The following is a 72,089-nucleotide window of genomic DNA, read 5'->3' as shown; positions in this document are numbered from 1 at the left end:
TATTACACTATATACAGTGCACTCACTTGGAACAGTCTTCAGGATGGAATGAAAACCCGTGCTCAAAAGCCACATGGTTTATACGAGTCACATGGAAAATTTACACCAGGTTTTTACACATTGCACGTATTACCATGTTATGTTTCACACATTTTCACATGCACTTTTATTGTCACATATGATACATTTACTTTTGATTAATTTGTTTTCACATTATTCTTTTCACATATAAATTTTGAATTTTGTTTATTTTTTCGCACCTGATTAATTTAATAATAATAATAATAATAATAATAATAATAAATTTATTATTATTATTATTATTATTATTACACTTGATTCATTTATTTCCATGTGATTTTTTTCCACATGATTTTTTTCATGATAGTTAATTTTAACATGATATTTTACATATAATTCACTTTTCCACATGTGAATTTTTAACAAATGATTTAGTTTTATTTTTAACAGATGATTCAGAACACATGATTCTTGTTTCTTTTTTTTTTTACACGATTCATTAATTTTTGCATTAATTTTTTCTTTCAATTCTTCATTTATTTTCATGTGATTTTTTTCACGTTTTCTCGTGATATTTTGGCATATGATTCATTTATTTATGCATAACTTTTTACATGTTCGTTTTTTTGTTTTCAAAACAATTTTGTCAGAACCATACTCATGTGTGATTATTTCATCCATAGTTAATTTATTTATGCATGTGAGAGTTTTTTTTGTGAGTTTGATGATTTTTTTTTTTTACACATAATTCAATTAGTGTATTTTTCATTGATTTTCACTTGTAAATTTTCATTAGAGGGCGGCACGGTGGTGTAGTGGTTAGCGCTGTCGCCTCACAGCAAGAAGGTCCTGGGTTCGAGCCCCGTGGCCGGCGAGGGCCTTTCTGTGTGGAGTTTGCATGTTCTCCCCGTGTCCGCGTGGGTTTCCTCCGGGTGCTCTGGTTTCCCCCACAGTCCAAAGACATGCAGGTTAGGTTAACTGGTGACTCTAAATTGACCGTAGGTGTGAATGTGAGTGTGAATGGGTGTCTATGTGTCAGCCCTGTGATGACCTGGCGACTTGTCCAGGGTGTACCCCGCCTCTCGCCCGTAGTCAGCTGGGATAGGCTCCAGCTTGCCTGCGACCCTGTAGAAGGATAAAGCGGCTAGAGATAATGAGATGAGATGAGATGAAATTTTCATTAGACATTCACATTATTCACATCACATGTTTACTCTGGGTTCATGTGAAATTTCAGTGTATAACACTTTCTGAAATGCACTTTCACATATTTTTCCATGTGGAATAACATATTACTAAACTAATCATATGTGAAAAAAACAAACAAACAATGTATGATCATACGTGAAACGTATGTGATTTTTCCATCATGGTAATTATCTGTTATCTAATTAGCCATTAAAATAAAGAATATACTGTACTGGTATTTATAATTTGGGTTAAAAAAATGGCCTAAAAATCTGTCATTTGTGTTTGAAATCTGCTATTATTGCCATCCGTAATTATTACTTCTCTACTCAAGACACCACCTATTACTGCTAATAGAGGCTGAACACATGTTTATCATGCTGTTAACATATTAATGACATTTAAATATGTTATGCCTGAAACATAAATCGTTAATAAGCCATTCTTAGCCCAGATTCAGAATGGCATGTTTATAGATGAGCACTTAATTAATTAAAGAATGCATTAGGATTTATGTAATGGAAATTGTTAACTTTCCTAGCACCCTCATTAATATGAGCCCTATGGGCATCGCAGTGCTATTATTTCAACTGCATTATGCAGACTATTCTCTCTCTCTCTCTCTCTCTCTCTCTCTCTCTCTCTCTCTCTCTCTATTTCATGCTGTTTTAGATTGATGGATGACAAAGTAATTCATCACTCGGAGAAATGAAGTAACTCACTGGCCTGTCTGTGAGTAGCAGATGAACCTGCACTCATTCTCTCAGGTTTGATTCCATATCCATGTTGAATGTGTGGCGATCTGAGAAAACCCATCGGGTGTCACTGTGGCTAAATTCTGGAAAACAAACAAGCAAACAAAAAAAGACCAAAAAAATTGTTTTGATCAGATATTGGTTGCTTTTCTGAAAACAATAGACTTTGACACCTGAACCCCTCCATCCATCCATCCATCCATCCATCCATCCATCCTTTCATTCATCCATCCTTCCATCCATGCACCCATCCTTTCATCCATCCATCCATCCATCCATCCTTTCATTCATTCATCCATCCTTCCATCCATCCACCCACCCATCCTTTCATTCATCCACCCATCCATCCATGCACCCATCCTTTCATCCATCCATCCATCCATCCATCCATCCATCCTTTCATTCATTCATCCATCCTTCCATCCATCCACCCACCCATCCTTTCATTCATCCACCCATCCATCCATGCACCCATCCTTTCATTCATCCATCCATCCATCCATCCATCCATCCATCCATCCATCCTTTCATTCATTCATCCATCCTTCCATCCATCCACCCACCCATCCTTTCATTCATCCACCCATCCATCCATGCACCCATCCTTTCATTCATCCTTCCATCCATCCACCCATCCTTTCATCCATCCATCCATCCATCCATCCATCCATCCATCCATCCATCCTTTCATTCATTCATCCATCCTTCCATCCATCCACCCACCCATCCTTTCATTCATCCACCCATCCATCCATGCACCCATCCTTTCATTCATCCTTCCATCCATCCACCCATCCTTTCATCCATCCATCCATCCATCCATCCATCCATCCATCCATCCATCCATCCATCCTTTCATCCATCCACCCATCTTTTCATTCATTCCTCCATCCTTCCAGTCATCCATCCATCCAGGGGTAAACCTTGAGCAGGTCACCAATCTATCAGAGGGCTAACACAGAGATGAACAACCATTCACACACATTAAAACTGGAACCATAAACATATTTTACAAAAACAAAGTAGAAATTTTTATTTTTTGTTATTACCGCTGCCATCTTTGTTGGAGGAGGTTATGTTTTCATTGCCATTTGTTTGTTTGTCTGTTCCCAACATAACTCAAAAACAGTGAACAGATTTTGATGAAATTTGGAGGAAAGGTGGTTCATGGGCCAAGGAACAATTGATTAGATTGTGATGCAAATCCAAATATCTATTCAGATCCAGGACATTTTTGTCTGTTCCCAACGTAACTCAAAAAGTACTGAACAGATTTTGATGAAATTTGGTGTACAGCTTTAGTATTATCCTAGGTTCGAGTGATTTGATTTTGATGTTGATAATATGTGGCTTGGTGGAGGTATGCACTCTACTGAGTTCCATTCTAGTTTTAAGTAAGTGTATTTTTTTTTTAATTTAGATTACTTTCTAACCTTTCCTTGGCTTTCTGCCTGCAAAGATCATGGTGTTTAAAGAGCCATTTTAATCAACACAGCAGTAAATACAATCATTTTACTTAAAGATGTCTAAAACTGCACTTGCTAAGGTGAATGTCAGGTTTTGCTCAAGTTGTTGGATAATTACATGCCATAATGGAACAGACATCAGCATGAGCACATCACCAAAATAGAACAGACATCAGCATGGGCACATCGTGTAACTCAGAAAATGTCCTCTATGCTCCTGCATCATCATCATCATCAAAACAAAGAAGAGTGCTGCACAGACAATAGTGGATTTTTTTTTTAAACTGATATGACCTAATAAAAATAAATTAATACAAATAAATTCAGTCAATAGAACAGAATGAATCAATGATAAATATTTTCCCCTTATAAACATGTAACACATTCAAATTTGGCAGTAATATTGTTTTTCCATAAGTAGATTAAGTTATCAATCTTCAGTAACCACTTTATCATGGTCAAGGTCACAATAATTCCGGCTCTTATCCCTGGAAACACTGGGCACAAATACGGAATACCAGATCGCAATGGAATGGCAGTCCACACACACACATACATACACACACACACACATATATATATATATATATATATATATATATATATATATATATATATATATATATATATATATACATACACACACACACATATATATAACTCATTCATAAAACACTCATTCATACCTAGTGGCAAATCCACCTACTAACCATGTTTTATATTGCCCATCATTTGGTCTTTTTATTGGCAACGCACACTTGCAGGACAGCAGGCAAGCAGGTTAACTACAGCGAAAACACAATGCAACAAATAAAGACATAACCCATGTATAGACTAACATAAATTGTTAAATCTAACAGAAAAATCCGCAGAATCAGCATCCCACATCAAAGCAACGAGGATACGGCAAATTAGTCATCACTGTACATCAGTGAGTGAGATGACACTATCACTGAAACAAGTCCTAATTGTAGAAAGTATAAAGGATGTATTGTCATATCAATGGGCATTTTGGTCCATTATTGACCACAGGAGCTTTCAACATAATTCAAATGCTGATCAAAAGCCCTAGAACAAAAATTGTAAAATTCTTGCTAATCTGTAATAATTCAAATGACTCAGATTAATATTAGGGGTGGGGTCAGCTTTCAAATCCATCCGCATCAATAACAGTTCTTCAAATTCCTCCAAACTGGTCATGAAATGAATGGACCCCTAACTAGACCCAGTCTAGACTCTGTCAAATCTGAGCTCAACCCATATGCCCTGCAACTTATGGAAGAAAATGATTCGCAACTAAAAATGATTTTTAAAAATAGACTGGTCTTTGTAAAGATAAAAACAAAATGGTGATTTAAACCCTGACTTCCTGTCTGAAGTATGCGAAAACGTTTTCTGTGGCAACTTAAATCATTAAACTAACAGCCACAAATATTGAATACAGAAGTCAAGCTGGGTAAGGCAAGCGATCCGTGAAAATGTCATATCATAATGACACACTTCTGTGAATTAAAAAAAGAGAGCTGTGCCTGGGCCGGACATGGCACATGCTTTCCAGGAAGAACAATGCCTGAGGGCAAAGAGACCCCCCCTCCCCCAACCCCCCACCGCCAAACGGTTATGACGGGAAAACAGCTCTGACCAAAGCTGCTCCACTGCTGGTCCCTAATTACCAGCGCCTGTCCAGAACATTCTGTGCCCTCTCCATCTGTCCCATCAGTGACAAGCAAGGAGGCTTCAGTCACCTCGTTGAGTGGGTAACAAATGGGGGGCCAGAACCTGGCTGCAGCAGAGGTGGAACCACAGCAGGGAGCCTCCATTACCCAGCATGCACCAGCAGTTTTGGCACTGGATGAGCTCAAATATGGGCACAGCTCATGCGCCAGTAAAAGTCACTGGGAAAGTGAGAATGGACAAATATTCAGAGCTCAGTTGTAGCTACGGAATTAAACAGTTATGCAAGACTTACGAATATGGATGAAAGTTTGCGTAAAAACAGAGGCATGTCTCAGTCATGTGTGATTATGTTCTTGGACTTAAGCCGATTGGTTTGATCGAGGAGCCACATTAAGTCCAGAGCCACTGTCTGTTACTTTGATGAGGCCACCATATGGCATAGTGAAATTTATATTTTGGCCTGAAAATACACTCCAAAAATTATGAAATGCCATTTGGGCCCAATATTAAAACTCATACATAAATACGGCACTTAATTAATTATCCTTTTCTTCCCAGGAGACAGCAACTAAATTGCAGACATTGTTTATCCCGAGGGTTGAATTTTTAAATGGATAAAATTAGGAATCAACTTAAAGCGAGCTGTAAGCATAGCAGAAGAGTGCTTGGTCAGCTTATCTTTCAAATTGTGGGCATGTTTCCTTTATAGGGAGCACACTGAATTAACAAAAGCATTGGAGTTACTTTAGCAATTCAACAACTCAAAATACCTCATAAAAATATGATGACAGACATTAATATTTCATGATTTTGATTTCATATCTCGTGGCTTCATTAAACTGCATGCACAATTACATGTCCATGCCCTACATAATGCACAATAATAGGATGTTCTGGATCAAGTGCTATTTTATAAGCTGAGGATGGAAACCTTATTGTTAAATGCAGATGGGAACCATTAGGGCCTTCTAGGCCAGCGTTTCTCAACCTTTATTCAGTCACGGCACCCTTCAGAAGTATGCAAATTCTCAAGGCACCCCCATATAAAATATACGCAGTCACGCTGACCATACGCTGACCCCGGCAGTGACGTTGTGACATGGGAAAGGGGGCCGTGAGACAAATTTTGATGATGCATGAGGTGGCGATGATCTGCATCAGTGTAACTATCGTTTTTTTTTTATTTTAATTCATTTTATTTATTTCAATGCTAGAATATATAATTTTTTGACGGCACCCCTAACGAAGCCAGACGGCACCCCAGGGTGCTGCGGCACCCCGGTTGAGAAAGGCTGTTCTAGGTATTCAGAGAGGCCCAAACATATCAAGATTTCAAATGCTTTATTTAATTGCTTTCATTCTTTCATAATTTTATGATAATTATTCTCTTCCAATTCTAATTTGGCCTCATTTTCTATCAAATTTGCTTCAGAAATGAAAGAGTTACTGTCCTGAAAACATTTAAATAGAATTATCCAGTGAGATTTTTTTGTTTGTTGTCTCTAGGCTGAGAAGAGTTTAGATCTGGCTCACTCTTTGCCGGGACAGAAGGCCATGGCAGTGTATGTTTATGTAGGAAGTGACAGATGAATTAACCAATCAGATTTTGATTTATAGTGGGAGGGACCAAAAATGCATCGCCCTCGGCCTTCTTGAAGGCCAACGCAAGCTTAACCGCGAGTCAGCACCATCAGCGCAACAGTGAAATCACCTTCCAGCTGGTGTAGTGTTCATCAGTAGTGTTAGCGAATGCTAATAAAGCAGTCAATCCAGTGCTATCAAGAGCAAGTAGCACAGGCTAACGACCAAGAAACTAAGATTTCTGTCTCCAGACTCTCCTTCCACACACGCTCGCTACAGTATTTCTCACTCAGACTTAAGTATTCATGTCCCTGTGTAATTTACTTAGTTACTTTCAAAATCAACATTGAAAGCTACACACAACGGAGTGGCCTAACAGCCTGCTGCTAATCCCTTGCAAAATCCTTTGCCCTGTTGCTTTTTTGGTATCTGGCGAAGGTTTGGCTGAGCTCAAGTCCCAGCTCTAATAGTAACGATTTGCCACTGGTTAAATGACACTGAAGTGCATGCATATGCGGTGTCTGAATATCAGAGGCTTTCCCTATATAAATACTTACTTTATTTTGCAAATTAAATTTGAAATTCTAAATATGACCCTGAGAGAAATGGGTTCCTCAAAGGTTCTCCAAAGTCCTTTCTGTATTCATGTTGGTGATTTCAGAGTACAGAATCAATAAAAGGCCCAAACTAGATGTGGAGATAATCTGAGACAAAGACACATTTATTCCATGATAAATTCCCAACTTCATTCCTACTCGTGGCGGCACGGTGGTGTAGTGGTTAGTGCTGTCGCCTCACAGCAAGAAGGTCCGGGTTCGAGCCCCGTGGCTGACGAGGGCCTTTCTGTGTGGAGTTTGCATGTTCTCCCCATGTCCGCATGGGTTTCCTCCGGGTGCTCCGGTTTCCTCCACAGTCCAAAGACATGCAGGTTAGGTTAACTGGTGACTCTAAATTGACCGTAGGTGTGAATGTGAGTGTGAATGGTTGTCTGTGTCTATGTGTCAGCCCTGTGATGACCTGACGAATTGTCCAGGGTGTACCCCGCCTTTCGCCCGTAGTCAGCTAGGATAGGCTCCAGCTTGCCTGCGACCCTGTAGAACAGGATAAAGCGGCTAGAGATAATGAGATGAGATGAGATGAGATTCCTACTCGTTTCTGAAATCCCTCCAAAAACCATGCATTGCTGAACATCTTACATCTTACAATATTTCAAATGTTAGGCACTGAAAATCCACACAAGCCCAAGCTTCTGAATGGACACCATCAAATGCTACAGCTTTTACTCAATACTTCATACTAAAGATATTATCTACAACTTTTTCAGATTTTTAAGATTTTTCAGAGTTTAAATTTCCATCAGATGGTCTATCCAGATGCTTTTTGAACCATAAGCTCCTGCATTTTAATGTTCCTTATATGACTTTCTTCGATACCTCTCTTTTTGATGGAAGTTTCCCTAAAAAAAAGACATGTCATTCAGCATTTTACACACCATGCATCATTTTCTTTGCCATTCCTTTTGGTCCTGAAGGTCAAAGACTGACCAGTAAAGATCACGTTTCATGGAGGACATGGCTGAATGTCTTCAGGAAGGTTTGCCAAGTTTTGACAAGCTGGTGTTAATGCACACAAAACTTTTCTGCAGAATGTGTGATCGAGAGAGAGAGAGAGAGAGAGAGAGAGAGAGAGAAAGAGAGAGAGAGAGAGAGGAAAAGGGCAGACCATTCTCCAGTGACTGTGTTCATCTCTCTCTGATCCAGCCTCGATTCTAAGCCCTCATCTCCCAGTCTACTATCTTTCTCCCTCTTCCTTTCTGTGTCTCTCCAAACACTTGATCTTCTGGATGTCAAAATCGCCTTACACAAGATGAAGGAAAGTAGCTGTTTTGGGGAAACTTTCAGACTTTTGAGAGAGTTTTTTTTAAAGAAGTCACTGAACGCCTGAAGCTTTTTTCCACTTTATAAATTAGGAAAGTCTGAAAAGAAGCACCGAACAATTTCACAAAGAAATTTCTCATTAATGATGCTAATGATTAGGGATTTGGAACTCGTGTCAATAAGGACATTTTTAGTATATTAGACTTGACACATACTGTAGTAATAGGCAAGTAATAAATATATGTTATTTACCAGCTGGGAGGTCCATATCGTGAAATACCGTGACCGAGGTCTTGAAAGTACTGAGCGAGGCCCTCTGGGCCGAGGTCAGTATTCAAGGCCAAGGTCACGGTATTCCACCATATGGACCGACCTTAAAGTGCCATTCCACCATTGGATGTATTCTTTGGCATAAAATACAATATATTTTATGACAACATGACTAGACAGAGAAATCTTTTAGCTTCAAAATGATATATCAAACATAATTTTTTGACAACGACAAGTATATTAATTTTGCGACCAAAGTCACCTACCCTTTTAATTTCCGCGCGGTAGTGAAACGTGATGTCATCGGCAGGTTCCCCTTCTTGTGTACCACGTCACGTGTGACGTGGCACAGATTATCAGCAATGGCGGATAGAACGCGATTTCCACTTGTCGATTGCTGTGCCAATATTCACCATCGACCGTCTCCTTTGGGCATCACTTGCTATTTTCCGTCGCTTCTTTTCCGAAGCTGACAATCGCGTTCTATCCGCCATTGCTGATAATCTGTGCCACGTCACACGTGACGTGGTACACAAGAAGGGGAACCTGCCGATGACATCACGTTTCACTACCACGCGGAAATTAAAAGGGTAGGTGACTTTGGTCGCAAAATTAATATACTTGTCGTTGTCAAAAAATTATGTTTGATATATCATTTTGAAGCTAAAAGATTTCTCTATCTAGACATGTTGTCATAAAATATATTGTATTTTATGCCAAAGAATACATCCAATGGTGGAATGGCACTTTAAGCTGATAAATGATATTTTTTTCTTTACCAAATTCTAACAGAAAACGAGAGCGCCCTAAAGGGAAAACCGAGCCGAGGCGAGCTGCCATTTTGAATCCTCATTTGCGGATGTCATGCAAATTGTTTCCTCCTCGGTGTACAAGTGCACTTCCATGGCAGGAAAGAAACTACATTTTGCTGCCTATGTAGTCCCCTATTTATACAAAATTGAGTCAATCAGGATTCAGCCATGTTTTTGCTCGGCGTTAGCGACAGTTACAGGTTTTTAGCTTTCTCCTGAAATGTTTTCTTTTATTTCTTCTTCCTCGGGGTAGTAAAACTCGCTTTCGCTGTGAACACTGTCATTATCGCTATCCATGCTGTAAAATTAATGCTATTCTCCTGAGAAATGCGAAAATAAATGTTGACAAAAATTGCTACTATGTTTGTTGTTGTGAACAAGCGAGTCGCCAGAGGTCCGTATCTGGGGTCTGTATCGTAGGATACGGACCCACTCGTCAGCCAATCAGAGCACAGGATTTGATGGAAACCGGACTGCGAAAAAAATAATTAACATTTATTCGCTGAAGGCGAGGTGAATATCTGTGAATAATAACTGAGACGATAACTGAAGTTATGATTCACTGATATTCACTGAGCCTGAGGTGGATAACTGTTTTAATATAAATACACAGGTGATTATTTTTAAAAATGTATGGGGAAAAAAATTTATTTCAATCTTCAAAATCTGCATGCAAGTGTAACGTGTGCAGACTTGTGTCACTTATCTATGCCGACTCACATAAAATACTTTGTTTTGAAATTGATAAAATAAATCACAATTCCACGTCATCTTTGAATAGTTTTAGACCAAACTTTGTAGCATCTTTAGTGCTTTAAGGAACATTTTCTTTCATAATTTGTCATTTTTCCTCACTTAACATGACAAAGCAATTCGCCGCCATTTTGCTGAGTCGCTCGAGGTGATTATTGAGAAATAGTCTGAATTTCTTGACCAATCAATGCATGATTTTCTACAATCACCTCCACATTTAGGGGCGGCACGGTGGTTTTGTGGTTAGCGCTGTCGCCTCACAGCAAGAAGGTCCGGGTTCGAGCCCCGTGGCCAGCGAGGGCCTTTCTGTGCGGAGTTTGCATGTTCTCCCCGTGTCCGTGTGGGTTTCCTCCGGGTACTCCGGTTTCCCCCACAGTCCAAAGACATGCAGGTTAGGTTAACTGGTGACTCTAAATTGACCGTAGGTATGAATGTGAGTGTGAATGGTTGTCAGTGTCTATGTGTCAGCCCTGTGATGACCTGGCGACTTGTCCAGGGTGTACCCTGCCTTTTGCCCGTAGTTGGCTGGGACAGTAAAGTCTTATTTAAAAAAAAAAGCCTGGAGCTTATTCATATCTGGCTGCAGATTATGATATTCAATAATTATGCACACTTGATCAGTCTGATGTCACATAAGTTTTAGATAAGAATCATGCATTCTAAAAGTAGATTGGTCAGGCATTTGTTGATTAATTTTTTTCCTATGCTTAAGGACAGAGAACTTTGTGGTTTCTCAGTAACTTGACCAATGTTAAGAATAATTGCTTAAAGCTGCTATAGCATAAGTGATAACATGAATAAACTGACTTTGTGGCCATTTCACAACATTAAATGTAAATTTAAATACAGTAGCTAAAAAAAATGCATGACGTTTCTTCAGAAAGAAAATTTTAATTGTTGGCAGATTGTTGTGGTCTAAAAGGAAAAAAAAACTACTATGGGACATGCTGTTATTGGAAAATTATGAACTTTGGGGCTGTAACTAACAGTAAATTGATGGCACTGATTCATTTCATAGAAAAGCACACCCTGTCATGTTCTATGTTTTATATTTCGATGATTTTTAGAAGCATTTATTATATTTCTTGAAATTTGTCTTTACATACCGACAGCAATGTCTGCATCAATCAAATGCTCTGACAATTCAAAGAAAACATCCATTATGTGTGGAAGTCGCAGGGCTGTAAAAAGCCTGTCCATTCGTTTAATTCAGACTGATGGCCTACCTGCCTGTCTAAGTGTGCGCACTCTGTCTGTGAACTCATTGCATGTGACCGGAGTCTTCCACAAGACGAAGACTAGTAGACATATTTCTAAAGCTAGCGAGCTAGTTGACAGCTGAGCGTACTAACAATAGCCATGTTCATTGTTTACATTCATTATGATAATGTTAGGTGTTTTCTTGCGTGTGAATGAAACATGAGGTAATAGGATAGGACAATGACGTGCTATGCTGCCTGCCTCACCACCACCCCGCCCCCCACGCTGTCTCTAGTGGACTCATATTCCAGCATTTATCAGGCAGTGCACGTTCATGTGTTTGGGAGGAGTGGCTTTGGAGAGAGCACTGAAGGAAAAGGATGGGATTTTTTTTTTCTGGATCCTTTCAAAATCTTGCTGGTTTCTCCAAAAGTATCTACTCTGTCTTATTACAATTCTTGGGTTTCACGTGACGTCACATCCGCCTCATTAGTTATTCAAAACTTTAGCTGGTGGTCTACCAAAGCTCAGTTGACAGAGTGTTTGTACGGAGAAGGTGCATTGCTCGCATTAAAAATGCCTTACGCTTGCGTTGTTTTAGGTTGTTCGAATCGATCAAACCGTGAAACTGATAAAAGTTTCTTCAGGGTTCCCCGTGAACTAATAAAAAAGGGTGAACGAACACAGGATTTCACAAAAAGACGTCGAGAAAGGTGACTTTTGAACCTCTCACTGGAATCGAAGGGAGCCGAGTCGAAGCATGCTTGAGATTGCAGTGATCACTTGGTGAAAGGTTTGTATCCCTCTCAGCTCTGTCCTTAGTGTTTTCCAAGTACTTTTCTTGTTATGTGTTGTTATTTTACGGCACTTTTGTTAGTCACGAAATGCTAAAAAACCCCAGATGTTTCTTTGTTTACTCCTCAAAGTCCATATGCATGAAGGTCACGACAAAATTCTTCCCCAGCCATACAGTTACAATGTGCCGTGATCACTTCTCCGTCTTGTTTAACTAAGGCCCTGTCCACACGGCAACGGATTCAGGTGAATCCGATAAAATTGTTTATCGTTTCGGCCTGGCGTCCACACGGCACCGGCGTTTTGGGTGCCCCAAAACGAAATCTTTTGAGAACGGGTTCCAGAGTGGAAAGATCTGGCAACGGTGCCGTTGCGAAGTCGTCTGGATGAGTAGAACAGATTTGTTTACGATGACGTCACAACCACATGTGCTTCACGCCGGGTAGAAGTGTAACGAACTCGATGCGAGTTGTCAACAAATCCTATAACTTGGTTCATGAAACGCGCTTACAAAATATTTTCACTGTGAATATTTATTGTGTAATGGTGCAAAGTGAGAGAGAGAGAGAGAGAGAGAGAGAGAGAGAGAGAGAATAGCCCTTAGGGCAGAGTCAATCCCGTCAGCAAAAATAGGGAAAAAAAGGAGCGATCTCACCTCTTCAGATGTTGGTTTAAGTCCTACAATACATTCCTCAAAAAGGGCGTAGAACAACAAATTAATCCATCAACGTGTAGCATTCAATTTATTCCGGACCATTAAAGACACCGCCTTCCGCGTAGAATCATACGTCATCCTCGCCGCCATATTGGATGGGTCAAAGCGGAGAATAAAGATGCCTCATTCATGTGCTGCGTTTAACTGTACCAACAGGTTTGCCGTCCAAACAAGATCACATGGGATTACCTTTCACAGGTGAGACTGGAAAAATACTTTTCATTGTATTTGGTCATTATAATGTAATTTTACGAACAGATTTTTCTGACTTTGTGGCTAATATGAAGTCTCACACATAATAGTTTATGTGCATGCGTCCTTACTTCTTCTATTGTTCTGGTGTCTCCGAAGGGACCGTCTTACAGCGCCCCTAGAGGTGTGACATGTGTATTGCATCGTTTTCAGCAAGCGTTGCGTTGCCATATGTACCTGATATTTTACTGATCCATTGCCCATGTGGACGTGATATTTTTTTTTAATAACATCTCGTTGCCGTTGTCGTGTGGACAGGGCCTAAGATCCAGGTCTTTAAAGGGGTTTCTGATGATCTTTATGAATGATTTACCTGAGAGATAAGAGCCAACACAAGTGAGAATCAAGCCAACTGTTGTTTGTTTACACTTCAACTTGCAGCACTTCGTTGTAAAGATGCGAACGAAAAGCTTTTAAAGAAAAACTTACACGGGCAAAAACAATACAGGATTCATTCAGCAGCAACTTGATAGCGAGGTCCTTTACACAGCCACATACAAAAAAGTTGTAAGCCTCCATACTCTTTCACACTTTCATCAGTTTTGCGGTGTAGAAGGACGTCTGCAACACCAGATAGTTCAAGATGTCGGGGAACTTGACTGAAGGGTAGTTTTCGAGATCGTATGACAAATCCTTCTTTCCCAGACTGTAGCGGTCGATTCCATTGCACATAGCAATCTTCTGAATATATCTAAAGTGAGCAGTGGCTTCTAGATTACAAGCATACTCTGATAAGTTATCGCTAATTGTTTGCACTATGGCAGCTGTTTTGGTTTGCTAGACCACCAGCTGTTTTACCAGAAGTGAAATCACTAAGAAAAGTCACGTGACTGAAACCCAAGAATAAACTCTTGCACCTGATTTATTCATCTGTCTGCCATCCTCATAGTTGAGGGTCAGCAATTCAGGAATCCGTCAACTAGCTTCCATGAATTCTCTTGGGTGATTATAGCACACCAGAGGGATCCAAACCCTCATCCGGTGGCAGGGTACACATTCACACCTATGGGAAATTTAGAGAAGCCTATTGAACAAAGCTGCATGACTTTGGAAGGAAAGCCATGCAGACACAGAGAGAATATGCAAACTCCACACACAAAGGTCCCCATTGGCTATGAGGTTTGAACCCGGAACCTTCTTGCTGTGAGGCAACAGTGCTAACCACTGCACCACCATGCCATCCCAACCATTTGCAAATTGCACCAATTCTGGCAACCTTGCATTTTACGGTACATACAGTACTGTGCAAAAGTCTTAGGCACATGTAAAGAAATGCTGCTGACTAAAAATGGCTTAAAAATAATGAAATGAAATGTTTCAACATTAAAAAAATACGATAAACAGTAATCAGTAAGCCATAATACATGAAACAAAGTCAATATTTGGTGCGAGACGAACCTTTACTTAAGGAAATGAGCTGTAGGTTTTACTGAGCATCTTGCAGAATCAGCCACAGTTCTTCTGGACACTTTGACTGTCACACTCGCCTTTTCATTTTGCCCCAAAACCCAGTAGCCTTCATTATGTTTTCTTTTTTAATCTGAAAAGTGCTCTCTTATGTAAATGCTGCTCAAAATGTATTTATTTTTCCCCTGTAACATTTAATTTTGTGCTGGAAAATGAACGTTTGGAACTCTAAAATGTTTTTGTACCGACTTGATAATGTAGAAGTCATAAAATAGAAATCTATAACAAAGTTTGTATGAAAAAAAATAGAGTGCCTAAGACTTTTGCACAGTACTGTATATGTGAATTTTGAGATGGAGGCTACGATAAGAAGAAGAAAGAAGAAACCTTTATTATTCACCACATGCACACTTCAAGCACAGTGAAATTCATCCTCTGCATTTAATCCATCTGAAGCAGTGAACACATGCACACACTCAGAGCAGTGGGCAGCCACACCAAAGCGCCCGGGGAGCAGTCAGGGGTCAGGTACCTTGCTCAAGGGCACCTCAGCCCAAGGCCGCCCCACATCAACCTAACTGCATGTCTTTGGATTGTGTGGGAAACCGGAGCACCTGGAGGAAACCCACGCAGACACGGGGAGAACATGCAAATTCCACACAGAAAGGCCCTCGCTGGCCGCTGGGTTCGAACCCGGAATCTTCTTGCTGTGAGGTGACCGTGCTAACCACTACACCACCGTGCCGCCTTATCTATAAATCCCATCTCATCTCATCTCATTATCTCTAGCCGCTTTATCCTGTTCTACAGGGTCGCAGGCAAGCTGGAGCCTATCCCAGCTGACTACGGGCGAAAGGCGGGGTACACCCTGGACAAGTCGCCAGGTCATCACAGGGCTGACACATAGACACAGACAACCATTCACACTCACATTCACACCTACGGTCAATTTAGAGTCACCAGTTAACCTAACCTGCATGTCTTTGGACTGTGGGGGAAACCGGAGCACCCGGAGGAAACCCACGCGGACACGGGGAGAACATGCAAACTCCGCACAGAAAGGCCCTTGCCAGCCACGGGACTCGAACCCGGACCTTCTTGCTGTGAGGTGACCGTGCTAACCACTACACCACCGTGCCGCCTTATCTATAAATCCAATAAATAAAATTATTCTATGAAAATATTCCATAGTAGTTGTATAACAAAGCGCAACTAGAGTTTCAACACTATTTCGAACAACATCTGGCCAACAGTAAACCTTTTTATTTGGTCAAAGGCCATGTGGTGTCTTAAAATGATAAGACAATACAGAACCTGATAAAGCACAATTCGATTAGGAATTGCAAGGAAAAACAGCAATTTTAAATGGAAATCATACCAAGGAAGATATTCCAACCAATTGAATTAAATGAAGTTCCAATCATCGGACTATGAACTTGAAGACATGGAGAGGCCATGGATCCAACCAACTCTGATTATTAGATTGGGTTTGACTACACTGCTCCCTCTCTACTTAGGCTGACATTTCCAGTGTTATTGTCTCAAATGAGGGACCCAAGCTCCGGAGTCACTTCCACCGAGGAGAGCTTTTGCCTGTGTTAAATGAGATCCCAAAGGGAGTGCAGGGCGACAGCAGGGGAGGGGAGGGAAAGGCATTATCTCCCTCGCTAATGAACGATTGTCTAATTTCCATCAAAAGCAGTCCGAAGGCCTAGGCTGCCTCGGCACTATCTCTCTATAAACACTGTCACGATAAAGGAATGTTAAAAGAAAGAGGGGGAGGGACGAGCGCTAGACGGAGCTGAGAGCTGTCAAGAGGGGCACCGTGGTCAGAGGCAGAGAGCTGGAGGAGGTGGAGGGGAGAAAAGTTCTCTTTCTGTCTCTCGTTATCTTCCATTTCCTCAGCTCGTCCTGGCTACATGAATAATCCGAAAGTACAGACAATCACACACCAGTACAGGAGATAAAATACGGGTGACATAATATCAACTTCCTTCCAAGCCCCTTCCAAAGCGGTTATTAGAATATCAGCACAGGCAGTAATTAATTTCAGCTTTAATTACTCATGCTGCTCCTGCCGATTAGATCGCAGGTCTTAGATGGGTTATTAAAACAGCTGTGAACTGTGCTGCGTGTAAATTTCAGGGGAAAAAAAATGTGTGTATTCATTTTCTCAGCTCCCTCTTAACCTGCTTGACGAATGTTGCGATTACATTTAGCGCTCTGAAGACACTCGGTAATACGGCTGCGGGCGGAGAAGGCGGCGGCGATATCATCGGGCTCAGAGGTTGATATTCCGGGTTTTGTTTCTTGAAGGTCAGTAAGAGTTTAGAATTAATATGGCTTTGTGATATCGAGGGAGCACAGCATTAGCAGCACTTGATCAGGGGATTTCTGCGGCTCTAAATCAGTTCGAGAGGAAACTGATAAACCGGGTGCACTTTGTGACCTCCCCAGTGCAAAGTCAAACTTCTAATTCCACAATTTGGAATTAGTCTTCAAAATGTAACCATCATGTGGAGTCAGGAGATAAAATAATCCAGTATAATTACTTTTTTACTGTCACTGTTGAATTCTGCGCAAGTCATCTGTCGTTAGAAACAATAAAGATCTCCGAGTGAAAGTCGTTCTGCAACATGGGTCAGTATTTACACTGGGAAAGTTATGCATACTCAAAGTCAGGCTATGCGTGTGTGCAGTGTTCTGGATGTCCCATTTAGATCCAGAGGTGGACACTAATGAAGTACATTTACTTCAGTACTATACTTAAGTACACTTTTTGAGTATCTGTACTTTACTCGAGTATTATTTTTTTGGAAACTTATGACTAACTTCGGGCGGCAAGGTGGTGTAGTGGTTAGCGCTGTCGCCTCACAGCAAGAAGGTCCTGGGTTCGAGCCCCGTGGCCGGCGAGGGCCTTTCTGTGCGGAGTTTGCATGTTCTCCCCATGTCTGCGTGGGTTTCCTCCGGGTGCTCCGGTTTCCCCCACAGTCCAAAGACATGCAGGTTAGGTTAACTGGTGACTCTAAATTGACCGTAGGTGTGAATGGTTGTCTGTGTCTATGTGTCAGCCCTGTGATGACCTGGCGACTTGTCCAGGGTGTACCCCGCCTTTCACCCGTAGTCAGCTGGGATAGGCTCCAGCTTGCCTGCGACCCTGTAGAACAGGATAAAGCGGCTAGAGATAATGAGATGAGATGACTAACTTCACTATATTTGAAAGACAAATATTGTACTTTTCACCCCACTACATTTTTAATCAAGGTCCTCGTTACTTGTTACTATGAAGCAGCTTTGAAAGTGGATTTTTTTTCTGTCCTTAGGGTGGACCAATTTCTGCCTCAGAGTGTTACTGGGTCTGAAATGTACAGGAATGTTGTGTTTGTAGAAGATCCTACTGAGTTTCTCAAATAGTCCACAAATGTAGGGAATGACTGTTAACAACGCAATTAACAAACACAAGAACATTGTCATTCCCTACATTTGTGGACTATTTGAGAAACTCAGTAGGATCTTCTGCAAACACAACATTCCTGTACATTTCAGACCCAGTAACACTCTGAGGCAGAAACTGGTCCACCCTAAGGACAGAATACCCAGACACAAACAGGACAACGTAGTGTACGCAATTCGAGGTATGTAAACAGGGAGGAATGCACAGACTTGTAGATTGGGGAAACAAAACAACCACTTCACAGGCGCATGACTCAACCTCAGGCCAGGACTCTGCAGTCTATCTTCATCTCGATAACAAAGGACACTCATTTCAGGACTGCAATGTGCGCATTCTAGCCAGAGAAGACCGGTCGTTTGAAAGAGGAGTAAAAGTGGCCATCTTCGTTAGCCTTTAATGACCATCACTGAACAAAGGAAGTGCTCTGAAACACCATTTATCAGCCACCTACAATGCAGTCCTTGGCACACTTCCCAGAAAACTGAATACACATCCACACCAAAACTCAGTTGAATTCAATGACTCGCATGATGGCAGAGACAGCCAATGACCCACAGATCACCCTAACGACTCTCTAGGCTGCTAACACCATTCACACCCAGACCCCAGTGACCTACACCTACAGGATGACTCAATGACCCAGGTGACCTCAGTGACTCCTTTGGGTTGCTTTTGGTCCACTAGAGGATAAATACCTGTAACTCCCCACTAGTCAGACAGAACTGAAGAAGCCTTTCAGATGAGAGGTGAAACGTCTTCAAGAATTTCAAGCAAGCCCAGTTGCCTTCTTTAGCACCAATGATTGAGGTGGTTCTTCTGGGGAATGTATGCACCCATGGCCATACCTAGAACCCATGTTTCAGTTTTCTGAAAGGATTAAAGATTCGTTTCATTTTAAATATTTGCTTTGTTTGCCTAAAAACAAACCACATCACAACCTACAAAAACTCGCTGTCCAACCTGCGGAAGCGTGTTGAGGTATGTAAACATTTTATTCCAAGAGAAAGCTTGCAATGAAGTCTGTGCTTTTAGAGCTAGCAATAATGTTGCAATAGCTATGCAGTCTGGTTAGTCAAATTACTTTCTATGGATTTGCCTGCCAAGTTGCCATAGCCTGGTCCATGGCTAACGTTAACACATAGCTAGTTTTGTTTTGATGTCAGATGATGGTCTTGCAACTTTTTGTCTTGCTTAAAGCAGTGTTGCTATTGGGCAGTTATTAAGCTAGAGGTGTGGACCTGGGTTTTAAGCAGGTTGGATTGTCATTTTTATTTTCTGAGCAAGCTGCATTTACAGTTATTTCACAGTCTTCCTGATTAACATACACATACATGTGTGCACACACTGCCAGAGCTGGGTCAGAACACTACCATGCTGCTTTGTGGGGGTGGATAGGGGTGTTACAATTAAAAAAAAAGAAAATGACAATGGCTCTTTGTCAATTTAGTTGTGTTTCATTTTGTAATGTTCTACCAGGCGTTTATTCTAGTTTCTACAAGCTAGTCAGTAAATCCAGTAGGTTGCTTTGGAGGTATTAGATATTGTAAGTGTTGTGGCAATAATACAACAATGCGTTGACAGAAATTGTACTTTTAATACTTACCGGTAAGTATTTTTAAACCCAAGTACTTTAGTACTTTAACTTAAGTAAAAAAAATTGACTGTACAGCTTTCACTCGTATCGGAGTAACATTTGACCAGTGGTATTTATACTTTGAAGTAATGAAGTTGGGTACTTTGTCCACCTCTGTTTAGATCATGCAAATTACCTGCATGTAGTTTATCAATTTGTTTTTGAATAGAAGTGTTGGACACAGGAGGTTCTGAATGGCATCCAGACTACCACCTTTAAACACAAGCGCACTCTAAACAATCATGGGATAGAAAATACGGACTAAAAAAGTAGATAGCGACATTCTGTAAACAAGATACAATTTAAAAAAAAAAAGCAAGCAAAGTCTCAGATTAATCTGCTATAGTTTCCATCATAAACAATTCCTGAAGGGAACTTTGAAGGACAAAGCCCAACAGTTATGGAACAGACTTCCAAGTAGTGTTCAGGACTCAGACTAATAGTCTCGGTGTTTAAGTCTAGGCTGAAAACATATCTGTTTAGTCAAGCCTTTTGTTCATAGTTTTTATTAGGTAAAGGAATAGATCTGGAAGGTCCTCAGGCATAGAATGTTTTGGTAAACTAGGATGTACACTACTGTTCAAAAGTTTGGGGTCACCCAGACAATTTTGTGTTTTCCATGAAAAGTCACACTTTTATTTACCACCATAAGTTGCAAAATGAATAGAAAATATAGTCAAGACATTTTTCTGGCCATTTTGAGCATTTAATCGAGCCCACAAATGTGATGCTCCAGAAACTCAATCTGCTCAAAGGAAGGTCAGTTTTATAGCTTCTCTAAAGAGCTCAACTGTTTTCAGCTGTGCTAACATGATTGTACAAGGGTTTTCTAATCATCCATTAGCCTTCTGAGGCAATGAGCAAACACATTGTACCATTAGAACACTGGAGTGAGAGTTGCTGGAAATGGGCCTCTATACACCTATGGAGATATTGCACCAAAAAACAGACATTTGCAGCTAGAATAGTCATTTACCACATTAGCAATGTATAGAGTGTATTTCTGATTAGTTTAAAGTGATCTTCATTGAAAAGAACAGTGCTTTTTTTTCAAAAATAAGGAAATTTCAAAGTGACCCCAAACTTTTGAACGGTAGTGTATGGATGCTGTTGGCCCCCCCACTCACACACTCACTCGGGTTTGTTGACGGTGTAGTGGCTGCTGCTTTATGTTCCAGGACACCCTCATGCCTGTGTTACCTTCTGGCTCTCCCTTTTAGTTACGCTGTCATAGTTAGTTTTGCCGGAGTCCCTGCTTGCACTCAGCACAAAATGTATACTGTTCTTACTCATTAGGTGACATTGGGCATACCGAACAACCTGTGTTTTCTCTCCCCCCTTCACTCTGTCCCTCTGAGTTACATGTCAATCCTGAGGCCGAGATCCTGACCTCTTCTGCTGCTCAGACCTACCTGATCCATCCTGATGCCCTACTTCTGGCTGGAGTCTCATCACATTGCCCCTGTGGAGGATGGCCCCATATGGACAGTCAAAAGTCGCACTTGGAAGATGGCTCTGGACATGTACAGTAATACATTTATGTTTGAGGACTACAGTTGACTTGCTAACTTGAGGACTGCAGTTGTCATGAACAGTTTTGCACTCAAGTTTCCATCAATGAACAGTTTATAACTTCAACAAAGTAGACTTCATGTTAAAACTATAATAAATGTCCTGGTTTCACAGTTATACTTTGTGACATTAACATTAGTTTGCTCCTGAACATGGCGTATGAACAGGTGAACGTGCATTCTCTTGCATGAAATTAGTATAAAAATTAATGCAGATATACATTTTCATCAATGAAGAGTTTATAACATCAACGAAACAGACTTCATGTTAAAACTGTTAAAAATGTTATAATCACGTTGTCTGTTATCACCCAAATGAGGATGGATTCCCTTTAGAGTCTGGTTCCTCTCGAGGTTTCTTCCTCATGTCGTCTGAGGGAGTTTTTCCTTGCCACCGTTGCCACAGGCTTGCTCATTAGGGATAAATTAAGGATAAAATTTGCTCATGTTTAAAGTCTTTAATTTTCTGTAAAGCTGCTTTGCGACAATGTCTATTGTTAAAAACACTATAAGAATAAGTTTGACTTGATTTGACTTGGACAAGTTGCCTCTCGCCCATAGTCAGCTGGAATAGGCTCCAGCTTGCCTACAACCCTGTAGAACAGGATAAGTGGCTACAGATAATGGATGGATGGATGGATTGATTTGACTTTGAAGGACAATAGCATTAATGTATTAATAGTGTCATATTTATGGTAGGGGCGGCACGGTGGTGTAGTGGTTAGCGCTGTCGCCTCACAGCAAGAAGCTCTTGGTTCGAGCCCCGTGGCCGGCGAGGGCCTTTCTGTACGGAATTTGTATGTTCTCCCCGTGTCCGCATGGGTTTCCTCCGGGTGCTCCGGTTTCCCCCACAGTCCAAAGACATGCAGGTTAGGTTAACTGGTGACTCTAAATTGACCGTAGGTGTGAATGGTTGTCTGTGTCTATGTGTCAGCCCTGTGATGACCTGGCGACTTGTCCAGGGTGTACCCCGCCTTTCGCCCGTAGTCAGCTGGGATAGGCTCCAGCTTGCCTGCGACCCTGTAGAACAGGATAAAGCGGCTAGAGATGATGAGATGAGATATTTATGGTATGCACAGTATAGAATATTGGCTATTCTTGAACATTTGTGACTTTTTTTTTAAATACAAGATTACCTTGAAGACTTCAAGATCACTTTCTCTTTCTTTGTTTCAGTAGATCTAATGACAAGGCAGTGAGGGTTCATCGTTTCTCACTGCGGATTAACACAAAGCTCTGTTTGCTTTAAATTCCACAAAGCCCATGTCAGCCAGGTCTAATAAAATTGCTATGCATCTCTTTCCTCATCAATCAAAAGCCCATCTGAGGCACCCCCCCCCCCACACACACACACACACACACACTTTTCCCCGACTTCAGACACTGTATGCAAATAATTCCCCAGAGTGCTCTTCTCTGTATGAATGAATGGTTGGGATATTTGCTGTTGGGTTGCAGTTTGATGGGGGGGGGGGGGGGGGGGGGGGGTGTCTGGTGTGAGGTTTATATGATGTCCATTGTGATCTTGATATACGATTAATTTTTTCTTTTTTTTACTTGTCTACCAACTATTCCAAAAACTATCCAACTAGTTTTCTTGTCCATAGTTAAAACAAAACACTGATTCAGGACAGCATTATTAGTTTATTAGTGGTTTTTAAAATTATTGTAGTTAAATTATTATAAAACAACAGAAAAGAATGCTTTTTGAAATTGCATTTGATTATCAGCCCTATACAGGTTACAAAGTACGTTTTCAACTTCATTGTCCTTTTGTCCTGATGAAAGTAAATAAATCAGGGTAATCAATGTACAACTTAACACATTTATTTAAGGAAGTACCAAATCAATGAGCTGGTGGCTCAGCTGAAAATCGCTGATTCTGAGCCCAAGTTTACATTAGACCGTATCTGTCTCGTTTTCTTCGCGGATGCACTGTCCATTTACATTAAAACGCCTGGAAACGCCGGGAAACGGGAATCCGCCAGGGTCCATGTATTCAATCCAGATCGTGTCTGGTCCGGTGCTGTGTAAACATTGAGAATACGCGGATACGCTGTGCTGAGCTCTAGCTGACGTTGTCATTGGACAACGTCACTGTGACATCCACCTTCCTGATTCGCTGGCGTTGGTCATGTGACGCGACTGCTGAAAAACGGCGTGGACTTCCGCCTTGTATCACCTTTCATTAAAGAGTATAAAAGTATGAAAATACTGCAAATACTGATGCAAATACTGCCCATTGTGTAGTTATGATTGTCTTTAGGCTTGCCATCCTTCCACTTGCAAGTGGTAAGTGACGCGCATGCCCAATATGCACTGGGATCACACACACAGCGGCTCAGTCCCGAATCACTGCTCGTGCACTTCACTCGCGCGCTCTGTGAGCTGCGCAGGGCCGGAGTGCGCACCCTCCAGAGGGCACTCGCTGTTCAAGGCGGAGTGATTTGGAGCGCAGGATGCCTGCGGAGCCGAGTGTATCCGTTTATTGGCGTGGCTGTGTGCACGCTAATCGTGTATTGGCGTTGCTGTGTGCACGCTAATCGTTTTAAAAACGTTAATCTGATGATCTGCTGATACAGTCTAATGTAAACCCCACCTGAAACTGAGAGCGTGCAGCATGGAAGCTCATGTCCATCAGCGGAATCCTCCTTATACTTCTAATGAATACGAATGGATAATACTGTATTCTATCCACATTCACTGGATTTGAGCAATCGTGCACTCCAATTGGCTACTCTACTACTAGGATATCAGCTCATATACTGTGAGTAAAGAAAAACAAAATGGCAGAGCGCATCAAGTCAGATATACACTACCGTTCAAAAGTTTGGGGTCACCCAGACAATTTTGTGTTTTCCATGAAAAGTCACACTTTTATTTACCACCATAAGTTGTAAAATGAATAGAAAATATAGTCTAGACATTTTTCTGGCCATTTTGAGTATTTAATCGACCCCACAAATGTGATGCTCCAGAAACTCAATCTGCTCAAAGGAAGGTCAGTTTTATAGCTTCTCTAAAGAGCTCAACTATTTTCAGCTGTGCTAACATGATTGTACAAGGGTTTTCTAATCATCCATTAGCCTTCTGAGGCAATGAGCAAACACATTGTATCATTAGAACACTGGAGTGATAGTTGCTGGAAATGGGCCTCTATACACCTATGGAGATATTGCACCAAAAACCAGACATTTGCAGCTAGAATAGTCATTTACCACATTAGCAATGTATAGAGTGGATTTCTGATTAGTTTAAAGTGATCTTCATTGAAAAGAACAGTGCTTTTCTTTCAAAAATAAGGACATTTCAAAGTGACCCCAAACTTTTGAACGGTAGTGTATTACTTTATCAAGTATTTAAAAGAAACAGAAATAGCTAAAAGAATATAGTTGCCCCCCCAGTATCTGCTGTTCCACATTCCAGCCCAGTCCGTGGTGGTAATGCATCTTTAAGTTGGTTTGCCAACCGCCAAAAAAACCCTGAACAAGAAGAAGAAAACAGCAGAGCATGTTACTGAACCAACTGAGGATGAAATAAAAACTCTACTCAAAAACAAAACCCCCCAAAATACAAAAAAGCAACAAAATATGAAATAAAAGTATTTCATGGTAAGAACATATCTTTTTTTTTCAATAATTATTATTGTAGTGTTTTCCCCAAATTGCTCCTGTCATTTTGCCAGTTTGTTTACATTCTAAGCAGAAATTATTTTGTCGGACGTTTTGTATAAAAGTTTTTATTTATCAAATTTGCAAAAAATAAAACTGCTCTGTTTCTCAAAATCCAGTGAATATGGATAAAATAAGACAGTTATTCCACTCAATCTCGTCATACATGCCTTATAGCTACTCAGCGCTATGCGCCTCATCGGCTATTAGCTCATATACAACTCGATTTCGTGGAATAACTTACAGTAAATGTCTACAACAGCATCTGGGAGTTTTTTTCAACTCTGACCTCGATAGCAACCGACCCTGTAGGCTGGCATGCGCCACTCTGAACTCATTGAGTGGGATCGGATAATGAAATGTAACCTGCAGCACAAGAAGTGCTCATTCACACAATAATGGTCATGATGGAATTCACTTTGGCACAATGCAAGGATTTTATTTCATCTTTAAAGGACAACAAAACACAACCGCAAAAGGTATTCCTTCAGGGTAGGCAAAAGGCGGAAAATTTGGAACACTGAGTTTGTTTTTTCCATCGGTCCTGACTACTCCCCACATCACTCACTAGACTACTTCATTCAACCCCTTCTACATACTGCATACCTCTGCTATGTAGTCAAATGTATTCATTTCAACTATAAATTAAGATTTTGGTATTTCCTATGCTGTTTTTGGCCTATGGAAGGTGAGGACAGATCTAACAGTCCAATCTAAACCACTCCTGCCACACATTCAGAACAGTGACAGAGGAAGATGTTGAAGATAAGCCTCAGTAATGAAAGTGGATGCCAAAGGAGGAAGATGGTTTATAACAAAGAGGATGTCAGCAGGGGAAGATGTTTAAAAGAAGTTCAAGAAGGGAGATAAAGTCTCAGAATGATGCTATCTGCCGGATTGAAGAAAGCACTCAGGCGACTCAAGATCACTTCCAATCAGTTAATCGGTGTGGCTCCACCCAAACCCATCCCTGCTTCATGTCATATGCTATTTCCCCACTTGAAACACTCCATCAGTTCATTTTATGTGTGGGAATGAGAGCAGGGGTGCTGGAGCATAATGGTTTATAGTTCTGATACTAATAATGCTTAAATCAGAAGACCAGTTGCTAGCTTTTATGAAAATGTCAACTCAAGTAAGCTTATCAGGATTCAATTAAAACATTAATTGACCTTTTATTTCTTAAATAGTTTGGTTGTATTCACTCAGACGTCACCACCTGCCACTGGGGAATTATTTACCACATGCATTAGAGAGATATGGGATGTTTATGTAGTCTTGGTTGAGGTTATCAAGAGGTCTTGCTCACATAATCCCATCTTAAAAGGTACTTTTCTAAATATTAGATTTGTTTACTTGCATTATGAGTAATCAGCAGTGGGGGTAGAAGAACGGAGATGGGTACCCAATTACATGGTAACTATAAAGTACAAATAATCAATGGTGAAGCTCAGGGGTTAAGGCTTTGGGCTACTGATGGTTGTAAAGGTTGTGAATTCAAAATTGCCAGGTTGTCATTGCTGATGGTACAACTTGGTACATCTTACCAATTCAGCCAGTGTAGATTTTTCTCCCCCCATCCAATCCAGGCAACAAGACACAAGCATGCATTAACTTAGAGAACTAAAAGATAAGTTTGTGTACAACCCCGATTCCAAAAAAGTTGGGACAAGGACAAATTGTAAATAAAAACGGAATGCAATGATGTGGAAGTTTCAACATTCCATATTTTATTCAGAATAGAACACAGATGACATATCAATTGTTTAAACTGAGAAAATTTATCATTTAAAGAGAAAAATTAGGTGATTTTAAATTTCATGACAACAACACATCTCAAAAAAGTTGGGACAAGGCCATGTTTACCACTGTGAGACATCCCCTTTTCTCTTTACAACAGTCTGTAAACGTCTGGGGACTGAGGAGACAAGTTGCTCAAGTTTAGGGATAGGAATGTTAACCCATTCTTGTCTAATGTAGGATTCGAGTTGCTCAACTGTCTTACTGTCTTGCATGATTGCCTAGCCTTGTCATGATTGATAAGTTCTCTATGGTACAAATCATCAATGGTGAGGCTCAGGGGTTAAGACTTTGAGCTACTGATGGTTATAAAGGTTGTGAATTAAAAATGGCCATGCTGTTATTGTTGGATGGTATAACTAACTTGGAGAACTGAAAGAAGTTGATGTATAAAGTACACTCTGATTCCACACATGGACTAAAAAAAAATCATCAGTGGTGAACCTCAGTGCTTAAAGCTTTGGGCTACTGATGGTTGTAAAGGTTGTGAATTCAAAATTGCCAGGCTGTCACTGTTGGTTGATACAACTTGGTACATGGTACCAATCCAGACAACAAGAGCATACATTAACTTGGAGAACTGAAAGATAAGTTTGTGTATAAATTACACTCTGATTCTAGACATGGACTAATAAAATGAACATTGGAATGATTTGTTGTTCCTCTGAGAAACTTCTGCTTATGCTGCATCATAGGGCAACATGACACACTCTGAAGAAAGTGCTATCCACCCTTTTCTGCATACATAAGCTCACATGATTGCCTAGCCTTACTATGATTGATAGGGACGAGATGGCATGTCATCCTTCCCATACAGACAGTTTCACATGGACAGTTTTGGTATCTTGGACTCTTGGGCAAGGATGGCTGTGGCATCACCATGATTCAAAATCTGGATTTGAACTTTTGCTCTCCAGATGATAGGATGAGTGCTAATCTGTTGTGCCACTTGCAAGCCCTGATTTGTTGAATTTCTGATCCTGCCTCCCTTTCCAAGTACATAAAGCACTGCCTTCTGGAATCTAACGATTTCATCCACATTAGCTTCATGCGTAGCGAGATAACTTTCCATTACTAGATTCACTTTGGCTAGTTATGACATTATATATAAAAGCAAACACATACTGCATCCTGACCTCATGCATCACCAAATGCACACACACACACACACACACACACACACACACACAAATATATATTACACACACAGTGGTGCTTGAAAGTTTGTGAACCCTTTAGAATTTTCTATATTTCTGCATAAATATAACCTAAAATATCATCAGATTTCACTCAAGTCCTAAAAGTAGATAAAGAGAACCCAGTTAAACAAATGATACAAAAATATTATACTTATTTATTTATTGAGGAAAATGATCCAATATTACATATCTGTGAGTGACAAAACCTTGTGAACCTTTGCTTTCAGTATCTGCTGTGACCCCCTTGTGCAGCAATAACTGCAACTAAATGTTTGCGGTAACTGTTGATCAGTCCTGCACACCGGCTTGGAGGAATTTTAGCCCATTCCTCCGTACAGAACAGCTTCAACTCTGGGATGTTGGTGGGTTTCCTCACATGAACTGCTCACTTCAGGTCCTTCCACAACATTTCTATTGGATTAAGGTCAGGACTTTGACTTGGCCATTCCAAAACATTAACTTTATTCTTCTTTAACCATTCTTTGGTAGAACGACTTGTGTGCTTATGGTCGTTGTCTTGCTGCGTGACCCACCTTCTCTTGAGATTCAGTTCATGGACAGATGTCCTGATATTTTCCTTTAGAATTCGCTGTTCCATCAATGATGACAAGCCGTCCTGGCCCAGATGCAGCAAAACAGGCCCAAACCATGACACTACCACCACCATGTTTCATAGGTGGAATAAGGTTCTTATGCTGGAATGCAGTGTTTTCCTTTCTCCAAACATAACGCTTCTCATTTAAACCAAAAAGTTCTGTTTTGGTTTCATTTGTCCACAAACCATTTTTCTAATAGCCTTCTGGCTTGTCCACATGATCTTTAGCAAACTGCAGACGAGCAGCAATGTTCTTTCTGGAGAGCAGTGGCTTTCTCCTTGCAACCTTGCCATGCACACCATTGCTGTTCAGTGTTCTCCTGATGGTGGACTCATGAACATTAACATTAGCTAATGTGAGAGAGACCTTCATTTGCTTAGAAGTTACCCTGGGGTCCTTTGTGACCTCGCCGACTATTACACGCCTTGCTCTTGGAGTGATCTTTGTTGGTTGACCACTCCTGGGGAGGGTAACAATGGTCTTGAATTTCTTCCATTTGTACACAATCTGTCTGACTGTGGATTGGTGGAGTCCAAACTCTTTAGAGATGGTTTTGTAACCTTTTCCAGCCTGATGAGCATCAACAACGCTTTTTCTGAGGTCCTCAGAAATCTCCTTTGTTCGTGCCATGATACACTTCCACAAACGTGTTGTGAAGATCAGACTTTGATAGATCCCTGTTCTTTAAATAAAACAGGGTGCCCACTCACACCTGATTGTCATCCCACTGATTGAAAACACCTGACTCAAATTTCACCTTCAAATGAACTGCTAATCCTAGAGGTTCACATACTTTTGCCACTCACAGATATGTAATATTGGCTCATTTTCCTCAATAAATAAATGACCAAGTATAATATTTTTGTCTCATTTGTTTAACTGGGTTCTCTTTATCTACTTTTAGGACTTGTGTGAAAATCTGATGTTTTAGGTCATATTTATGCAGAAATGTAGAAAATTCTAAAGGGTTCACAAACTTTCAAGCTACACACACACACACACACACACACACACACACACACACACACACACACACACACGTTATCACTAAATGTCTGAATTGTTGATGTAAGAATGGCTTAACATAAAGTCATATTTTGGCTAATTAGCATTGGATTCATATATATTTATATTACTACAACAGTAAATCTGGTGGAGGAATGAAGGTTCTTTGGGGTTGTGCTTATAACATGACTTATGATATAATATGACTTACAGGAGAGATGTAAACACAACAAAAAGCAAAAACCAGTGTTGCTTTTCTCCCAATCATGTGTACTATGCATTCATTTTGGTCATATTGATTCAAAAATGTCTTTCTAAGATACTTTCACATTATTTGTAAGAATAAAGAGGAGGTTCAACATCCTTTCAGCATTTCACATTTGTTGGTTAGCAGAAAAGCTGATCAGTCATTGCGGAGCATAAGAATGTTCCATTAATTCTGCATTCCAGAGACACAAACGATTAAGGAGATGTGTATCAAGCCAAGTGCCTAGATCTTGGCTCCAATCACTCTTTCTATACTCCTAAAGGGTGTTATATTGAGATTCTGGAGGCAAATACCATCAAAATCAAATGCACTTTTGCTCAGGCAGTTTCTATAAAATTCATGTTTGAAAAATGGCATCTCAAATTCTTGTTTCTGGAGCTCCTATCCAAATGGACAGCCACCATCTCAGCATGTGAGCTCAGCAGGCCGATGGCCACTGATGAATGAAGTGACCAGTTCTTGAGCAGTTGTACGAGTTGCAGAGGCCAGAGGAACCCCTCTGAGAGAAAGGGCAATGATGCACCTTCTCCACATGGTTAGGGAGAGATGCTCTCTTATGGATGCAAAGTAAGGGGTAATTAATTACAAAAAGCCTACTTATAATTAAATATTAATGATAGGGGGTGCACCAATACTCTCATAGTCAGGGTCCCTCAGTAAAAACATACCTACTTGGAAGTAGGAATGAAACAATTTAGAAATACATTATTTTGTTTTAAACAAATACAAATACAGCAGAGGGGAACTGTCAGAGCCTTCTAGGCCTTCAGAGAAGGCCCAAATATATCAGCATTTTCATCTCATCTCATCTCATTATCTCTAGCCGCTTTATCCTGTTCTACAGGTTCGCAGGCAAGCTGGAGCCTATCCCAGCTGCCTACGGGCGAAAGGCGGGGTACACCCTGGACAAGTCGCCAGGTCATCACAGGGCTGACACATAGACACAGACAACCACATTCACACTCACATTCACACCTACGGTCAATTTAGAGTCACCAGTTAACCTAACCTGCATGTCTTTGGACTGTGGGGGAAACCGGAGTACCCGGAGGAAACCCACGCGGACACGGGGAGAACATGCAAACTCCGCACAGAAAGGCCCTCGCTGGCCATGGGGCTCGAACCCGTACCTTCTTGCTGTGAGGCGACAGCGCTAACCACTACACCACCGTGCCGTCCAGCATTTTGAATGTTTTAATTTCTTTCATTCTTTAATTGCATTCATTCTTTCATTGTAATTATTCTCTTCTAATTTGGCCTCATTTTCTATCAAATTTGCTTCAGAAATGAAAGGGCTACTGTCCTGAAAACATTAAAATCAAGTTATCCAATGAGATTTTTTGTTTGTTTTCTCTAGGCAGAGAAGAGTTGAGAGCCGGCTCACTCATTGGTTAGGACTTCATTGCCGGGACAGAAGGCCATGGCAGTGTATGTTTGTGTAGGGAGTGACAGATGAATTAACCAATCAGATTAAGATTTATAGTGGGAGGGACCAAAAATTTATCGCCCTCAGCCTTCTTGAAGGCCAACGCTAGCTTACCCATTAGTCAGCGCAGCGGTGAAGTCACCTTCCAGCCCGTGTAGCATTCATCAGTAGTGTTAGCGAATGCTAATAATGCGGTCAATCCAGCACTATCGAGAGCAAGTAGTACAGGCCAACGGCCAAGGAACTAAGATTTCTGTCTCCAGATTCTTGGTGCAAGCTCACCACAGGATTTTTCACTCAGACTTAAGTATTCATTTCCCTGTGTAATTTACTTAGTTACTTTTAAAACCAACATCGACAACTATACACAATGGAGCTACCTGGCAGCCTGCCGCTAATCCCTTGCTAATCCTTTGCCCTGTTGCTTTTTTGGTGCGTCTGGCTAAGTTTTGGCTGAGCTGAAGTCCCAGCTCTAATAGGAACGGTTCGCCACTGCAATACAGATACAAGTATGAGATGCACTATTTACTATCTATCTATCTCTCAGCTCCATAGGTGGCCTCAAGAAAAAAAAATATCAGATACAATATGCTGACTTGCTCCTATGTAAAAGAAGAAAAAAAAAAGAAAAAAAACCCACCACACAACAAACAAAAACACTGTTTGCATCCTTAAACACCAGAACAAATATATCTTTATTCATCCACATACTTAGCTAGCCAGCTAACTAAATACTGCATTGCATTTTGTAGCCAGTTAGCTTCATTAAGGTTACCAGTAGCTTGAGTTTTAAATTTTGTTGAACTAATTTCTCTCAAACCAGATGTCAAAAAATACACACATTCTTTACTTATGTAGAAATACAACCACGTCTTAAAAAAAAGACTGTCATGAAAGTAGAAGTATTGATTCAACGTCTTTACTCAAGTACAAAAGTACAGACTCTGAAATGTATTTAAAGTAAAAAAAAAAGTAGCCTTTTGAAGGATATTTCTACCAGCTGTTTATGTATGGGGTGCCAAGTGTCACCGGGCCCATTTCGTGGACGAAATGCATTTCGTCCATCACAGAATGCATTTCGTCCGATGAAATGCATTTCGTCCATCACAGAATGCATTTCGTCCATCACAAAATTAATTTCGTCCATCACAAAATGCATTTCGTCCACAGAATGCAGTATGGTAGATCAAGAAATGATCACAGAATGCATTTCGTGATGGACGAAATGCATTTCGTCCCACAAAATGCATTTCGTGATGGACGAAATGCATTTTGTGATGGATGAAATGCATTTCGTGGGACGAAATGCATTTCGTCTGATGAAATGCATTTCGTACGATGAAATGCATTTTGTGATGACGAAATGCATTCTGTGATGACGAAACGCATTCTGTGATGGACGAAATGCATTTCGTGGGACGAAATGCATTTCGTGATGGACGAAATGCATTTTGAGATGACGAAAAGCATTCTGTGATGGACGAAATGCATTTCGTCCACGAAATGGGCCCGGTGACACTTGGCACCCCATATTTATGCGCAAAGCTAACTGAACCTCATGTAATATTAATAAAATATAATAATATATAATATTCAGGGGTCGGTATGTGCACACAGAAAGAGACAAATCCACAATTTCTTAAATTAATTTTTAAACAATACTCTATATAAGGTGCTCCAGTGGGAATATTTTAATTGTCAAGCACTTTGTGACAAACAAATAATACACTTACACGTGCAGTCGATATTGATTAGCTTAACACAGCGTGCTAACCTCGACAACCGAGCTGTGTATAACAGTAACTTATAACTATCCTTACCGTACGATCTGCTCCTTACATGCTCACTAATAACTTATTTGAACAGCATACATCACATCCAGCAAAAGCGGTAGGTATTTAAATTGAACAATTTGAAATCCTTACCCACAAATGTTCAAATTTAAGTCAGGGTTGCCAGATTTGGTTGGCGTAATCAGTGTCATCATTTGTGTGTGTTATTGTTCCATGTATTTAGGTTGAAACTGGCCTTGATGTTGGGAAGGTGCGTAAAGATATAAGGAGTAGAAAGTACATACACTCATTGGCCACTTTATTAGGAAGACCCATGCACCTGTTGTTTTATGCAGTTCTCTAATCAGCCAGTCCCTTGCATGTAAAAAATCATGCAGATACAAATCAAGAGCTTCAGTTAATGTTCGCTTCAAACACCAGAATGGGAAAAATTGTGATCTCAAAGTGTGACTTTCTTTCACTGTGGCATGGGTGTTGGTTTGAGCCAGATGGACTGGTTTGAGTATTTCAGAAACTGCTGATCTCCTGGGGTTTTCACACACAAGTCTCTAGAGTTTACACAGAATGGTGCGAAAAACAAAAAACACCGAGTGAGTGAGTGACGGTTCTGTGGGTGGAAACGCCTTGTTGATAAGAGAGGTCAGAAGAAAATGGCCAGATTGGTTCGAGGTTTGTTTGTTTTTTGCCAGGAAGGATATAGTAACTCATAGCAACTCTTTACAACCGTGGTGAGCAGAAAAGCATCTCAGCATACACCAGAAGAAGACCACATTGGGTTCCACTCCTGCAGCCAAGAACAGGAACCTTAGAATAAAGAACAAGATCCTATTAAAGTGGCCGGTGAGTGTATATTGATGTTAAAATGTAGTGTGTAAAAGTAAAAAGTTATAAGAGAAATAAACTCAAGTAAATTTCTATTTAAGTGGAAGAACGAAGTATTTGTCCTTCGTACTTTGTTATTTCCCCACCTCTGTGTTAATCAATCAAGCTAGCTTTTGCCTCAACTAGTCGGGAACATTGCTAATATTATAGCATTTATTCAGAAACTATTAGAGGTAGCTAAGTTCAAAAGCAAACTCGCTAACACTGGGCTAAGATTGTGGAAATGAGTAAAGTTATTAGCAAGCAAGCTAACAAGTACCGGTATACAGTGGATACAAGTTAGCTCCGATGTTGATTTGTGTGCTAGAGAGAGGTATAAATTGTACAGAGGTGCCGGTATTTATAGCTTAACCAGAGCATTTTAGATGTTTTAACCTCCAGGAGACTTTTCTACTTTTCTAGCTAAATCATCAGAGAAATTTACGCAACCATTTGGTGTAAAATAAACCTCCATTATCTTTCTTTTTTACTGTAAGCAGCTTGAATCAAAGCTTATTTCCCAAACAGGATGGGACAAATGAGGTGATTTATTGTAGCGATGATCTAGATGGAGGGACACAGACTGGAATTTCTTGGCTTTGCTGTTTAAACATAGACAGAGATAAGATTCAGAGACAATAACACAGTTGAGGTGGTTCAGCCTCCCCGTAGATCAGCAGACAGCAGGCATGGTGAGCTGATGGGCCTCTGCAACACTCCATCCTTCAGCAGCTTTTTAACACAGTCAGGATGAGCCTTTTCTATACGCTCCATTTCAATATTTAAAGATTGACATCAATACAATGTGATTGTGAGAGCAGGCAGTAGTAATCACAGCCACATAAAGCAGAATTAAACAGGAATACTTTGTATTTGCTTTGTATCAGAATGGTTGTGTGGTCATTTTTAGCTCATCCCGCCCCAGGACAGGCTGGATCAGCTTATGCAGTCATGCGTCCGTCATCATCTGTCGTCCGTCCACAATTTACAAAAATCGCTACTCCTACTACAGGTTTGATCGGATTTCGATCAAACTCACAAACAAACAATGTTCTGCATAAAAGTTGTCAAGACAGTGGCGACACCTATATTTACGATTTTATGGGCGTATGAAATTTTTGGGTGACTTGTCATATTAAACGCTACTCTTCATAAACTGCCAGGACGTTTTCACTGAAACTCACCCAGAAGACTCTAAAGACACATTCCAACAAGAGTTGTTCACCAGGTCGCACCACCTACCATGGATGAGGTGACAGAGGGGTCATGTGCAATTTCACAAAAATTGCTACTCCTACAGGCGTGATCAAATTTTGATCAAACTCATATGGAATGTTCCACAGGTTGGTATGTATAAAAGTTGTCAAGATGGTGGCGCCACCTGTCATATTTAACATTTTATGGGCGTTTGAAAATTTGGGTGACTCATCACACCAAACACTACTGTTCATAAACTCATAGGATAGTTTCACTGAAACTTACCCAGAAGACTCTAAAGACATATTCCAACAAGAATTGTTCACCAGGTGGCACCACCTACCATGGATGAGGCTACAGAGGGGTCATGTGCAATTTCATGAAAATCACTCCTCCTCCTAGAGGACTGATCAGATTTTGATCAAACTCTGAGGGAATGTTCCCCAGGATGGTTTGTATAAAAGTTGTCAAGACGATGGCACTATCTGTCATATTTAGCATTTTATGGGTGTTTGACATTTTTGGGCAACTCATCACACCAAACACTACCGTTCGTAAACTGATAGGATGTTTTCACTGAAACTTACCCAGAAGACTCTAAAGACATATTCCAACAAGACTTGTTCACCAGGTGGCGCCCCCTGCCATGGATGAGGTGACAGAGGGGTCACGTGCAATTTCACGAAAATTGCTACTCCCCCTACAAGTGTGATCAAATTTTGATCAAACTCATATGGAATGTTCCACAGGTTGGTATGGATGGAAGTTGTCAAGACAGTAGTGCCACTTGTCATATTTAACATTTTATGGGCATTTGAAAATTTTGGGTGACTCGTCACACCAAACACTACTGTTCGTAAACTGATAGGATGTTTTCACTGAAACTTACCCAGAAGACTCTAAAGACATCCACTAAGAATTGCTCACCTACCATGGATGCGGCTACATAGAGGTCATATGTAATTTCACAAAAATCGCTACTCCTCCCACAGGATTGATTGGATTTCAAACTCATACACAACAGTAGCCGGTATGAGCGACAGCCTCATTGAGGCTATTTTTCTTTCTTATAGTACGAATGTAATTCATATTCGTTTCTTGTTTAGAAAGTATGTCCTGTATGTGCATCCTTTACATTTAATTCAAGCAAACAGGACAAGAAAATACAACATTCAGTAAAATTGAAAAATGGAAAAATGGGCCCTTTTGTGAGTTTGTTTCTTTTAAATTACATCCAATCAAAGACTACATAATGTTTTGTCATCACACTGCAGTTAATACAAATAGATATTTCTAAGAGCACCTTTTTTATTCAGAGGAAGCTGATTGGGGTGCGAAAGATGAGTTTGTCAGCCAGCGCAGCAGTTTGGAGGGAAATAATTAACAGATAAAAAACAGATTGTGCTAATGAGATGCGCGTTTGACTAGGATTCTTCACTTGACCTCCATAGTGTTCTCGTGGCCGTCCTGGAGGAAAAAAAAAACCTTGCAGGTTTATAATTACACCCGGCAATGCACCATGAAATTGTTATTGTGGAATACCTTTTTGAAAATGTTATCAAACTATTACTTTAATTTCCCCCTCCGGAAACTGTTGCACGTGAATGCGAAGTAAAGTGAGCATTGGACAGTGCTTTTTCCTGTTCAGGCATGCTTCTGAGATATGTCACTTGGTTCTCCTTTCTCAGACTTTCCATCAGTTTCTTCTCTTTTACTTTCTTCCAATGAATAATGCGCTGATGATAAAACAAACAAAATCATGATGCAGTGCTAATCAAGTCTGGCCTATGTATGTAACTTTGGTTAAAAAAAAAGCTGTATATTCGTACTTTATCACATCAAATGAGTGAGAAAATAGTCCAAAAAAAAAAAAGAAACGCTATTCCATGATGAGCCAACTGTCGGAGAAAATGACCTCCTAGTTCTGGTGATAAAGTTCTCGCCAAAACGTGCTATCAGCTCGGGATGTGACTCATTAGAAACGGGTGTATGGTGTGGAAGCCGTTCTCGCTATCTGCCAGCGCCTGGCTTGCCGACTGATAAGAGGCAAATGCAAATGTACTGATAAGAACTGAATGCAAATATTTATGATATGATATTCCCAGGGAATTATGCATGGATAAAACAAAGTGTGTTATTTCCCTGGACTCCTTTTCAGGTTTGCCAAAAAAAAAAAAGCTACCCTTTCGGCTTTGGGAATTTTGCATTTCTTAAAAAAAAAAAATTGATTGGGCCCAAGCATTACGTTAAGCTATTTGTTTGCGGAGAAAGGTAATTAGTTACTGTAATTACAGCGATGACAGTTAGTAAATTGTTTTTAAAGCATTACAGTGTGCCTGTGCCAGAAGATTGCAGTACTCATTTTAGGATTTAAGCAACTGCTGAGGGGAAAAAAAAAAAATCCACTCTGTATTTTCTTGAACTACAAAGCTGCCAATTTCTAAGCAAAGACATTTTTTTTGAAAATGTCTATGAATTTGTCCTAATTGACTTTTTTCTTTCTTTTTTGGCCATTCATTTGTTGATCACGGCCATGCCACAGAGAGGATGTCTTGTGGAATCGTAGTTGGCTTGAAAAGTCGATACACATTTGTGTTTGCTTTGTGCACGTCTTTTAACGTGGACTTTTATGTTTTGTGTCTGAAAGCTAATTGCTGGGGCTGGAATGTGAGGCTCAATGATGTACACATGCTTTCAAGCATTTACTTAGCTGTGCCCTTTGATCGTTTAAAGACTTGACATGCTTGGACAATATAAAATTTGCAAAAAAAAACACCCAAAATGATGTGTTAATAGTGCATTATTACATTAATCGCTCTTATCCAGAGCGATGTACAATGTACCCAGGGATCAGGTGCCTTGCTCAAGGGCACTTCAACTATTCCTGCTGGTGTAGGGACTTGAACCAGCAAGCTTCTGGTCTCAAAGCTGCTTCTCTAACCATTAGGCCATAGATTCCCCCATGGTTACAGGTTAAAGTGACACAGGTCGATGTGCTGGTTCAGGAATCATTTAGAATTGTTTGAGCCGATACCCATCCCCATAGTTGGTATGCATCATCTTGTTTCAATGCATTTTATTTCCTAATGCGGGGTGTCCTAACCACGTGTTAGTCTGTTTACAAACTACTCCGCAGCCAGTTCAGAAAAGTCACGCGAGATCATACGTGGGTCAGAGGTCTTAACCGCGGAGCCACAGCAAACATAGTGGATCACCCAGATTGAACAAAGACTCCTAATTGAGACAAAAAAAACCCAATGATTTTAAGAAACTATCTGACATCGTCAGAGGTAAAACGTGCCAGAAAAGAAAGGAAAAAAACAACAGAGAAGTCGAGTAAATATTGCTGGCCAGCTTTCCCAATGAAGGGCCGAAAAGGCAAAAACAACCATGGCATCTGATGCCAACTTTATCAAGATGCTGCTGGACAGAAGAGGAAGCCTTTATTTGTCACATGCACACTCAAGCACGGTGAAATTAATCTGAAGCAGTGAACACACACACACATAAGTGAGCAATGAGCACACACACATACTCAGAGCAGCCATGCTACAGCAACCAAGGAGCAGTTGGGGGTTAGGTTCCTTGCTCAAGGGTACTTCAGCCCAAGGCTGCCCCATGTTAACCTAACCGCATGTCTTTGGACTGTGGGGGAAACCCACATAGACATGGGGAGAACATGCAAACTCTACACAGAAAGACCCCTGTCAGCCACTGGGCTTGAACCCAGAACCTTCTTGCTGTGAGGCAATAATGCTAATCACTACACCACCGTGCCACCCTGGTGAGTAACAGGCAGGTGAGTAACAGGCAATGACAGCTTACAAAATAATGCTAATTGGTATCTGTACTTATTACATCAACTTTCATACAGGTTAGAATTGAAATATTCCAAATCTAAACGCACCTGTGAGCTTGAAGGCTCTCAAGCGCTCGCTCCTGTGTCGGAGGCCACCGGTTCCTCCAGGTTTGTTGCGACCTCGCTCATTATAATATAATGAGAATAAACTTTGGCCATTTCTGCACCCAAGTGTAAACAATGGTATGTGGTGTTTTTCCAGCTCATTCTCCTTCAAAGGCAGGAGGCAGCGGGCAATACAGCATGTGATTTAAGTACCTAGGGGTTATTCTAGCTCCACAGGGTACTATTCATCTTTTTAATATATCGACCTGTCACTTTAAGTTAAATTACATTAAATTAAATTACTAATTTAAACATAACAGTAGTGATAATTGGCATTGACCTTACACAGTAACAATTGGGGGTATACTGTTAAAGGAAAATAATCAAAAATGGAGTGTTGTGATTACTAATACCACCTCAAAATTGATTATTTTCCTGCAACCGGATGTCGCAAAATGTTTTATTCCTCTTCTACAACAGAAATTATGCCAACGCCAACAATTTATCAGCAAATAAATATCACAACGTTTCTGTTTATAGTGACATTCAATGCTATAGAATGTCCATGAACGAAGCTAGCTCCTGTTATCACTTGCATGGCAACCCAGCTGGGATTTCAGTGTTTATTCACTTGTGACTCAAAATTTTGTTTCACTTTTGAAAATCAAAATCAATGTTGATATCACGATATTGTTTCAAAGTCTTACTTTTCAACATGGGGGAATTAAGGTGTGTCAGTAATAATAATATTACCGGCAACCATCGTTTTTAAAAATCAGTGTAAAACGTTAGCTGTGTAAACACCAGCTCTTAACAGTTCCGTTAAAAAAAATGGAAAAAACACGGGCAAATGGGCCGACGGTGAAGTCCAGGCTCTACTGGAGGGAAAAACAGTGTGATTTTGATGCATCCAAGTGATGTGATTCCTGTTCACATCACACTAGCAATCTGTCTTACGCTACTTTAATATTCAGACTGCCGGTCCGAATGCAAACAGAAAAAAAAGCCTTTGAAGGTATATAAACTCAACAAAAATAAAAAACTTTACACTCGTTTCAAAGTCAATAATTTGAACATTTTGGAAAATAGGTTTGAAATAACGATTGTATTCAATTATCTTGTCATTAAAGATGCTATAGCATACAGATCATGTTTGTCATGGAATCGGTTCCACCGGAAATGCGACGACAATGTCCATGATCAAAAACTGTGAGTCACAACTTAATGAAATCATGTCAATATCGCGTGTGTCCTCCATGGGCGTTCACAACTGCGATACAACGTCTCCTCATGGATTGGATGATGCGTCTGAACACAGCTTGGGGAATGCGCCGCCATATTTGTACCAACATGGCACCAAGCTCCTGCAAGTTCTGTGGAGGGTTCCTTACGGTCGGCAGTGGTGCCAGTTTGATGGAGACGTGTCTGGAGATTATGGATGGTCTGTCGACTGCATCCCATAACCCTCGCAACATCAGTGACGGATGTTCCCATATTCAGCATGCCAATGGCACGTTCACGCTGAATGTTTGACAGTCGTGGCATTGCAAATTAACGAATAATTAACCATAAAACCTTGTTTTTCTGAGATGACACTCTACTCTGCTACCGTGAGATCAATTGCACGTGTATCAATAGGTCACGTCACTTGTGTCACGTGGAAACGTGATTTTAGTGTGCAGTGCTCTCGCACGTGCTACGTAGGCCCGACCAGTAGAATGAATGTGTGACATAATGCCCTTTACAATGCATTTAACCATAATCACAACAAGAACTCTTTCAAGAAAAGTTTCTAAACACTATTTGAAAAATAATGAGTGTCAAGTTTTTATTTTTGCTGAGTATAGTTCTCAGGGGAGCTCCTATAAGTCCTCCAAACTCTTTGGACCAAATGCGCCTAATGATCGTCATACTGTAATAATTAAAATGTCAGAAATTTCTTTTGCACGCTGTCGAAGACGTTATGTCGATTCAGCGTACAGCTCTTGCTAAAATTCTAATGTTGATTTATACTGGAAGTATTTTGTTAACCTTTATACAAACATTAGCATTAAACATTATTTCAATGTTCAAACAACATCTGATATTATTTCAACCCTATTGCAGTGTGAAGGTGAGCTACAGTACGTGTCGGCTGGGGAAGCACTGGCGGCTTCATCAAATTAAGAAGCGCGTTAAGTTAAACCGGGTGGTACAGTGGTTAGCATGGTTGCCTCACAGCAAGAAGGTTCTGGGTTTGAACCTCACACAGACCTTTCTTTGTGGAGTTTGCATGTTCTCCATGTGCCTACAGTTCAAAAGAAATGCAGATTAGGTAAAATACTAATACACTGGGGTTGCACAAGCCAGTGCATACTTGGTGCTGATCCCAAGCCTGGGTAGATTGGGGAGGGTTGTGTCAGGAAGGAAGGTTGTGTAAAACCTATGCCAAATCAGATATCAGGATCTGCTGTGGCAACCCCTAATGGGAGCAGCTGAAAGAAGGAGTTAGATTATGTGTAGCATCCACGATAAATTCCTGATAATGACCGGAAACAATAAAACCAGAATTATAGAAAATTAATCAACACCTTCTGACCAATCAACTTAGAGAATTCAACAATACTGTTGGTTATACCACCGCTTTTGATTTAATTCGTAATTATTCAAATGTTATTAAAGAACAATTTAATATTTGAAGCCAAATTTGACAAACAGGAAATCTGACACAACAACCGTTTGCTCCAATTCGTCCCTTTGCTTGGATTCCTCCCTCATGTGTAGCATCATTTTCTTCTAACTAAGCTAACTCTCCTGCTTAGTCTCTCTTGATTCATTCACAGACAGATATAAACACACATACTCCAGGTCCCTTTGGAGATTCACAACACTGCACGCTTGGTTGCACAGAAGATAGAAACATCCCAGACCTCAGAGTACATGCACGCATGACCCAATTCTATACACTTTTGTGTACTATTTGTAGATTAAGGGAATCATAGGGTTGGAGGGATGCTGGGAACTGACATGCATACTTTGTGATTAAGAATGTAGTAAATCCTGTTATACACTTCTAGTAGAATGGCTGAGAAGATATGTTTTTTTAATTATTGGTTGGGGACTTGGAGATGTACTACTTACTAATGGGTCATGTTGGAAAATGGGGTATTGCATGATTAAAATAGACCTCAGCCCTCATTTATCAATGCTACATATGCACTAGTAAGTGTGTAAATTGGGTATACAAAATGGTTGCGCACTTAACTTTGTTTTTATAAATACACACAGCTTTGACTGTGGATATATACCAAGTACCCAAGTGGAAATTAAAAGGTACAAGTGAAATGCATTGGCTCAAGGTCATGCCTAAACTCATCTCATTCTCATTATCTCTAGCCGCTTTATCCTTCTACAGGGTCGCAGGCAAGCTGGAGCCTATCCCAGCTGACTACGGGCGAAAGGCGGGGTACACCCTGGACAAGTCGCCAGGTCATCACAGGGCTGACACATAGACACAGACAACCATTCACACTCACATTCACGGTCAATTTAGAGTCACCAGTTAACCTAACCTGCATGTCTTTGGACTGTGGGGGAAACCAGAGCACCCGGAGGAAACCCACGCGGACACGGGGAGAACATGCAAACTCCGCACAGAAAGGCCCTCACCGGCCCCGGGGCTCGAACCCAGGACCTTCTTGCTGTGAGGCGACAGCGCTAACCACTACACCACCGTGCCGCCCCATGCCTAAACTGATAACATGAATTATCTCTAAAATCCATGAATGAGGTTTGATTAAATGGAATAAAGAACAGCACATTTGCAGACATGTTCAAAATATTAAAGGTTTAACAGCAGATACCATTTCCTTTTGATCACTGATAAATGTTATATGTCATGATGCTTCTTAGCCCAGCCTAGCTAGCTTTAAACTGAAATTGACTTGATTGGGATTTTTACCATTTGATTTACTCAGTGTCTAATAGGTATATATTTATTGCATCACACAGTTCAATTAAAGCGAGATGGCCTTTGATTTCATAAAATCGGGGAAATTTAGTTCCTTCTGAAATTTGGTCATTGTGATATATCTTTATTTTGTGAGCTATTACAGAATTATCAGGTCATCTGTGGCTGGGAAGTTATTTAATTTGAGTGGACTCTCAAGCAATTAATGTGCATGAAATCGCTCGCTTCGCGCAGTCAAGCAAACAGAGCAAGTCTGTGTGCACACTGACGGTTCCATCATTCTGTCGCTAAACGAACAGCTGATCACACCGAGGTGCTCGCTGACCGCCGATATTTATTAGTTTGGTCCTGCGTTTCCTTTCCTTTGCAACATGATGTCTTTTCTTCTCGCTTTCCGTTACTGTAGTCAGGCTTTCACGTATCATTTTCACACTCACGTCCTTCAGTTTCCTCTCCTGTTTCAAATTTGTATCTCACAATGCTTTGCGTGAACAGGGAAAGCCCACCACGTGATGCATGACATGGTATCTTTAATTGGGTCATGGTGAAGCAGGATAAAATGGTGGCGAATTTAGGGCCACATGGCCCTAAATTCATTAACTGTTCTATTTAAAAAAAAACCCCACTAATAAAATTGGAAGTCTGTGATTCAAATTCAGCAGCTTTTGGTCCACTAAACAAAAATAATTGTGTGTCAGAGAAAATTCTTTTTATGGCCTACACTTGAAAAATCTGAAAGGCAGTCTACCTTTAAACAAAAAGCAGACATTTATTAGTGGATGGTAGAACCATCTTTGGATGCAATTACATCAGCAAATCTTCTATAATCAGAAATATCTGGATGGAGATGGTTAGTGAACAGCAATCTGGAAGTCTTGCCACAGATTCTCAACGATGCTACCACAACTGTGCTTCACTGTGGGGATGGTTTTCTCAGCCTGAACAGCAGTGTTGCAGTTCAAAAGGCTCATTTTCAGTCTTATCCAACCACAGAACCTTGTACATGTTTACTGAGACATCAACACAGGACTTCATTTGTCTGTCTGTCTGTCTGTCTGTCTTTCTGGCACTTCTGTAAAGCCTAACTTTATGGCGTGTCCAGGCAATGGCTGTGCTGTGATTTCTCCAGCTCCTCTTGGTTGCTTGTATGACTGATATCTTCCTTACCTCGTCACTGACTTTGGAAGCCTCTCAGCAGAGTTGTAGTTGTGCCATATTCTTTCCATTTTTAATAATGGATTTAATCATGCTCTGTGAGATGTTCAAATTTTGTGATTTTATTTATCACCAAACTTTGACTTACACTTTTCCAGAACTTTGTCCCAGACTCGTTTGGATAGTTCCTTGGTTTTCATGATACTATCTGGGTAAAAAAAAATATCTCTGGGGCCTTCCAGGATTAGGCACATAAGTGGACTCCATTCAACCAATTATGTGACTGTTGATGGGAACACCAGAACTAATTTAGGGGTTTCACAACTTTTAAGGTTTTTTTTAGGGCTGTCAAGTGATAAAAACAAATAATCTAATTAATTGCATACTCTGATTAACCTATATTAATTGCATACATCATTTTTTGCTGTAAAAGTATTTTCAATCCAAATTAATTTTGACAGATGAGTGAATCAGTGAATGATCAACATTATAGACTTTAAAACTGTTGAGCGCAGGCATCGGCGTAGTGCCTGGTGTCAGTTTTTAGCATGGGTAATGCAAATGACTGAAGTTTCCACTCACCATCAATGACATGTGCGGTAACACCAAGGTAATTGTGATTGATAATGGAAGCCCAGTGATCCCCAGCTGTTGTTGTCGTCATCAGCTAGCCATCGCTAGCAATGACGACTACTTCATTAGGGTGCGCAGAAATGCAGATGGGCCGCGAGGCCTGCACCAGAGCGACAGAGTTCGGCCCAGCTGAATCGCCACGGAATGTCTGACCTTGTGAGCTCTTGCATACTATTCTCCTCTCCTAACAAAGTGTCTTGCACAGTAAGGTAAGACAATGTCGTGCTCCCATCGTGTTGTCTCTCTGGACCTCCAGACCTGATACCAAGTGGTCCACAAAAGTGCCACAGACCTGACGGATATGGAAGTTGCCCCACTGTGACAACTGACTTGCTGAGTGATGCCATCCATTGGCCATTTGAGTGGCTCTTCTGCATCCCATCAGATGGTGTGCCATTGACCCTGTTGGGTTCATCTTCCACATTGCACTGAAAAGTGCCCTGCTGCCAGCGCCTTATTGGTGATGTACTATTTAACCCATAGCTGGAACCTAGGCAGGTGCTACCACTCCAGGTCCAAGCGGACCTGGGAGCAATGGTGATTAAGGGGTAACTCCACTTTCCCCAATCCCAGACTTGAGACTCACCACTGGTTGCAGTTGAAAGTCATATCCAGGATATTTGGTTCCCGCCAACTACATCTTCTTTTGTTTTCTTTTCTGTGTCGTAAAGCTGCTGGATTTTGGACAGAATTGTGTTTCTCGATGGTGGCTTATGAGTTGTGTTGGAAGATGCCATCTGTAAAGCCTCTGCTAACCCCCTGTCCTCTGTCACCGAAATTGGTATGCAGGCCATTGCAATCCATTTAGCAAGGGAGTTAGTTAGTTGGTCAGAGGTAGACTTGCTAAGCTTGCATCTGAACACCTGGTTGAGTGTGGCTTGACAAGGCTGGCTGCTAGCATTAGCATCAAGAGGTGTGCTAGCTTGTACCTCTGGGTTTGCTCCTAAATGCTTTGCGCTGAGGTAATATTTCAGAAATTTACAAACTCCTATGGTACGAAAATTCCTTATTGCAGAAATTGCAGAGAATGAAGCTTTGGTCACCAGTTCCAACTGGGCATTTTTTTTTAAACATAAAATGTTTTTTTAAACATTTAAAATGTTTTTTTAAACATAAAATGTTCACTGGACCAAGCAGCGCGTTCTTGTCTGCCTCCTTCATTTTATAGTCACTTGTGGCCAGAACAGCGCTGGGTCAAAGGTCACTACAGAATGTGATTAATCAGAGTTAATTTTTTTAACGTTATTTTTTCTGTGATTAATTAATTGAAATTAACGCATTATTTTGACAGCCTTAGTTTTTATTATTATTTTTTTTTTTTTGGACATGGTTGAGTGTCAGCTGAGGACGGAGAGGAGGCGGGTTGAACCAGTACACAACTCGTGAGGATTCTCATCTATATCTTATTACCACCAGTCTATTTATGTCTGCTTTCAACCTGTATTATTGGCATTTGCTCCATCAAGAGGCAGATCAATCATTTCTTCTGCGTCCAGAGACTGGCTTCAGTTTCCTCTACCTCATCCAGGAGAATGTCCATGCGTTACCTGCCAGGTCAACCCATCTCCTCTCTTTCTGCAGCTGATGCCCAACCACACCTCCACTACCACAGAAAATGTTGCAACCTGTATAATATATATATATTTTGCTCTTACTTCAGTATTATTTTGTGTGGATTCATAACATTTAACAGTTATTCCATGAAACCGAGTCATACATGAGCTGATAGCCGAGGAGGTGCATAGCACCGAGTAGCCATGTATGACGAGATTGAGTGGAATAACTGTTTTATTCCATCCGTATTCACTGGATTTTGAGAAACAGAGCATTTTTATTTTTTTGCAAATTCAATAAATAAAAACTTTATACAAAACATCCGACAAAATAATTTCTGCTTAGAATGTAAACAAACTGGCGAAATGACAGTAGTAATTTGTGAAAAATTCTATAATCTATTATTCAAGAATTATTACACACACACACACACACACACACACACACACACACACACTATAAAATACTTTTATTCCATATTTTGTTGTTCTTTTGTTTTTTGGGGGTTTTGTTTTCGAGTAGAGTTTTTATTTCATCCTCGGTTGGTTCAGCAACACGCTCCGCCATTTTGTTTTTCTCTACTCAAGGTATATGAGCTGATAGCCTAGTAGTAGAGTAGCCAATCAGAGTGTGCGATTGCTCATATCCAGTGAATGTGAATAGAATAAACTGAATTATGCCAATTAAGTCCATTTCTGTTTTTGTCTGTAAACTACAAAATGTGGAAAAGCTCATGGGGGTGAATACTTATGCAAGGCACTGCACCCAGTTTGCATGACTATGAAAAATCCTTACTCACAGAATAAATGCAGTTTCTTTGAGGATTGTTTCGGAAATATGTCATTCTCTGGACAGAATTCTGCTTGTCTTCTGGTACTTTCTTTTATCCATCATCCCTCACAAGCACAGAACATCTTCTACTCTCAGTAATTAGCTGAATCTCTAGACATTTCGGGACTTAGATGCGGGGCGTTTATCTTTTCTTAGGCCATGCAGGAGATCTGCACTGTGCCCATAGCTGTGAGATGACCTCCCAGGATGCATTGCAGCAGTAAAGCCATCTTTGATAAGTTCCTTCTAGAATGCAGCTTTTAGTGAGAGCCTAATTAGTACCTCAGCACCCTGATCGCCAGGCTTTCTGCGGTACACCAAATCCCTCACAAATCTTACAGGATTAGGGGAAGTCGGTTGGTAAATTGGGGCGTGCATCTTTAATTTAACTGCATCTTAGTCCAGTAATTAATAACTGCTACCTATGCAAGACTAATGTGTCTGATGTTTGTTAATTAGCAGGCAGTTATGATAAAGTTTCCCTGAAAAACACACACTCACAATTAACAAATCGAACAGATGTTTTTCTTTTCATTCTTCGTTTCTCTTTTTTCATTAATAGAAATCCACTGTTGTTCACAGTAGAGGTTTACATAACAATGATAAGGATAAGGACTCAAGAACATTTTAATTAGCAAGCAATTCTAAATATTTGACATTCATCTGTAAATTATTATACTGTCATTACAAATACTAAGCCCCATGCGACAGCAGATATCACACCAACAGTTCTTTCAGCTGAAATGTGTACTATTTTAAAAGCTCACCATGGAGACTCTAAAGAAGGAACAGTTCCCATACAACTGCAAAAGAAATGCTGGTGTATTCTCAGGAAGAACTTAAATGCACAGATACTAGACGTCCAGTGATACTAGTAGTGGGTAGTAGGACTGAGATTGTATACAGTATATACTGTATGTATTGCATAAACTTTCATTAAATTTCACCAGGATGCTATTTATTGACTGATATTTTTGGTATTTTGGTCGAACCTTGAAAGCAATAGAGGCTTTGCACCGTCATGTGACCCCATAACAACAGTAACTACAGTATGCCGCAGTATATAAATATACAGTATTTTGATTGAAAACAAAAACACAATTAATGATTTAAAATCATCCAGAAGTGACAGTCTCAAGAAAAAAAAAATACACCAAAAAACTAGAAGGGCACTTGGTAAAGTGCATACCTCTGCCAAGCCACATAGCACCAACATCAAAATCAAATCACATTAACATAGGATAATATTCAAGCTGCACACCAAATTTCATCAAAATCTGTCTCTTACTTTTTGAGTTATGTTGGGAACAGTAAAATAAATCCTGGATCCGGGCGGCACGGTGGTATAGTGGTTAGCGCTGTCACCTCACAGCAAGAAGGTCTGGGTTCGAGCCCTGTGGCCGGCGAGGGCCTTTCTGTGCGGAGTTTGCATGTTCTCCTCGTGTCTGCGTGGGTTTCCTCCGGGTGCTCCGTTTTCCCCCACAGTCCAAAGACATGCAGGTTAGGTTAACTGGTGACTCTAAATTGACCGTAGGTGTGAATGTGAGTGTGAATGGTTGTCTGTGTCTATGTGTCAGCCCTGTGATGAACTGGCGACTTGTCCAGGGTGTACCCCGCCTTTTGCCCGTAGTCAGCTGGGATAGGCTCCAGCTTGCCTGCGACCCTGTAGAACAGGATAAAGCAGCTAGAGATAATGAGATGAGATGAAATCTTGGATCCACATCAAAATATCATCAATTCTTCCTTGGTCCATGTCCCATCCATCCATTATCTGTAGCCGCTTATCCTATCCTACATGGTCGCAGGCAAGCTAGAGCCTATCCCAGATGACTATGGGCAAGAGGCAGGGGCGTGTTTAGCCTATTTTTGGGGGTGCTCAAGCACCCCCAAAAACAAGCTCAGCACCCCCTAGCTCAGCACCCTCAAAAACACTGCTTTTGGACGTAATTTTCAGAAATAAGTGCCCTTGCGCACTGCGCAATGAATGTGTGCGCGGGCATGTGTGTGTTCTTGAATTCACCTGTTACGTGATAGTTCTATGACCAGTAAAATACCTCTCCTCCTTGCGTCCCCTCTGATTGGGTTGCCTGTCCGCGCGAGTGCTTGCTACGACATGGTGTTTTTTTAAACTGGATTCCACGCCGATGAGGAACTCGAAGTAGCACCTGAGTATTACTGGCATAGCGAGATGTGAAGGTACGGACTGGAGTTACAAATGCAGTAGTAGGTCTTGTTTAGTTAAAAATATAACGTAAATATTTGTGTCAGTGGTTGTAAATGTGTAGATATCATAGTTTATTGGGTCAGCTTCTGTTAAAACATTGCATAAGTCTAGTCTTGTCTAGTCTTCTTGTCTAGTTAAGTCTAGTCTAAATGCGGAATAAACGTGGAAACACTGTCGTTCAAGACAGGTGCCTCTGTCAGCTCTGGGGGCTAAGCACCCCCAAAGATCAGATGCTAGAATCGCCCCTGGCAAGAGGCGGGATACACCCTGGACAAGTCGCCAGGTCATTGCAGGGCTAACACAGACAATCATTCACACCTACAGTCAATTTAAAGCCATCAATTAACCTAACCTGCATGCCTTTGGACTGTGGGGGAAACCAGAGCACCCCCATGTGGACAGCATGCAAACTCCACACAAAAAGGCCCTCGCTGGCCTCGAACCCAGGACCTTCTTGCTATGAGGCAACAGTGCTAATCAGTACACCACCGTGCCATCCCCATGTCCCACCTTTCCTCAAAATTTCATCAAAATCCCTTCACTATGTTTTGAGTTATATTGGTAACAAACAAACGGGGCAAAAACATAACCTTGAGGTGAAAAAAGACCATTTCCACCATTTTAGGTTTAAGCAAGGTACAGGAGGGAATAATAACGTTCGCAGATTTGCAGTCGGGAACTGCTTGCTGGCAGTGGCAACCTTGAGATAACTCATTTGGATAGTGCATTTTTTGGTGATTCTGCTTTAATGCACAGTAAACCGTTGTCCTTGTCAATGGCTGAGGATATTTTTACTGTTGAGCTGCTGTTCAATGTGCATCTGAACATATTTACTCACTTTATCAATAACTTTTTATATAAATTGTAAAAAGTGTTCCATTTCTCACTTAGTTGTACACCTATTCATTCTTTGGGGATCAAAATTTTCATTTGTTCTTGCTGTTTTAGAATTTTTGGTTGACTTTTTTTAAATTAGCATCCATCATAAGTACAGTTAGGTATTTGTCTAATGTTAGCAAAGTTGAACAGACATTAATAGATTTTATTTCATATTAATGACCTCAGATCATTCTTCTTTCTCCATTTACACTGAGAGAAAACAGGAGCCCCTCACAAGTCCTGTCAGGAGCATGTGTGATGGGTGCTTCCAGGCAGGCATCAGTCAAAATTGGAGAGTTCAAACACCTACACAAATCATTCCAGATTCATATGCTGATTGGCTTAACTCCTGATTTTTGAGGGATAACTCATACTGGTCATACTACAATGTTAAATTTCAGAGCTATTACACAAAAAGCATAAAAGGTCAGCAGGTCATTGTCAGACAATTTTTGCAACGTAACACTAGAAGATTAAATTATGATAAATCATACAAGCCTAGGAGGTTCTCAAAACACACAATACTGGCAGAGGTTCATGAAAACCCTACTGTGATTTATCATGGCTGATTAATAACTACTAACGGTGTCATTTGCATTAACATATGACCAATGACATTATTGTGTGATCATATCATCTGCCACATTTTAATGAAATTAGAGCAAGAACATAAATGGTTTGCATAATTTCCAAATGGTTCACTGGTTAAACAGAACTTCTGGTTATAGATACCGTACAAGGCCATATTTACGAATATGTTCCTCTGTTGCACACTGTGTAACATTCATGCAGTAGGTCAATTTTAGCTTATTTCCACCTTTTAACTTTTATTGTAATGGCTTTATGTTTATTAGGCAAGGTGAATGTGTTTAATTTTATGTCAAATTTAGCCACAAAGGTCATTGCAAATTCTCGCTAAAATGGCAGTAAATAGACAGCATGTCTATTGTATATATCATGTGACAAATTGTGATACAAATTAACAATGATTCAACTGGATGAAATAAAAAGGAACGCCAATTATCAGGCTGCGTAATCCATTATATTTTCCAAGCTGTAACTGCATTGTTTAGACAACAGAGGCATATCATAAAATGTACAATAGTGAGAAAAGTATGTGACTTCAACTTGGGTGAAAGCAACACAGCTCTAATGCTGCTAAAACACACAAAAACAGATCTAAAATGGGAAACAGCTGATGTGTGATTGACTGTACAAACAGATTTAACAAGAAATCAGAGCTCTATTTTTACAGACTGCTGAAAGCTAAAGAAAAATGGAGGTAGTACAAATTTTCATTAAAGTTTATTAAGAAAAGGCATATCTGATACATTTTTTCTTCATTTTTAATAAAAGTAATATTTTATTTAATAGGCCATTATATTTTACTCCAACCTTAACAAAAGGTAGGTAATTGTTGCTTATTAAGAAAATGAAACAAAGATCCCCCCCCCCCACACACACACACACACACACAACAAAAGGAACATTCAAGTTAATAAAGAATAGGAAAACGTTGCATTTTTTGGTCAGACAATTTTCAACACTTTTTTCCCAAAAAAAGTCATGAGAAATCATATTGTGAACCCAATATTGTGAATCAAATTGGATTGTAAGTAGGGTGGATCAGTACATGCCTAGTAAATACAACCCCCAATCAGAAAGACTTGGGGCAATATGGAAAATGCAAATAAAAACAAACTAACTGATTTCTAAATTCACTTTGACTTGTATTTCATTGCTGATAATATGAACCCAAGATATTTCATGTTTTTTTTTCTGGTCAACTTCATTTCATTTGTTAATATACATCCAGTCCTGCATTTCAGGACTAAACACAAAACGTTGTGACAGGGGCAATTTAAGGCTCGTAATGATTTAAAATAATTAAATAATGATGCAATTTGAAACAGGAAAGGCCTGGTCTTTGAGGAGCAAAGATGGGCCGAGGATCTCCAGTTTGTCAACAAATGTGAGAAAACGATTGAAATATTAAAAAAAAAAAAAAAAACACATAAAACAGTGTTCCTCAAACAAAAATAGGAAGATATTTGAATATTTTACCCTCTATGGTGCATATCATTAAACGATTCAAGGATTCTGGAGGAATTTGGAGGAAAGGGCAAGGGCGCAAGCCAAAGCTGAACACCTGTGATCTCTGGTCCCTCAGAAGGTACTGAATCAAGAACCATCATTCATCTATAGCTGATATAACATTGATCTATAGCTGTGTCCAGAAGCACTCAGAGGCTCAGAGGCATCTAGGATGGACCATCACACAGTGGATACATGTATTATGGTCAGACGAATCAGTATTCCAGGGGTTTTTCAGAAGAAACAAACAGACACTGTGTGCTCTGAAACAAAGACAAAAAGAACCATCCAGACTGTTACCAGGAACAAGTCCAAAAGTCAGGGTGTGTCATGGTATGGGATTGTGTCAGTGCCCTTAGCAAAGATAACTTACTCTTCTGTGATGGAGCATTAATGCAGAAAAGTACATTGAGATTTCGGAGCAACATATGCTGCCTTCAAGCCGACACCTTTTCCAGGGAGATTTCAACAATACAATGCAAAACACACATTACAAAGGCGTGGCTGTGGAAGAAGAGGGTTCCTGTCCCCTCTGTCCCAATAGAGAATGTGTGGCAAATTTTGAAATGAAAAACATGACGACGACCCTGTACTGTTGCACGTCTTAAGACCTGTTTGCAGGAAGAATGGGACAAAACAACACCTGAAACATTTCATCACTTGGTGTCTTCAGTCCCTAAACATCTGTTAAGTGTTGAGAAGAAATGGCAACATTATAAAATGGTATATGCTTTACCAGCCCAACTTTTTGAAATGTGCTGCAATAAAAAAAAATTAAAATAAGCATTTATTTTGTAAAAAAAAAAAACCCACAAAATTCATGAAGCAAAACATCAAATGTGTGTTTGTATTGTTTTGAGTGCAATATGGGTCAGACATTATTTACTAATTCATCTCATTATCTCTAGCTGCTTTATCCTTCTACAGGGTCGCAGGCAAGCTGGAGTCTATCCCAGCTGACTACGGGCGAAAGGCGGGGTACACCCTGGACAAGTTGCCAGGTCATCACAGGGCTGACACATAGACACAGACAACCATTCACACTCACATTCACACCTACGGTCAATTTAGAGTCACCAGTTAACCTAACCTGCATGTCTTTGGACTGTGGGGGAAAACGGAGCACCCGGAGGAAACCCACGCGGACACAGGGAGAACATGCAAACTCCACACAGAAAGGCCCTCGCCGGCCACGGGGCTCGAACCCGGACCTTCTTGCTGTGAGGCGACAGCGCTAACCACTACACCACCGTGCCGCTCCATTTACTAATTACTGTTTTAATTTCAACAGACCGTCTCTCTCTCTCTCTTTTATGAAGAATATACGACCCACTATGTACTACCCCTGCCTTAATACTTACAACCGTTTTCAGAATTGCTGAATTTATGATTGCTCATGACCATTAGATTTAGATGGGACAGGATAACATTAACATGGGCGGCACAGTGGTGTAGTGGTTAGCGCTGTCGCCTCACAGCAAGAAGGGTCTGGGTTCAAGCCCCGTGGCTGGCGAGGGCCTCTCTGTGTGGAGTTTGCATGTTCTCCCCGTGTCTGCGTGGGTTTCCTCTGGGTGCTCTTGTTTCCCCCACAGTCCAAAGACATGCAGGTTAGGTTGATATGGGACGGCCTTGGGCTGAGGTGTCCTTGAGCGAGGCGCCTAACTCCCAGGTGCTGTTAGCATGGCTGCCAACTGCTCTGGGTATTTGTGTGTGTTCACTGCTTCAGATGGGTTAAATGCAGAGAGGAAATTTCACAAGTGTGTGATGAATAAAGTTGTGCTCTCTTTCTTTTCTTAATAATTACATAATCTCAAACAAAATTAAGTGGAGAGGCTATCAGGCCTGATATATACACATGCTACTCTCTCCATACAATCCCACAGCTCATTTTGCACATTTTTAGACATACCTTTGTTCAGGGGCGGCACGGTGGTGTAGTGGTTAGAGCTGTCGCCTCACAGCATTAGGTCCGGGTTCGAGCCCCGTGGCCAGCGAGGGCCTTTCTGTGTGGAGTTTGCATGTTCTCCCCGTGTCCGCGTGGGTTTCCTCCGGGTGCTCCAGTTTCCTCCACAGTCCAAAGACATGCAGGTTAGGTTAACTGGTGACTCTAAATTGAGCGTAGGTGTGAATGTGAGTGTGAATGGTTGTCTGTGTCTATGTGTCGGCCCTGTGATGACCTGGCGACTTGTCCAGGGTGTACCCCGCCTTTCGCCCGTAGTCAGCTGGGATAGGCTCCAGCTTGCCTGCGACCCTGTAGAACAGGATAAAGCGGCTAGAGATAATGAGATGAGATGAGACGAGACCTTTGTTCAGGTGTTTGAAACATCATGTGTGTGTGTCCCTTCACCATTGTCACAGTGTGTGAGGCACAGAGAGAAAAGGTAAAAGTAATATCATTAACCAGGGTTTGCAGGTTTCAACAAAATTTCCAGCTCAAAACCAAAAAAAAAAAAAAAAAAAACCTGAAATTAACCTTTGGAAATTCAGTCACTGGAAATGAGAGATGTTTTTTTTCCTCCCTCTTCTTTTTTCCTCAGTTTTTGCATGGTACACAAGGTCACTAATGTGCATGCCTTTCCCTCCTCCATTCTTTACAATATCTTACAATCGAAATGGTTATGTAAATTGTATACACAGTGTCTGCACTTACACTTTCTTTGTGCAAATTTATTAGATTTGGTTTCAGAGTATTTGCTATAAAAAAAGATCTTGGTGGCTACAGATTATTTTTCAAACCCAATTTGGCATAAAAACCACAACCCCTGCAATGGTGTCATCAACTTTTTCTTTTCCACTGCTCCTCCCCTGAGCATGGAGCAGCATCATTCCTGCCCCATTGGGCCTAGCGCTCCTTCCCCCCCATTTTTGACGATAGGGGCGGCACGGTGGTGTAGTGGTTAGCGCTGTCGCCTCACAGCAAGAAGGTCCGGGTTCGAGCCCCATGGCCGGCGAGGGCCTTTCTGTGCGGAGTTTGCATGTTCTCCCCGTGTCCGCGTGGGTTTCCTCCGGGTGCTCCGGTTTCCCCCACAGTCCAAAGACATGCAGGTTAGGTTAACTGGTGACTCTAAATTGACCGTAGGTGTGAATGTGAGTGTGAATGGTTGTCTGTGTCTATGTGTCAGCCCTGTGATGATCTGGCGACTTGTCCAGGGTGTACCCCGCCTCTCGCCCATAGTCAGCTGGGATAGGCTCCAGCTTGCCTGTGACCCTGTAGAACAGGATAAAGCGGCTAGAGATAATGAGATGAGATTTTTGACGATGAGAAGCAATACTAACTCTATTGCACTAAATGGAGCAGTGAGCTTATCATCTCCTTTGTCGAGCACTGTTGCCAGGTCGGGGTCCATGTAGACCCTATTGAGCCACATGTCATTAATTGGAGCGTAGTTTTACACCGGATACCCTTCCTGCAGCAACCCTTCCATTTCTGGGCTTGGGAAACAACCAACCATTCACACTCACATTCACACCTATGAACAATTTACAGTAGCCTAACTGCATGTCTTTGGATTGTGGGGGGGAAACCAGAGCACCTGGAGGAAACCCACACAGGCTCAGGCTTGTAGTACTCGAGTCCAGGACTCAGACTTGAGTCAAACTCATGCCATAATTTTAAGGACTCGTGACTTGACTTGAGCACTGATGACTTGGACTCATGCATTAACTGCATTCAGACTTGCAAATTAGAGATGAGGACTCGGATTTTTTCTTTATTTTTTGTAACATGCCATAATAATTTGGCATACAGTGTTTATATCTACATTAATTTTTGTACTAATTTTGTGCAAAAAAGTGTCACACCTACACGCCTTGGCATGTGCATCAGACAGACTCTCAGGTGCGCTCCGGACAGCGCGTGCGCCAAGCGGACTCTCACATAAATGACTCGCACCTGCACAGGATTAAGTTGCAATCAGCACGCCAATATAAAAACTGTGAAAACGCACTTACTTTGCGAAGTATTGAGTTACATTGCTGACATTACCGAGCCTTATTTCCTTGTTTGGGTTCCTGATCCTGGATTTCCTGTTCCTCGTCTTTGATTCTGTCAAGTCTACAATAGCCTGTTTGTGCCTCGCTCAACCTATTGCCCATTTCACTGTTTTATGATTTCACCTGCCATTCTGGATTGTTTACCTGTCTTCACTTGGATTAATAAACACACCTCCTGCACTTACATCTGTCTCCCAACCATCTCTGACAGAATACTTCACACTCCCTGATAAAGAGACGCACATTAACCTGTTCATACAGCATGTTCAGGAACAAACTAATGTTCATGGCACTAAAACAGACACCGTCAAATAGTGCAGTTGGAGTCTTGTTCTGGGACTCGACTCGGATCAATAGTTGACTTGATTTGGACTCAACTTGGATCAATAGTGGACTCGACTTGAATTTTTTTTTTTTTTTTTTAAATGATTCGGACTTGAACACTGGGAACTAAAGACTGGACTCGAGGTTTGACTACAACACTGCACAGACTCCACACAGAAAGGAGGCGACAGTGTTAACTAGTACACCATTGTGCCACCCACTTAAAGGGGCAGTGAGCTGATAAGTCAGAACAGCTAATTAGTATTCCAGTGGAATTTAAATTGCAGGATGAGGACTTTTGATGAAGCTGATATATATGATGGAACTCTGCCTCACCTGCCACTATAGATGAACCGCTATGGAGAATATTATAGAGCATTTCTTGTTGATGTGTGTGTGAAGGCCTGCCACGGTTTGGCATCCTGTCCAGGGTGCATTCATACCCCAAATAAATATGTAGATTTATTACACTTGCTTTCATAAACCCAAAGCTGGATAGCCCTGAATTTGATTTGGCTGCATAATATCAGAAGAACACATTTAAAGGTTTTTCAGGCAGCTACAATATTAATACACAGCAATGGCATCTTCTATTCCAACAATGTCAGCTATTTATCATCTAATATGCAGGATTGCTTCGAAGGTTTCTCCAAATGGCTCCATTTTGTATTCCCAGCGTGTTCAATGCTCTCTCTGTCTTTCCTTCTCTCTCTCTCTGCCTCCGCAGGGATCCTAGTACGGGTTTGTATATCAAGTGTGTGGGAGTGTGTTGCTCATTAGCTCACTTATGTAATTCAGGGTGTTGCTAATCCTCAAGGCAAGAAGACACAAGCACCACAACAACAGAAGCAGATGTCAGCAACAAGCAGGAAGTTGAAGCTCCACCAAGTGTCTCTACATGATAAACATAAAACATAACTTAAAAAGTTACTACAGTGCAGGGTTTAAAAAAAATAAAATAAAAATAAATAATAAGAAAGGTACACGACACTTATATAAGCCATTCATGAGTACTGACACAAACATTACATGTAGAATAATGTGCGAAGACCTTCGGCACTGTACGTTTCTTATACAAGTTGTTTTAAATGCCTAGTTTAGGCTGACTGCATCTGTATGTCAGGAGTAAAGCATTTTTATTTTCAATAAAATGTTACAAAGAATTATGAACCATACACCACTTTTCTGAATTTAAAAATAAAGATCATTGAGGATGCTGTGGAATAAGGGCTGGATTTTACCTGCACACTTGAAAGGAAGTGAGAGAAAAGTCTGTGGTAAGTTCCTTAAGCTACTTGGGAAAAAGAAATACGGATGGATTTTCTCATAAATAAACACACACGGGGCGGCATGGTGGTGTAGTGGTTAGCGCTGTCGCCTCACAGCAAGAAGGTCCTGGGTTCGAGCCCCGGGGCCGGCGAGGGCCTTTCTGTGTGGAGTTTGCATGTTCTCCCCGTGTCCACGTGGGTTTCCTCCGGGTGCTCCGGTTTCCCCCACAGTCCAAAGACATGCAGGTTAGGTTAACTGGTGACTCTAAATTGACCGTAGGTGTGAATGTGAGTGTGAATGGTTGTCTGTGTCTATGTGTCAGCCCTGTGATGACCTGGCGACTTGTCCAGGGTGTACCCCGCCTTTCGCCCATAGTCAGCTGGGATAGGCTCCAGCTTGCCTGCGACCCTGTAGAACAGGATAAAGCGGCTAGAGATAATGAGATGAGATAAACACACACAATTTTAAATGCAAATTATGACTTGATTTATTAATGGTGTAAACTGCCAGACACCAAGACAAGACACTTCTCTCAAAGTGATTATTTTCCAATAACCCCACACCCTGAAGTGATTTATTTATGATTAGTATAAATACAGAGGTGATTACAGGAAGTCACGCATGCTGATTGGTCGAGAAATTCAGACTATTTCTTGATAATCACCTTGAGTGACTTGGCAAAATGGCGGCCAATCACTTTGCCACCGTAAGTGAGGAAGAATTACAAATTATGAAAGAAAATTCTGTTCCTAAAAGCACTAAAGATGCTACGAAGTTTGGTTGAAAATTATTCAAAAAGGTAAGGTGGAATGGTGATTCATTTTATCAACTTCAAAATAAAAGTATTTTATGTGACTCGGCACGGAAAAGTGACGCAAGTCTGCGCTACGCTGTTATGACATTTGCATCCTGCTTTGGAAGCTTGAAATAAATTTTTAAACAATTTTTAAAAAAAATAATCACCTGTGTATTTATACACAATCAATTATCTGCCTCATTCACCCACCAATTAACCTAACCTGCATGTCTTTGGGGGAAACCGGAGCACCCGGAGGAAACCCACACAGACAACACGCAAACTCCACACAGAAAGACCCCCATCAGCCACTAGCCTCGAACCCAGAACCTTCTTGCTGTGAGGCAACAGTGCTAACCACGACACCATCATGCCACCAACACATGTTACTGAGAAACCGTTACAAAGCACTGACACTGGAGATTCCTTCCTCCTTCCAAAAAACATTAAATAAACATGTATTCACAGAAAACATCACCATATCAACAATTACAAACATTTTTAAATCTGGTATACAAGTCCTTGAGCAAGTTGTTGCTATAGAAACAACAAGGAGCGCATATATTAATATAAGCCACAATTGCTCATCTCATTATCTCTAGCCGCTTTATCCTGTTCTACAGGGTCGCAGGCAAGCTGGAGCCTATCCCAGCTGACTACGGGCGAAAGGCGGGGTACACCCTGGATAAGTCGCCAGGTCATCACAGGGCTGACACATAGACACAGACAACCATTCACACTCACACCTACGCTCAATTTAGAGTCACCAGTTAACCTAACCTGCATGTCTTTGAACTGTGGGGGAAACCGGAGCACCCGGAGGAAACCCACGCGGACACGGGGAGAACATGCAAACTCCGCACAGAAAGGCCCTCGCCGGCCCCGGGGCTCGAACCCAGGACCTTCTTGCTGTGAGGCGACAGCGCTAACCACTACACCACCGTGCCGCCCAGCCACAATTGCTATTATAGAAAATTAATCAATCAATCAATCAATTATTCCAAGGAATCAGCATCAAGATTTCAACAGGAGGAAACGGCAAGGGCACATGCCCAAGTTATAGTATTCACTCTTTGGCCACTTTATTAGGAACAGCCATTCACCTGCTGTTATCTAATCAGCGGACCCCTTGACAACAGCACAATGCATAAAATCATGCAGATACAAACCAAGAGCTTCAGTTAATGTTCAATTCATTCAAACATCAGAATGGAAAAAAAAAAAAAATTTTGTGACCTTCACTGTGGCATGGGTGTTGGTTTGAGCATTTCAGAAACTGCTGATCTCCTGGGGTTCACACACACACACACACACACACACACACACACACACACACACACAACAGTCTCTCGAGTTTACACAGAATGGTGCGAGAAACAAAAGACACCGAGTGAGCGACAGTTCTGTGAGTGGAAACATCTTCTTAAGAGAGAGGTCAGAGGAAAATGACTAGATTGGTTCAAGCTGCCAGGAAGGATATAGTAACTCATAACTCTTTACAACCGTGGTGAGCAGAAAAGCAACTCAGCATGCAACAGCAGAAGACCACATTGAGTTCCACTCCTGCCAGCCAAGAACAGGAATCTGAGACTCAAGAACAAGTTCCTATTAAAGTGGCCGGTGAGTGTATCCTATAGTATAAATGACGAGACAGTTTGGATGGGGAAGGCAAATTTGTAGGAATGAAAATGCTCATGAAGCAAATTGCCAGGAATTATTCCTGAACATTATATCCTACAACATATGTTCATGTCTTGGAGTAATCCTGATTATTGATCCTCTTCAGACAAGACATAAAGCCAACACAGATCTGAATAGTGGTTGTAAGATAGTGTCCATATCATTCAACCTGAAGCGCAAGAACATGCTACTGAGCATCATTTAACCTTTACAGTATCCATAATTGATCCAGACAAGGCTTATCAGACTGAGATCAGCTCTTCGAGCCAGCCTTGTGTAAGCATCTGGATTCACCACACCTTTCCAAGACAAAGCGGTCCCTCGGCACTCATTACCATTGAGTTACCATTTCTTCAAGAGTTAGGCTTTTTCATTGTTCACTTCATGCATCGTCTCTGTTTTGAAAGACGAAGAAGGAAATATAGCAGGTGTGAGAAGGCCCAAGATGGAAGCTACGGGGTTTTAAACCCTTTTGATCCTAGTGCAAAGCGTGCATTAATGCTTCACATGTTCTCGGTCATGAATTACAGAGCCAACATAGTTGACTCAAATCAGTTGCACATTAATTCTTCCCAACATACAGTATTTCATTTATGATGACTTTGTTTGTATTTAGATGTAATGGATTACTCTTGGGGGCGGCATGGTAGTGTAGTGGTTAGCGCTGTCACCTCACAGCAAGAAGGTTCTGGGTTCGAGCCCAGCAGCTGACAAGGGCCTTTGTGGGGAGTTTGCATGTTCTCCCTGTGTCTGTGTGGGTTTCCTCCGGGTGCTCCGGTTTCCCCCACAGTCCAAAGACATGCAGGTTAGGTTAACTGGTGACTCTAAATTGAGTGTAGGTGTGAATGTGAATGGTTGTCTGTGTCTATGTGTCAGCCCTGTGATGACCTGGCGACTTGTCCAGGGTGTACCCCGCCTTTCGCCCGTAGTCAGCTGGGATAGGCTCCAGCTTGCCTGCGACCCTGTAGAATAGGATAAAGCGGCTACAGATAACGAGATGAGAGACATTACTCGATTGTGAATGTTTCTCACAATTCTGATACTTCACTCAATTGTGACTTTTTTTTAATCTTGCAATTTCAAATATCACTCAACTGTGACATTTTATTACACACTTGCAATGTAATATCACTCAATTGTGACTTTATCTCAAACGTGAGTCAATATCACTCACTTGTGACGTTTTCCTCACGCTTGTGACATATCACTCAGTTGTGGCTTTTTAATCTCACAATTGTGAATTAATATCACTTAAATGTGGCATTTTATCTTTCAATGGCATCATGTCACACAATTGTGACTTTACATCTTACATCTATGAGTTAATATTTCACAATTATGAATGCAACTTTTTTTTTAATCTTGAATCTGCAAGTTTCAAGTCTCATTCAACTAAGATCTTCCCCCATTTCATCTCACAATTGTGAGTTAATATCACTCAATTATAATTTATCTTGTATTCATTATCATTTGGTTGCATTTGTTTTACACACAAGTTATTTTCACTCACTTGTGATCTTGTAATTTTGAACCATTTCCACTAATCAGAGACGTTTCTCAAAATTTCGCATAATTGTCTCTTTACATGCAGCTGGCAGTTAATATATCACAATTGCGACTTTTTAATCTAGCAATGTCTTATTAATAGCACACAATTGCAATATCATGCTTTTTTAAATAATCAAACCATAAAACTGATGAGTGCACAAGCTGCTCATACTCTGAACAGGACAACAACATGTTTACACTGCTGGTGTGGAAGCATGAAGTCAGTAACTCAGATATTTACATGGAAATTTGAGAAAAAAAATATGTCACAACTGAACGATTAACTTGCAGCTGTGAGAGAAAAAAAAAGTTGGAACTGTAAGATAAATCTGCATAATGTGTTCTCCTGCATAAAGCAGTTCTATGAATTTTTCATGGAGTTAGGTTAAATCAGCAGATGAAGTCCTGGGATTTGAGATCAAGAAAGAGTTTGTCAGAAGATACAAAATATCACTAAAAGAAGTGGTATTACTTTCTCATCTCATCCTCATTATCTCTAGCCGCTTTATCCTGTTCTACAGGGTCGCAGGCAAGCTGGAGCCTATCCCAGCTGACTACAGGCAAAGGGGGGGGGGGGGGGGGGGGGTACACCCTGGACAGGTCGCCAGGTCATCACAGGGCTGACACAGACAACCATTCACACCTCACACCAATGGTCAATTTAAAGTAAGCAAGTTTAATTTGTATAGCACATTTAAACACAGCATACACTGACCAAAGTGCTGTACAGAGTCAGTATTTAAAAGACAAATGATCAAAAAAATAAAAAGAAATGAATAAAATAAAACTATAATAACAATAAGCTGATGGTTAAGGAAAGGCCAAGGAGTAGAGATGGGTTTTTAGCCTAGATTTAAAAGGCAGAGATGGAGGGAGCAGATCTGATGTCCAGTGGGAGCTGATTCCAGAGGCGTGGAGCAGCAACAGAAAAGAGAGTCACCAGTTAACCTAACCTGCATATCTTTGGACTGTGGGGGAAACCGGAGCACCCGGAGGAAACCCACACGGACACGGGGAGAACATGCAAACTCCGCACAGAAAGGCCCTCGCTGGCCACGGGGCTCGAACCCGGACCTTCTTGCTGTGAGGCAACAGCGCCAACCACTACACCACCGTGCCGTCCCGCATTACTTTTTTTTTTTAAATTAACTTCAAACTGGGCGGCACGGTGGTGTAGTGGTTGGCGCTGTCGCCTCACAGCAAGAAGGTCCGGGTTCAAGCCCCGTGGCCAGCGAGGGCCTTTCTGTGTGGAATCTGCATGTTCTCCCCGTGTCCGCGTGGGTTTCCTCCGGGTGCTCCGGTTTCCCCCACAGTCCAAAGACATGCAGGTTAGGTTAACTGGTGACTCTAAATTGACCGTAGGTGTGAATGGTTGTCTGTGTGTCAGCCCTGTGATGACCTGGTGACTTGTCCAGGGTGTACCCTGCCTTTCGCCCGTAGTCAGCTGCAGGAGATATATATATATATATATATATATTCAAAAGTTTGGGGTCACTTTGAAATGTCCTTATTTTTGAAAGAAAAGCACTGTTCTTTTCAATGACGATCACTTTAAACTAATCAGAAATCCACTCTATACATTGCTAATGTGGTAAATGACTATTCTAGCTGCAAATGTCTGGTTTTTGGTGCAATATCTCCATAGGTGTATAGAGGCCCATTTCCAGCAACTCTCACTCCAGTGTTCTAATGGTACAATGTGTTTGCTCATTGCCTCAGAAGGCTAATGGATGATTAGAAAACCCTTGTACAATCATGTTAGCACAGCTGAAAACAGTTGAGCTCTTTAGAGAAGCTATAAAACTGACCTTCCTTTGAGCAGATTGAGTTTCTGGAGCATCACATTTGTGGGGTCGATTAAATGCTCAAAATGGCCAGAAAAAATGCCTTGACTATATTTTCTATTCATTTTACAACTTATGGTGGTAAATAAAAGTGTGACTTTTCATGGAAGACACAAAATTGTCTGGGTGACCCCAAACTTTTGAACGGTAGTGTGTATACATGTTATTTCACCTCCCTCACTGCCATGACCAGGAACTACCTGCAGGCCAGGACAATGATAACATTTTAACCTAGCCTGTGGAAATCCAAAGTTTACACATTATCATCACGCACAGAAATTGCAAAACTAGTTTTAAAACCGCTAAGTTCCAACTGTTAAACATAGCAAGAGGCTGGGCTGTGTGTGTGTGTGTGTAAAGTGTAAACCAGTGCATCCTGACTTTCTAACTATGCCTGTGTGTTGCGTGAGCAGCAGTCAGTCAACAACTCTTCGCAAAGTTTCCTTATGAAACAATATGCTCGCTGAAATTATGGCAGGGAATGCCAGATTAAACATTAAAACTGCCTTCTGAGCACTGTATCTACAGGCTGCCACCGAAAGAAAGAGGCTACCAGAAAGGCATCTCTACTCCGTACGATTTTACTTTCACTACGACATTACTTTGAACAGACTATCAAAAAATTGCAAGGTGATATGATAAAGTAAGGCACAGTTTACTTAGTTGTTTGTTTTTTTTGAAAAAAACGATGCAATCGTTTTCTGCCTTTTGGCACCCTTCATCATGCCATGTTGGGGTCCTGAACTAGGAGGAGCTGTCCCCGATATGCCTGTCAAACTTGTTGTGGGTAACCATAGCAACCAAGCTCGAGCTCGCAACCTGTGCAGTCTGCGCAGTTGCAGCTATGTCTGTACTGCTGTGCACCTCAATAAACCGAATGGTAATTAGTCTTTTGATTTTTCCGTGAGGTTTGCCTTATGCAAAGAAAGACAGCATAGACGTTTTTTCTTCCCTATAAGTGGGGGGGACCGAACAAGGTGAATTTAAATCTGGGTGGGACGAATCCCCCCCGTCCCCCCCTCTATCTGCGCCCGTGGTCAGCTGGGATAGGCTCCAGTTTGCCTGCGACCCTGTAGAACAGGATAAAGCGGCTACAGATAATGAGATGAGATGAACTTCAAACTGAAATATTGCTTGTTAGCATTGCTACAGATTTAGCATAAGCATTTAATGAACAGAGAGAAAGAGTTTCAGTTGATCCTACTGGTGCTCTATGGATAAGAGGCACTCAAGAGAGACATTCTCAAATTTCCTCCTACATTCTGATAATAGATATGTTTAGCATCAGGGGAGCTCGTACTTTAATAGACTGTTTAACTTGTGATCTTAGTGCAAAATTAAACAGCCAGTATAATTGAATCAGTGGTACAGATTGCAGCAGTCCTATTGTAAAAGTACTGTATTCTCTCAATCTCACCCGATTATCTGTTTTTCTAAATTAATGACTGACTGGTACAGAGAACTGTCACTGTGTCCGATGAATACTGTGATTTTACAATTAGATTGAGATACTGTGAAGTTCTAAAACCAAGCTCAAAATGATCAGAGAGAAAAGTGTCTAAAACAAAGAGAATTCTGGTAGAAATCTGCCAATATGGAATACACTGGGTGTGTATGTTTTCTTTTTTTAATCATCTCATCTCATTATCTCTAGCCGCTTTATCCTGTTCTACAGGGTCGCAGGCAAGCTGGAGCCTATCCCAGCTGACTACGGGCGAAAGGCGGGGTACACCCTGGACAAGTCGCCAGGTCATCACAGGGCCGACACAGACAACCATTCACACTCACATTCACACCTACGGTCAATTTAGAGTCACCAGTTAACCTAATCTGCATGTCTTTGGACTGTGGGGGAAACCGGAGCACCCGGAGGAAACCCACGCGGAGAACATGCAAACTCCACACAGAAAGGCCCTCGCCGGCCACGGGGCTCGAACCCGGACCTTCTTGCTGTGAGGCGACAGCGCTAACCACTACACCACCGTGCTGCCTTTTTTAATCACATCATGCTTTTTGTAAAAAATATTAAAAGAATGGAGACAACATGGCAGCACTGTCGCCTCACAGAAAGAAGGTTCTGGGTTCGAACATGTAAACTCTGTGGAGTTTACATGTTCTCCCCGTGTCTGCATGGGTTTCCCCCACGGTCCAAAGACATGCAGGTTAAGTTAACTGGTGACTCTAAATTGACTGTAGGTGTGAATGGTTGGTTGTCTCCATGTGTCAGCCCTGTGATGACCTGGCAACTTGTCCAGGGTGTACCCTGCCTCTTGCCAATAGTCAGGTGTGATAGGTTCCAGCTTGCCCGCGATCCTGCACAGGACAAGCGGTTATGGATAATGGATGGATGGAGACAACATAGCAATACAAAAAAAGAAAATTGATGAAAAGGGTGTAAATTTAGGAAAAGTTAAGATTTAAACCAGAATTAGGTTTGGAAGTAAACTTGATTCTCTGTAAATAAGAAAATGTGAACATCTTTAATGATTATTGAATAAAATTATGTTTTTATGTGACAGTTCTGGTGAAGTTCACTAAAAAAAAAAGTTTCTGTAAAAAAGTTCACTAAAAGAAGAAATCTCAAGATTCATGCAAAGATTATTCTACAACAGCTGGCACCGCTAGCCTGTCCCGTTGGTGCCACTAGGCCAGCCCCGCTAGCGCCACTACCATCAAGCATTGTCTCATTTTTTCTTCTTCTTTGGATTAGTAAGACCAGATGCTACACTTACTCCCTTTCCACCAACAGGAAACTGGTTCTGTTCTGGTTCACACACTAAAACCGAACCATTCAGAGCATTTTGAACAAAAATAAATTGGGTCAGAACCTGAAAAATAGGTTCCCAACTGGACCCAAAAGACAGCTGGTTTTTCCAGTGCAAACTGTGATGACATCAATGGGTGTGTCATTAGTTTGGAGAGGAAACAGCAGTGGAGAAAAGGATACATCTTCAGAAAAAAAATTGAATGAAAAATATCTGCAATAAAAGAGCAAAAGCTTGCAGGTAATCAATGTGCTCCACCATATTGCTACTAATGTTTACTCTAGCTGTGAATTTGCAATGCCCTCCGTTCATGATGCATCCTTGATTACAATGGTTCCACTCAAAACCGGTGAAAACGTGGGCCAGTTCATGAGCTGGCACCAAAGTTCAAAGAATCCTGAATGGAACCCTTTCCCTGTTAGTTGAAAAGGAGTAAATAGCCATGTATTTTTTAAATGGTGGTCCACAAAGTTTTAGCAGTTTTAAACTTTAAAAAAAACCAAACCTGTTGATCACAAATATCCCACCCCAAGCCCCTAGCATAATCAGTTCTTGGTTCTAGACCAGCAAAAATTGTGGTTCTGTTATGGAACCAGTTTCCCTGGCTGAGAGCCATTTCTTTGGCTGTTGAAACACGAAGAACTGGTTCAAGATTAGGCACTGGTTCCAAACCAACTCTGGAACTACCTCAGTGGAAAAGGGGCATTTGTGATCCAGCTACTCTAATGAACCACTAGATTGTTGAAAGGGTCACCAGTGAGGCAGAAGGCTAACAGGACTACCCTGCCTTGGCAGAGTGATATAAACATGAATAAAAAGCAAACTCAAACTTATACAGATGTGGACAAATTTGTTTGTATCCTTACAGCTCATTGAAACAAATGCTTTATTCCTCCTGAAAAGTAATGAAATTAAAAGCAATTTTCTCAAGTATACTTGCATGCCTTTGGTATGTCAGAATAAGGCAAAAAAGTGTGAAAAGAAAGTTGTGTTTATTTTGCCAAGATATTCTAAAATAGTCTGGACAGATTTGTTGGTACCACCAGAAAAATCAGACTATAGTGATATTTCAAACTAACTGTTTCACCTTAATTAGTAACACAAGTGTCTTCAATCTTATACTCAGTCATTCATTCTATTTAAATCCAGAAAAGTCATCACTCTGCCGTTTGGTATCGTCATGTGCACCACATTGAACATGGACCAGAGAAAGCAAAGGAGAGAGTTGTTTGAGATGATCATAAAGAAAATTATAGACAAGCATATTAAAGGCAAAGGCTACAAGACCATATTCAAGCAGTACGACATTCCTGTGACTACAGTTGCAAATGTTATTAAGAAGTTTAAAGTTCCATGGGATTGTAGCCAACCTTCCTGGACGTGACAGTAAGAGGAAAACTGACCACAAGGATCGTGCCAACGATAGACAAAGAGCCAAGGACAACTTCCAAAGTGATAAAAGTTGAACTCCAAGGTCAAGGTACACCAGTGTCTGTACCATCCAACACTTTGAGTGACAGTGGGCTCAATGGAAGAAGACCCAGGAGGACTCCATTGTTGAAAGAAAAACTAAAAACAAAACAGGACTGGAATTTACTAAAATGCATGTTGACAAGCCACAATGCTTCTGAAAGCATATCCTTTTGACAGAGGAGACAAAACTCAAGCTTATTGGCAAGTCACATCAGCTCTGTGTCCACAGAAGAAGAAATGAAGCTTTCAAAGAAAAGAACACCATACCTATTGTGAAACACAGAGGAGGCTTGGTTATGATTTGGGGTTGCTTTCCTGTGTCTGCCATGGGGTGCCTTGAATCTGTGCAGGGCACAATGAAATCCCAAAGACTATCAAGGTATTCTGGAGCGAAACATACTACCCAGTGTCAGAAAGCTCCGTCTCAGTCTCAAGTCATGGGTCCTCCAACAAGATAAAGACTCAAAACACACAGCTAAAAGCACCCAAGAATGCTGAAGAACAAAAACATTGGACTGTTCTGAAGTGGCCTTCTGTGAGCCTTGATCTAATCCTATTGAACATCTCTGGAAAGAGCTGAAACATGCAATGCGGAGAAGGCACCCTTCAAACCATGAGACAGCTAGAGCAGTTTGCTCAGGAAGAGTGGACCAAACTACCTGTTGACAGATGCAGAAGTCTCATTGAGAGCTACAGAGATAACTTGTTAGCAGTGATTGCTGCTAAAGGTTGTGCACCAAATAATAAGTTAAGGGTACCATCATTGTTGTCCATGCCATTTTCATTTGTTTTTTAGGTAAAAAAAAAAAAAACAAAGTCTGATGTGTTAAACATGGAATAAACAATGATGGATGCCATTAACTTGAAACTGAAAAAAAAAAAGTTATTTCAGACATAGTTGTGTACATGTGTGTTTTTTTTTTTTTTTTAAATGGTGGAAGGGTACCGACAAATTTGTCCATGCCTGTACTGGCTTGGATGTCTCCTAGGACAAAAAGGTCTGTGCTTGTAGATTAGTCAGAGGTCTACAGGTGACTCAGATCAACCTGGGGATTAGGTGCCTTGCTCAAGGGCACTTCAGCCTTTCCCGAAGTCCCAAAGTTGCTTCTCTAACCATCAGGCCATGGCATCCCTGTAGTGGTAAAAGCAGCACAGGCCCAAGTATGGCCACTGCAATTGCAGCTCAGCTGAGCAGTGTGTCAGGACATCAGACCCACCCATCTGAGGTTGTTTCAAGGGTTCTTCAACACCTGACCACCAAAGTGGGAAAAACATTGCAGCATATGAATTGGACACCTGAAATTAACACCTCCATTATGTGCACCTATTATATCGTAACAACTAGAAATAGACAGAACAAAACACAGGGAAAAACTGCATGCAACATTCATACAGGAATGCCCCAACACAGGCTACAGAACAAAGGATTGTAGATCAGTGACACACAACCACCTCATTCCACAAACAACACTGGAAGAAACCAAACACCAAGTTGCAGCCGACTTACTGTACGTAAACAAAGCCAGGGTGACGGCACAGTCAGTACATGCCTACAATATACGAAACTTGACCACAACCATGACGCCTCACACACAACCACTGCAACAATGCAAGAATCTAATCAGGCACCAGTTCGGATCACACACAACCTATCACAGACCCCACAATACTCTCATATCATCTCTAGCTGCTTTATCCTGTTCTACAGATTCACAGGCAAGCTGGAGCCTATCCCAGCTGACTACAGGCAAAAGGCGGGGTACACCCTGGACAAGTCGCCAGGTCATCACAGGGCTGACACATAGACAACCAACCATTCCCACTCACAGTCAATTTAGAGTCACCAGTTAACCTAACCTGCATGTCTTTGGACTGTGGGGGAAACTGGAGCACCCGGAGGAAACCCACGCGGACACGGGGAGAACATGCAAACTCCGCACAGAAAGGCCCTCGCTGGCCACGGGGCTCGAACCCAGACCTTCTTGCTGTGAGGCAACAGCGCTAACCACTACACCACCGTGCCACCCTCCCACAATAATATGAATACTAATACAGAACTTTGATATAGAGCCCTGCACTCAAAGCAGTGTGGCGCGGGACAAATTTTGAAAGCTCGTTGCGGGCAGGACCGGAAGTGCACATATGCGCACGGGTGGGAGCGGTGATAAGCTGCAGTCCCGCTAACTAAAAACATGCTTGAAATAAAACTTATAAGTTAATAATTTATGTCTATCATATATAATTTGTGCTGGATATTTAACTTGGTATTAATAAAAACATTAAGATGCCTAAATTTGCAGAGAAACTCAGATTGAGTGAGAAATCACATCTTAAACTTACCATTGAGCACTCTAATGACTTGCAGTTCACACCCAGCTAGCAAGAGAACCATGAGTGAATTGATTTACTGCTTGCGTTAGTCTACAACTTTAATCAGAGAGACAGGTTACACAGTGACGGTAGGCTTGACTCAATGCTATCCCAGAAATCCTTCCTGTAATATGTAAATTTGGCTGTCCAATCAGAGGTGGCCATATTTGCATATTACAGGAAGGATTTCTGGGATAGCATTGAGTCAAGCCTACCATCACTGTGTAACATGTCTCTCTGATTAAAGTTGTAGACTAACGCAAGCAGTAAATCAATTCACTTCTTTTACAAGCTCTGCTTTGCAGTTAAAAAAAAAAAAAAAAAAAAACAACCACCACCATTGGTACAAAGAAAGCCCATTCACTTTATGCTGATCAGAGAATTACGATGGTTTCTCATGTTATAAAAATTTGCGATTAAGTATTTTAATTGTTTGACAGCACTAATTATTATTATTATTAGAGATACTACATGCTGAATTCAGAAACAAGGTAAACAATAACAAACGTGAGCTGTAGATATTTATGTTCAAATCCACTCAAAGTAGGGGGCAAGGCACCATCACGCTGTGTTAAGACAAGAACTTTCTTGAGAAATACCCCAAACGTCTGCATCATGCAGGATTTGCGGGCGGGCGGGACTGAAAAATCATAATTCTTTGCGGGCTCGGGCGGGAGTGGGACTGCACAACGGGAGCGGGACTGAAAAATCCGACCCGCAGTAGATCATGACAGCAATGCTACTTAGCTCAAGGAACACCAGCAGTAAACACATAGCATCACACAGATGTCTTTTGAACAGAAACCACCTACAAATATCTCTCATGTCTGCACCTGCTCACACTCAAGACTCCACTTCACAGAGTTTGAAGCAGCCTTCAAATATGGTCACCATGGACTACAACAACCATAGTGCACCTCACATACCTGTTCCCAATTACAGCCTCATCACTCCTCATGATAGAAGGACTCTCTGTGCATGTTATTATTGTGAAGTAAACACTCAGTGTTCCCTTGCCTGACTTTACCAAGCCTTTATTTTTCGTGCTGATTTCCTGGTTTTGATCAAGTTTTGCACTTTGGTTTTTGCTGTGCTTTTGATATCCTGTTTGTTCCTCAACTGATCATTGCCTGTTCAGTGACTCTGCCTTAGTTTGCCTATTTGAATTTGTCAGCCTTGCCTTAATAAAACTCTCTACTGCCTTTGCATCCATCTGTTTCTCAATACACATGTATAAACTGGCAGCACAGTGGTGTAGTGGTTAGCACTGTCACCTCACAGCAAGAAGGTTCTGGGTTCAAGCCCAGTGGCTGACTGTGTGGAGTTTGCATGTCCTCCCTGTGTCTGCGTGGGTTTCCTCTGGGTGTTCCAGTTTCCCCCACAGTCCAAAGACATACAGGTTAGGTTAATTAGTGGCTCTAAATTGACTGTAATTGTGGTGTGAATGTGAGTATTAATGGTTGTTTGTCGCTAGGTGTCAGCCCTGTGATGATCTGGCGACTTGTCCAGGGTGTCCCTTGCCTATAGTCAGCTGGGATAGGTTCCAGCTTGCCTGTGACCC

Source organism: Neoarius graeffei, chromosome 19, assembly GCF_027579695.1.
Source record: "Neoarius graeffei isolate fNeoGra1 chromosome 19, fNeoGra1.pri, whole genome shotgun sequence".
Taxonomy (NCBI): Eukaryota; Metazoa; Chordata; class Actinopteri; order Siluriformes; family Ariidae; genus Neoarius; species Neoarius graeffei.
This window is presented reverse-complemented; position numbering follows the sequence as displayed.